The 72,089-nt window shown below is 36.5% G+C and overlaps 1 protein-coding gene and 2 long non-coding RNA genes across 3 annotated transcripts in view; all 3 read right to left on the minus strand.

Moving 5' to 3' along the window:
- Positions 1-12,558: 12,558 nt before the first annotated feature.
- Positions 12,559-47,275, minus strand: LOC121420430. The gene is made up of 3 exons (XR_005970758.1): positions 47,026-47,275; positions 27,304-27,388; positions 12,559-12,631 (listed from the first exon to the last, which is right to left on the minus strand). It is a non-coding gene; the product is annotated as an uncharacterized LOC121420430 (long non-coding RNA).
- Positions 47,276-53,995: 6,720 nt separating this feature from the next.
- LOC121419679 (hemicentin-2-like) lies at positions 53,996-66,831 on the minus strand. The gene is made up of 10 exons (XM_041614138.1): positions 66,785-66,831; positions 63,997-64,187; positions 62,769-62,891; positions 62,308-62,479; positions 61,799-61,831; positions 58,396-58,496; positions 56,806-56,972; positions 55,985-56,189; positions 54,583-54,630; positions 53,996-54,158 (listed from the first exon to the last, which is right to left on the minus strand). Exons 1-10 carry the CDS (start codon positions 66,829-66,831, stop codon positions 54,040-54,042), a joined length of 1,206 nt encoding a protein of 401 aa, XP_041470072.1. The 3' UTR covers positions 53,996-54,039.
- A 652-nt stretch (positions 66,832-67,483) lies between these two features.
- LOC121420841 overlaps positions 67,484-72,089 on the minus strand; it is a 5,324-nt gene continuing 718 nt past the window's right edge. Inside the window, exons 1-3 of the long non-coding RNA XR_005970852.1 lie at positions 71,973-72,089; positions 70,700-70,781; positions 67,484-67,606 (exon numbers count right to left, since the gene is read on the minus strand). The exon at positions 71,973-72,089 is cut by the window's right edge and continues 718 nt beyond it. This is a non-coding gene — a long non-coding RNA (uncharacterized LOC121420841). The remainder of the gene's footprint in view (positions 67,607-70,699; positions 70,782-71,972) is intronic.

The raw sequence follows: 72,089 nt of genomic DNA on the forward strand, positions 1-72,089 counted from the left end.
TTGTATTAAGTACAGAGTAAATGTTGCATGTTATTCTCAATACTAAAAATCAGTATGATCGTGACAGCTATGATTCTTCTACGCAAGACACTATTCTGTTCTTCTTCTACCCCAACACTGTTCTTGTACCCTGACACTGTTCTTCTCATGCCACAAATATAAACCTTCTTGAGACTGATAGAGAGGCATCTCATGGCCCGACAAGAGAAAGAGACGTGAGGCGGGGTGAGCGTACCTTGGCTGACGTCCCAGATGGTATGAATAAAATGGAATTCGCGGAACCAACACCTGGCCAGTTTTATGTGTATTTTCACCTCTAGTTGTTGGTCTTCAACTGACAATCAGGGAAGCGTTTCATGAAATAAAAAGTCAGTGATTTTCATTGACCATTTGTTATAAGCTACTGAAATCCTTGCATCTGATTGGCTCAGAAGAAGTTTGTCAGTGGAAAATCACTGACAAGTTGCTTGAGACACACCCCAGTTCCAGAGATTGGAAGATGGAGAGGGGCGAGTGGTACGGTGGATGCAGTCCAATGCACTGCTGAACCTACCACAAGGAAGAGGGGAAATGCCCCTTCCCCCAAAGGTAATGTACAATGGGGGTGGTGGTGGTGGTAGTAGTGGTATTGGGTGCTTGCCGAGGTAACCAAAAAAATGAAATTAATTTACAAAAGAAAATATAAGCTATCCCGAAAAAATAGGGTAAAACATAAGAGTGAAAACAATGTTCAAGAGAATCCAACATTAGTGGTGAAAATACACAGAGGGTCAGGAATTATAATCCCATGATGGCAAAAAGAGCCGAGTGAATAATCACTAACACCCTGAAATTTGGTTGACCAGGTCTACTTTTTAAACAATAACCAACAAAAGAGCTCTCATGAAAAAATCATTTTGAGTACTGTCAAGCATCTAATAACCCTCAACAAATGCTAAAAAGTGATAACACTTGGCAAAGACTTGTTGAATGAACAAAGTGATCCGAACACAGATTCTCATCACCTCTGCAAATTGGCAACGCATTATGATTGATTTTCTACTTCACAACAAGCTAAGCCGACTCCTCTCTGTATTCTCAATTGCCGAAACATTCCATATTTTCATCTTACCTTGAGATCAAAACCGTTCCAGATTGCGGCCCAAAATATTAATTCAGGATGAAATGAAAGAGGCGTGTGGATATCACAGCTTTATGGAAGACTATGGGAGTGTGTTCATACAAACTTTTAGCCCCTACAGAGAAACAATAAATTGTTTTGCTTAAATATTTTTGTAAGACTGTAGAGTGTTTATGCAATATTACTTCAACATTGATTATTGGCCAAGTCTAATATCAAATGTTGTTTTTCATTCAAGAAGGGAGGGGGTACAATGTCATCATGAATATGATTAAGGTCACAATGCGAACAAGTAATAAATAAAATATGATCAGTCACCCCCCCCTCCAAAAAACCAACAATAAGTCATCAGGGAAGCTTCTCTATAATTAACCAAAGTAGTATTTTGGACTTCAAAAAGCAAAAATGAGAAAACTAACTTATCTGAAATAGTTATGCTTATCCCCTGCAGAAATTTAAGCGTGCCGCTTGCTAGTAACTAGCATGCGACTAGCAGGGCGCTCGCTTAATAAGCGAGTGCCTGCTAGCGAACAGTCCCTGCTCGCTAAAAGATCGCTTAACTATTACTCTGCACGCATATCACACGCTTATTAAGCTAGCCGCATGCTAGTTACTAGCATGCCGCAAGCTTGCGCAAGCTAGTCGCACGCTTCCCGCAAGCTTGGAAATTTCTGTAGGGGATATACTGCCAAAATCTGAAGTTGTAAAGTTGCAGGTGAGACATGGTAGAAAAGTTTCCTTTAAATTCTATTTTGCAGACTACTTGGAAGTTTCATTAAAATCACACAGAGTGCCCATCTCATGTTTGAGTGATCTCAAAAACTCAAACCTTGATTTCTAAAATTTTTTAAAGTTCTTGCTGAACTTCTTCTGTGCACAAATATGATAAGCTTTCATTTTAAAGCAGAGAGTGTGCTTTTTCAAGATCAATGCAAATCTCAAAATTCATTTTGGGCGACTTATCGTTGGTTTGGGGTTGACTGATCACAAATGGTGATTTGTGGCTAAAATTTCATTCTGCAGCCCGTTCAGAACACATCTATTTCTGCATTTGAACTTTCAAAAATAAGATTCTCAATCGTAATTTTATGGATAGGTTGCATGAACAAAACTTTTTGAAAAAATAACACGTTTCAAATCACGATTCTCGGCTGAAAATCTATAGCTTGAACGCAGCATACACGGAGTGAAAACTTGTGACAACAAATAAGGGGATTGTCAATATTCATGCAACGAAACAAACAAGTCTTAGCTCAGTTGAGAGCAAACATGTGCTATTAAGCTTCACGGATCATCAAGATATGCCAGGGAATTTTGAAATTGATATTGTTTCCTGCCATATTTTACACCGATGTTCGAGGTCCCTTCTTGGGGTGGGGTATCCATGATCACATTTAACATAGGAGCGGGTTCCATGACATTTGCTCCGGCGACAATTACTCCGGATAGAAAATCTGCATGTTAAGCCAAACATAAAACCTAACCTCCAAAACTTAATACCCTAATCCTAATCTTGACATTACTCTGAACCAAAAACTCTATTACAATCTTAACTCTAGTCTAACCAATTGCCCTCTGAAATATTGAGACAGGATAAAATGTTGCACGAGCAAATGTTGCGTCACCAAAAAAATCAATGTTTTGAAGAACTTTTCAAGACAGTTGGATAAAAATAGTCAGAATTATTAAGATATTACTAATAGCTGCTTAGTGAAAAAAAGAAAAGTTCCTGGCTAAATGATGGGGAAGATTTATTTTCATTCTTGCCAAACAACATCAAAACTTTATTACTTCTCAACATGACAAATCCATCAACTGCCCATTTTTTCCTCTTCAAAAGTGTATAATTACCAAGAAAGTGAGAGGAGAGGAAAACATTCCTCCGCCACTGTCATACTTTCCAGGTAGGCTAGTGGTCTGCCCAAATGCTGGTTGCACAATTTATGATATATGTCATTCTCTGCTCATAAAAACAAAACTCATTTTAATAACAATAACAATGATATTTTACCCAGGGTAGCCACTTCAGTTATTTTGAGATATTTACAGTACTATGATACTATGTTTGAGTGAAACACGTTGAATAAAAAGGGTTTGCAAGAAAGAAAAAACAAGATTCATTAGAAGGAAAACATATCACCTCTATTGAAGTATGTGTCGGCACTAAAATCTCAGGTCTACTCTGAATTTTACTTTGTGCTTTCACAAAAAATTGTGTGAATTTTAAAAATGAATTGATATAATTGATGACCTACTGATGATAAACTGACTGAATCAAATTTATGTGTTACCTTTTTAGAAAACATTTTATAGTCACAACTGTTCAGTAAATCAAAGTGAAGGGTATTAAAAAGAAATGACAGATTCCTGCGACTAGCAAGAAGTATTCAATTACATTTAGGAGCATTAAGAAGTGCTTTAAACACAAGCACATTTGTATATACACACAGACCATATAGTAAAAGTGCAGACAAGGGTTAGTGCGATAAGATTTGCGTGTCACAGCATTGTTTACTGCATACAACCAGCCAGTTACAGTAGGTATGAAATTTGACAGTTTGTTTGTTAGTATGTCACATCAATGTGACAACATCATCAGTATAAAATGGTTATGTCTGGTCAAGGTATTTTGCTGAATGAAGTATGAAATGAACTTTGATGCAATGAGTAAGGAACAATTTTGCAAACTTCGCCATCCCCCCAACCCCAATGTCCAAGATCATTTGTCACTTCCATACAAGGATTTAGAAATGTCTGCATTTCTGTACATCGGTTTGGGTACATATATCAATTCCACTCTTTTTAAAGGCCTGGTCACACCGCCCGAGATTTGTTGGAACGATTGTGGAGCGGATAGAAAAAATCATCACCGCTCGCTACCGTTCACCATTTTCGATCTCGATTGTTTTGTTTGTTTTTTTCGATTTTTGTTTTCGATTATTTCCCCCAATTTTGTGAGCGAAATTCGACCCTCTTTCCCTAACGCTCCAACAACGCTCGGGCAGTGTGACCAGGCCATCAAGACTGTGTTTGGGCTTGGTAAAGCCCTCCCCCACTCATTCCGATTCATTACTAGATTATATGAACTTTAATGCTGTAAAACAATTTGGATATTAGACACATGAAATGTAAATGTTAATTATAGGATCAATTTTCTGATTTCAAACCAAAAGAAATATTTTTGATAAGGTACCCCATCAAAATAACATCTATGAATTTCTTTTTTATACAAAGGTTATACTGAAGTAGGAATGGACTAAATGTTTTAGAATATCATGTTTGCCAATAGCTTCCCGACCACTAATTATGTAAGACAAGTTCTCAAAGAAAGCAAAATTAACATATTTGAATTTTTAGGGTAGGGGAAAAAAGAATATATATTTTTTAAGCATGATTTCAATTTTAGATGTTGGGTGGGTATAATTAACATGATTGACACTTTGCTAAAGCTTTAGCTGGGCTTTCAAATAATACATGTACATTTCAAGTTTTAATGATGGGGTTCCCCAAGGTGACAAATTGTGACCAATTCTCTTTTATAAAATGTAATGAGCCATAAGATATTTACAGTCATGACAAAGTACATGGAGTCTCATTATACAATAATTTGCTGACTGAAATTTGTTACTGCAATGTAAATATCATTTTGAATTTCTGTAATCTTGTATGGAACAAAAAAATCTTTTCATCAATTTGAAAAATATATCATATTTGCGAGAAGCTGATATGACTTTATACATAAATAACCTGTCTTGTTTTCAATCTTGCATGTCTCGCCATTCGTAATCAGTCTTTTTGTCTTTTAGAGAACAACTGTTCTGGCTTTCTAGATCCACAACTCCTGGTAGACTGACAGTGATGGATTATGGGTAAGTTTTGAAGTCAAAAGTGTTTGGATTCTAGCCTTTTATTGCCTTCTTTAAAAGCAGAATTATACTGTGCTCTATTCTTTTATGTCAAAAATACATGAATGGGGTGAAAACTGTGGATCCAAGGTGCTCAAAGATATATGAAAGATAAAAATGATTGAAATTGAAATTGCATTATTTTCGCACTTCGCAGCCAATAGGCTGAATTTACAGGCTTTAAGACGATATTTCCTTTGTCTAACTCCTTTCAGAGGATTATTCTGCTTGTCTCATCTTTAATAGTTCTCATCAATCCACAAAGATATTGTGGACACATAACAGCTTGAGAATAAAAGACAGACGGAGAAGCTGTGAAGAAGAATATATAGGCTAAACCGAGGACTGAAAATAAGAAATAACATAAAGAGATAGGGGATAAGAGAAAGGAAAGGGAAAGGGGTGTAAACAAGAATGTATAGGATAGAGAGAAGAGACAAAATGTAAAGAAAAAGGATACATGAATCCATGTACACGAACAGGTAACTGACTTAAATGGAATCTTTTTGGACCATAGAAATCTTTTTGACTTTGGAGAAATTTGACACTGAAAATCTTTAACACCTATCATGTTTTTTTGAAGAATTTGGTATAATAATTCCTTTGACTTAAGGCAAATATTTGACTTAAGGAAAGTTGTCTTTAGCAGAGTTACCTATAGTAAACTCTTTGACGAGTGAATTCTTATTTTTAATCAGAATTTGTACAATGTATACCAGTAGTTTTTTTTCAAGTGTTATGCTGCTTCCCCTTCTGCACTGTAGGCCTGAGGCTATTTCGCTACATTGGAATTATTTATATGTTTCTCTATATGATCGTAACAAGCAATACGAAAGTAAAAGACGGCAAGAGATGACAAGATGGCACGGGACAGGACAGGAAGGGAAATCGGGACATACCTGGGGAGTGTTTCATCAAGTATCTTGTCAATGTTTATTTTCATCAACAAATTACTCTCGGCCAATCAGTCGCAAGGATTTCGGTAGCTTGTAACAGAGTCAATGAAACATCACTAAGTTTTTGTTGTTTGATGTTCTCTCCTAGACATACCTGAACAAGATGTAGGGCAAATCAAAGCCGGATTGAGACTAGGAAATCTAGTTGGATCAAACAGCAGGAGCTCTTGTTAAATCTACCCCTGATTATCTAACATGTGTCCCGCTAATGTTTTTGACAAGGGAACCAGGCGATCTTCATCCGCAGCGACCACACCACGTTCAGACCCACATGGTAAGTTTGGATCAAAATAATTCATAGAAAGAAACATATTAAAATCGGCTTCCTTTATGACAACAGGGCAGGGACGCTAACCCCATGATAAGAATCAAAGTATTTTGAAAGATGAAAAAAGTTTTGGAGTGAAAAGGGACTATTTTCCACTTTATGCGAAATACAGTTATCCATTTAAAGAAAATAAGTTTTTATAAAATCTCCAGTATTTTTTTCTTAAAAAAGAAACAGTTGAAATAGCGGATACAGACTGGTAACTGTGGGCGCGTTGTGATCTAGTGGTTCTGACTCTCGCCTTTCAAACATAGGGTCGTCGGTTCGAATCCTAGCCATGGCATGTTTTCATTCAGCAAGAAATTCATCCACACTGTGCTGCACTCGACCCAGGTGAGGTAAATGGGTACCGGCAGGAAATAATTCCTCCAAAAGCTGTGGGCACCAGAATCGGTAGACTAGCTAAGCCGGGGTAATATAGGAGCACCTTGAGCACCTAGCAAGGTGGATACATGCGCTATACAAATCCTATATATTTTATCATTATTATTTGTTAAAAGAATCATTTAATAAGGGAGATTTAGGCTCCAAAGGAATGGTTGGCTAGATCAAAATCCATTATAAAGGGTAGATTCATTGGAGACGTATTACTCTACAGGATTCTGGTGAACTATTACACCGGCTTTAGCCTGGCGGGATTACAGCACACAAGTATATAAAGGAACTAACTCCTGGTTGGGATTTGAATCCACGACCCTCTGCTTCAAAGCCACCCGAATATGAACTGAATTTTGTTTCCATTTAACTTCAAAATACAGTAATGAAGACCTCATGTACCAAGAGTACAGCATCAGAGGTCAAAGGTCATTGGAAATACCCAAACTGCCCAGCTGGAGAGCAAAGGATTTCAGAATAAGGGAAACAAAAAAATATGGTATAGGGTACGTTAGCAAGAGATGTTACTTGCGTTTCTCTCGAGCGAGACTGGTACAACAATTAAAATTTAGAAAAAAATATAATCTGCATGGTTGATTTTAATTGTAAAAAATAATTGGCAGGCGTACAATATTGATACTAGATTTTGGTATTGATTTGATTGCCATATCAATAACATGATAATAGACAGATGAATATTTTGGTAGTTTCACTTGAACGACTTGGATTCAGTTATACTGTAGTCAAAACAATGCATACGCATTTACTTCGTAGTCCTATTTGCTCCAGGGCCAGAAGAATAAATTATCAAACTGAAATATTTTTAATATTTCATTTCCTATCTATTTCTCTCTGATTTTTCGTTTTTCCTCCTTTCATTGTCTCCTTCTCTATCTCCCATGTTTCTCATCCTACATCTTCTCCTTCCCTTTCTCCTTGTTTCTTCTCCTCTTTTCTCCCTATCTTTTTCCTCTACTCTCATTATCTTTACTCCTCTCCTTTCTTTCTTCTTTTTTCTCTCCCTTTCTCCTCTCACTTTTCTTCCTTCCCTCCCCTTCTTTCATATGCAACCTCTACATCTAATACTGTCTCCAAATCTGAACAACGCAGGAATGGGGGCGGGACTGCACTTTTGATGCTGCCTCAACAGGGAAGCCAAGCAGGGAGATAGGGAGAGAAAGGGGGTACGTCACAGCATCATCAGCATGATCAGCGGCAGCAGCAACAGTGGAGGCGGCGGCAACTGAGGACCCGCTCAAAGGCCGTTGACCCGCTGGGGGGTATAACTAGAAAAACCAATATTGGCGCTACAGTTACAAGTGGAGAAGATAATGAAGCCGCCCGCTAGGTCGGTTCCGCAAGCCCAAACGGCAGGCACGAATGTGGAAGGGCGTGCGTGTTTACAACCATCATCCATCTACCCACATCAAGCACTCATTCTATTTCTGCTAGCCTGTGGGGAAAGTGTAATTTTCATAAAGGTCAAAGGTCACAAATTGTAAGTGCACTTTTGACACGAGTAGATTATCACAAATGAAACTATTGTTACCTGCATGGATGATTCATAGATAGTACTGTTCTTTATGATTTGAAGTATTGAACATACACACTATTCCTTTTCCGAGGAAATAATAACCTCAAGAGTTAGTCTGTACCTCAGAGAGTACAGACTTACTACATCAAAATACTATTTAGGCATTATAGGTAACCCTTGCATAGTGATTTTGTTTATATCAATATTAAATTTTTCTGTTATGGGGCCACCTAATCAAAAGGCTTGTTCCATTCTTGCTGTCCCTCTCATATTCAAACCAAAGAACAGTTCTTATTGTTTTGTTTCTATTCAATTCTTTGTATACATGTATGTGATGTTTGTACAGACCTTATGAGCAAATAAAATGAAACTGAATTGAAAACTAAGAAGATATTACATAAATGTAAACTAATTGAATACTCTCTAACTGTGAAAGAGTTGATGAATGACAAATAAGTTTCATCACAAAGAAGCAACTACGAAAAGTAATAGACAAATCCCAGACACTCTTCTCTAACATAATTTAATCTTTTAAACTACAAGGAAAATTCCTCCACAGAATGCTATCAACCATTGAATAGTTCCACGATCAAACATAGCTTCATGTGTAATATCACAATGCAACAAATTTCAAGTTTCATGTTTTACATCAATATACAAGAACAAAAGTTTTAAATGACTTTTCTTTATGATGTAAATTTATTGATGCATAACTTGCATCGGACTGAGGAGGCAAAGGTCATCTATCTACGTGTTGTTTTGAACATAGTTCAAACATGCGCACCAACTCCCCCCCCCCCCCATGGCAATGGCATGAATACTATTTTGGCCTGAAAAGGGGATGTTCTAATTTTCATAATCATCAGTGTTCTAGCTAGCCCCATTTTAGTGGTGGCCGCTATTTCACAGCATTACAAAGTTTTCGTTATGTCAGGCAGAGTTAATGGATTTAAAGCCAAAAGTGAGGGAACATTAACGTAATAACATTCTGATTAAAACAAAATTGAAAATGAAAATGAACGCAAGGGCAATTCCTCTTTGCAAGGACTTAGTGTTGAAACTTTTCATTTGAAATTAGCGGTGGACAGAAGCAGGTTTTTTCATGAGTGGTGGTCAGAAATCTTGGTTGTTGGGCCAAACCATTGCCATCCATTGTAGCTATAAAACTGATAATCACCGGCTGGATCATACTTTCTATATATATATATATATATATATATATATATAATATATATATAAATATATATATTATATATATTTATATATACATATATATATATATATATATATATATATACATATATATATATATATATAAATAATTAATATATAAATATAAAGAATGAAGGAGATAACGTACTCGATAAAAACAAAATATCATGGGCCAAAGCAGACGAGTTAAAGATAACAAAATAACACGATCTGCCTCATGGATTATCTCGTGTGTATTTTAATCACTTTGCTTTCAGCAATAAACAGGGCATCCAGTAATAAACAAACTTCCTTGCACATTTTTCATGGCAGTAATCTTTTGTTTGATTAATGACAATGAGTAAAGATGATAAGAGAAATGTCATTTGTCGGATGTCTAGTTATCATCTTGGTCATGACAGTCCTTCTAAACATGATCTAGAATAACTAGTATTCCTTATTTTACTAGTATAGTAGTATACTCTTTTAAAAGTAGCGATATTGTTAATGATCAAACGAATGAATCAACAACTAAAGGAATAAACAAATAAACAGCCAAATAACTAAAAAAATATCAATTACAATTATAGTAATAGGGGTAAAATAAAAAAAGCTCAACATTAAATTTCTTATCCACGTGCAGATATGCGGACACTAAAATGATAAGCACACTCTGTTTAAAATTACCATGATTACAAAGGCTTGATTGAATTAAGTATGGAAATGAAATAAACCTCACCGGGTTGTCGGAAGTAAACTGTATAGATAGTAACTTGTTATAATTTCGATTCATTTCTTATTATGTACCTTGTTGTGATGATTATGATAAAAACATAGGTAAGGAAATGTAACAGTTTATAACCTTCAAACCTAGAAGACTGCGCACGTACAGAAATCACTGGTATAAGTAATTCCAAAATACATTGCGCCAAAAATATTGAGTGAAAAAAACCTCGGATATCACTGAGGCCATCCAAAATTTGCACTTTCATTCCAAAATCATTCATTTACTAATTCGCTCCTTAGAGACTGAAAATTTTCACCTTTCCTTTGCAAAGTAGGGGTTGAGGACATGGCCAGCAGGGAAAAGGGTCAGTGTATGTGTATAGGTAATTTCTTACTAATTCGTTTGAACAGTGTTAATGTGTTATGAAAGCAATTGCTCTGAAAGGGAGTGATTAAGCGACACTTTCTTAAATCTGTAATGAAATATTTTGAACTTATCTCCTTTGCAAATACATAATTATTATAAGGAAATGTACTTGGTGAAACTCTGAATAACGATCCTTAAATGTATATGACGACGCAAGACAGTTGTTATTACTTAAAACTTGCAAGTTGTAAATGCATATAAGATGATTGACTCTGAATAAAAGTCCAATTTTGATCATGCTTTATTACTGTATAGTTTTGCTTCTTCCCCCACAGAAACCTGGGGGGGATGATTGTACACACCATCCCCCCCACCTAAAATTCTGGGGGGATGCATCCCCCCATCCCCCCCGCTATCTACGCCCCTGCTTATGGTTCACTTTGTTGGGTTTTTTTAAATTTTTACACTAAGTAAGAATTTGATTGCGTATACGCAAATACATTAACCTAGTCTGCTGGGCAAACCCTTCACTCGAGATAAGGGTCTGAATGTGCAGCCTACTCATGCCTTGTACATGTATACTGAAGGCTCTCTTATGTGAAATAGTCTTTGCGTGGAGGTGCACTTCTTGATCAAAGTTCTAATCAGGGTCTGTGCCTGCAGACTAATAATAATAAACCTGCATGCATACATGTAACTTTACATGATTATGAAAATTACATCAAATCATAGCAATTCCACCTATATAAAATCTAGGCTTAGTGGTTTAGGGATGACAAGATCCTTTCACTTCCATCTCCAAAACGTATAGTTTCACTCTCACCCCAAGCCCATACCGCCAGCTCTGGTCCCCAAAGAAAAAGGCTTTAATTTTTCTGGGTGCTTGCGATTGATGTCATCAACGATTATTTAATCTCTCTTGTTTTAGATTCTAATGATATGAGGCAGAGAGGCAAATCACTCCACACCTGCGATTGGTTGGCGGCTCACGCTACAAGATTGTTGAGCCTTGCCACTCCACAACCTTGCCTGACCTAATTCAACTTTCTTGTTCATATTGTCCTAATCATTCTGTTCCACTGCCCCCTTATCGTTCAGATCTCCTACTTCTCTCAACACAATGTCATTGTATTTCAATTTTCAAAACTTTTTTATTCTCTAATTCGCCCTTTTTAATTCAAGCATAATGTTAATAATAAAAACTATTTTCTCTCCTTTTCATTTTTGGCTGACTAATCAACAGCATACCCTCTGTGCCCCTGGCTCCAGCAGTAAAAAGCGAATGAATTAAACACCCCCCCCCCCCCCTTTTTTTCCTTTTTTGAGGGGGCTCCATGGATGAGCCTTCTGATTATGTTGTTACCTTTATCATTTTCAGCTGCTAGTACTAACAGTGATCTTGTAAGTACAATAAAATTGTTCTCAGAAACAATATTGGCCTTGATGAAATCTCTGTGGTGCCTCATGATATTGAACCAAGCACAGAATGGAGACCTAGCATGAAATTGACTAGGCTTATCCCCATACTTTGTCATTTATCCAAAGAATTAAATATATTTCTCATCCCTTGTTGGTGGTGTCAGATTTAGAGTTAACCCTGTTTGGAGGAGTTTTAAACATTTCAGTGACTTTGATCTTTGTTGGTGCCACCTTCTACACATGTTCATGTAGAGCAGTTACAACAAAACTACACTAGCAGAGCTCTCCAATGAAGAACAACTAACAAAATAGTGGAACAACAGACAACAAAAATTAGACATTTCAAAAAGTGACCAGAGGTGGAAGATGGGGTATATTGCATTGTGGGTTAATTTTCTGTTCTGAAATGACATATTTCTGGCTTGGTCACTAAGTTCACTCTCACCTTCACCAACAATCCTCCCTTCAATTGATGCCTCATTGGATACCATGCTTTCAGCAAAATACACAAAGTTCATCAATTTTTTTGCTCTATTGCTACATGTACCTTCTCTTACATATTTTCTAACTTTCTTTCACAGACCTCTATAAACCCTATCTAAAATTATAATGCATGACATAGCATAAAAAGATACGGATTGTATTTTTTATGTGGAAGCAAACCTTTTACTGTGCTGGGCTGTAGATTTCTACTGCATTAGATGTACAATCTGCAAAGAAACAATAAAACATAAATTTAGCTCGGATATTCAGGTTTTGGATGATCACAATAAATGTAATTATCAGTGGTCGAACCATGCAATGTTTTATTGAAGGTCTATTTAAATAAATCAAATGCATTCATAATACAGCAATATACAAACACAGAAATATATAATAATTCGTCGCACGCACCACGAACCGTCCTCTCTGCGCACTTCTATGCGAAAGTTACTTTTGCAGAAAACGCATTTAAAGAAAAGATTTTTTTTAAACCAGCAATAAGTGCACCTACTAGGAGAGCAAATTATTTACCAGTGTCTTCGTTAAAAAGTTCAGGTTCCAAAGTTTCATCCCATATCTTTATATTTTCTTGCAGTTAATTATATATGACACGGTGGGCAACGTAACAGAGAGGACGGTTCGTGGAATAGATACAGTGCGCTTAACTTTCGCATCGAAGTGCGACGATTTGATCAAAATAATGATACTCTAAAAATTATATGAAAAAAGTGGGATTTCTACAACCAAACAATAACAATAATAATGATGATACCTGAATTTATAGAGCACAGAAACTACCTATTCACTAAAACTGCATTTTTTAGGACTCCTAAAATGCTTGTTATGAATTAAATAGATTAAAATTCTGTGGCTAGAGTAAAACTATTTGAAATTTTGCTTCATTTAATTCTCTTCAATCTCAGTCATGGGATCTAATCATTCTAAACCATTTCAATATTCATGTTTATCCAAGATGTTATTTAAAAGAAACACTAAAAAAAATGGTAATTGTTTTCAGATTCTTATTTCACATTGACCATTCAATTGCTGAATTGGCCTTGAGGAGGGCTTCTCATCTGATTGAAGAAAAATGATTTTTTAGGAAAAGATTGTCCCAAGAAAGAGACCTCCCTAGTGGAAGAGGCATTTATCTTGTTTAACGTCAGAGGGTGCCAACAATGGGGGTAGATCGGCAGCGTTTAATGCTGAACGTTGGTGGCCCAGCATTTAATAGATTGTTCAGATAGAGAAGTTTAACCCTCAAAGGTTGATGAACAAATTTAGGAAGAATCAGATGACAATGGTGACGTTCTCCTATAACTTGTGCACATTGTGTGTCATTCAGATATAAACTTTAATTCCCAACTTTCACTGCTCCATTTTCCATTTTATAACCAGGATTTTTGTTGAATATAGTCCTAGGTCAATACCAAATATTTTAGGCTTTTTCTTCATGCATATGAAACAGCATTGCAATCCATTCCCCTCCTACATGTAATTAAAAAATGACAAAAAACATTAAAAAAACATAGACTTTGGGGAAAGTTCTAGAAGCTCAGAGAAATGATGTAAGCACAGGGTACCCAGCTTACATATTGGATGGAAGAGCTCATGTATTTTCCTTTTGCATGGCAAGAATAACTGCGACCTTTGGGAAATCCCCCGGGTAAATTCTCATAATTTTGACAAGTCTACTATTGAAGAAGTATTTTCTTTAAGGAATATTACAAGTAATTTGCTTTTACATTGTGAAAACACCCTTTTTATGTGATCGGCGTAGATCAGGGTTAATTTTCCATTTGGAAAATTAATGGTATTCTCAAACTTTGAGGCTGCCTGAATACGCCTCTTTGAGGTGGGATAGATGTTGGACACAGGAAATAGATAATGATGCTACAGAAGGCAAACTGAGAGGGACAAAAAATATAATTTGGATACCCTACAGAGTCAAGTCCACTAACTGTCGTTGGACATCTGTATGACAGTAACAAAGTAGTAGAGGAACTGTGGGCGGTATGTCAAAAAAATCAAGTTATTCTTTCCAAATCAGACAATGATTTACTCTTAACAGTCACTGGTTACAGTGCAGCATGCAGAACTGTTACCAGTAACTTTAAAAGTAAGCATTGTCTTATTCAGAATGAATCTTTATGGATTTTATTTTTATTCTTAATCCAAGAAATATTTTAAAAGTCAATAAATATCGAAGATTCCTTGGTATTTAGTACTGATGACCAGCCTAGCAATCCTCAATGGTAAGTTTAGAATGCAACACAGTCTAGATACAAAAGACAAGATCTCAACACTTTGATCCAACGGTTTCTCGACCACTCAACACCAAACAACAATACCACAATAGCAGCTCAAATGAGGGAGACATTTAATTACTTAGTTGTCACTGCACATGTTTGTGCATGTTGTGGTGTGACGAATGATTGAGAATAGTGATGTCATTTTTTTCCCTGATGGTCGCACATGATTCTGGTCTCTATGAGGCCGTTCTCATTACATTTTCTAAAACTAGTTTACTAGAAACCGGTTCAGGAAACCAGTTTGGAAGATCGCTTTGCTAGCGTTCCCACTTGATCACACGAAAGTGGTTTCCAAAATCACTTCACGCAAAGTGATCTTGTTGCTATGGAAATGCTCTCAGTGGGGTGGCATGTTTCGCCTGAAATTCGAAACTGCAGCATAGGCATTTTACACCTGTCATGTGGAGTAGCACGCTCAAAATGTGTGAAGATCGCTTCACCAAGAACGGTTGTGTCCTCACTTAGCTAAAACCAGTTTAACGAGGCAAAGCGATCTTGAAAACAACATCGCGAGGTGGTTTTCCAAACTGGTCTGGAAGATCGCTTCCAAGACCGCTTTGACCGTTCTCACTACGCGTTAAACTAGTTTCCACTAAACTAGTTTTAGGAACATAGTGAGAACAGCCTCTATCATATGAGAGCATTTCAGATTCAATGACGTCACAATTAATCTTCTACAATTAGCAAGAATCATTGATTTTCTATAATGAGAACAAAAGTTGAATATGGGAATAAGATGGCTCAAAATTAGAGATAAAAGAACCATTAAAATTGCCATGAATAATTGCTTATTTGCACTTTTAAAGAATTTTTTTTTCATTTCATAATCTTGGCAATAATAGCTCATGTCAGATAGCTCTTATTCTAGAACTGAATCATATTTTTCTCCTTTTTCTTATTTTTTTTTACTTTGGAGACTTTTACCAAAACATAAGAGATTAATATTACCAATGAATTGAAGTTTGAATTAACAATTATATTCATAAACATAGGCTTTTAATAGTGATAAAAAGAAGATAATTGATATCGGAATATGTTTTACCAAAATAACATAAATATTTCCAATGTGAGCCTGAGAGGGATCGTAGATGTCTAATGAAACTTGCTGTGATAGCAACCATGATCCCAAAACAAAATCTTTAATAAACTACGTCATCAGACAGAGAACAGGAGACAGTGCCGAAGGGGAGTGCCAAAGGAAAAATGCCATTTGAAACAATTGCACTTATCACTCAAATTCTAGCCCTACGGCGGCACTTGATTCCCAACTGTCAAGTTTAAGGATAATAGATGGGGAGAGGCTTGGAGCAATGGAGGGGTGAGGGTGGGGTACTGGAGTTTAAGGATAATAGATGGGGAGAGGCTTGGAGCAATGGAGGGGTGAGGGTGGGGTACTGGAGTTTAAGGATAATAGATGGGGAGAGGCTTGGAGCAATGGAGGGGTGAGGGTGGGGTACTGGAGGGGTCATGGTGGAGCATAGAGAGGTAAGATGAAGTGGGAGAAGGGCTGAGGAAGGAGTGGTAGTTGGGGCAGTGGTAGTAGGGGGACAGTTTCTTGGTGTGAATGGGCAATATATTAGGCCTACCTCTGTAGTCAAACTTGCAAGTTTAACGATGTTGAATCAGATCAGGGAGGTGGAAGATGGAGAAGTACATGTACTAGAATCAGAGGGGGGGCAATTGAGAATTGGTGGATGGGGCAACTGAGAGTTGGTAGAGGGGTAAGTGGGAGGTGGTAGAGGGGCAATGAAGATGGTGGAAGGGGGCAAGAGTTGGTGGAAGGGGAGGCAAGAGTTGGTGGTGGGGGAACCAAGAGATGATGGAGGGGTAATCAAGAGACGGAGGAAGGGTAATCAAGAGTTTGTGGAGGGGTAATAACGAGTTGGTGGAGGGGTGCCCAAAAGTTGATGGAGGGGTTATGAAGAGATGGAGGGGTAATCAAGAGGTGGTAGGGGAGGGATGAAGGGATGGTGGAGGGGCAAAAGGGAGACATGGAGGATTGTACTGGGTGCAAAATGTCGCCTCTGGTGTCATGATTGACTAACCTCTTGGCACGGATTGACAGGTATTACTCCTAAAAGAAAAATGAAGAAAACCAAAGAATGTTCTAGGAGATGGATTTGCAGGGGGTGTTTATGTCAACGATCAATGACCGTCTTGTGTATTGAAACAGGCAACAACACATTTTTTTGTTCTTATATTTCCGCAATTTTATGTTTGCACATTTGATTATATCCTGACGTGTCTTCCTAGTATGCAAAACATATAACGCAAGTAAAACATTCAAATAAAATGCTGATATAAGATTGCTTACAATGCCATCTAACATACCATACCTTTATCGTGGTGAACAAGAAAACAAATTAAAGGCTGAAGCTGAGAAAGATATGGTTAAATTGAACCATTTCCCTTTTAATAGTCAGCATATTCCATAAAATATTGTGCGTATTTTTACTTATAAATAGATTGAAATCTAACTATAATTTCTTTTTGCTTTCCAAGAGCTGCCATTTCATACTTATTTAATAAGTATTGGAAAACAAAGTGGAAACTAAACCAACTGGGCATTAGTCCAAATGAAAATTAGACTATATCAGACCAAGTGAAGTGTAGACCAAATGGGTTTAGCCCATGTGGTATTAGACTAGCTGTAAGAAGTAGACCAAATTTTTGCAGACCCAATAAACTGTAGGCCTATAGCCCCAATCCTTCACTTAAAATATAAATTCATGGCAAATTTAGAAGTAAATTGAAAAAAGTGACAAAGTATGGTATAAACTGGAGAGAAATTGACACCATTAAACCAAATCTCTGGGTCAAATTCAGGACCAATTGGAGGGGATATATTTCAACCATAAAACAAAGTTATTCTCCTATAAAACATCAGCGTTTTATCATTCCGATACAGTTTCAAAAGGGTGTAATACCAAACACTTGTGATCAAGTTTCACATTCATTCTGAAGTGCTTCCAATTTATTGGTGTAATGAGTTATTTGTAGGAATTTCTCCTTTCATAAAAATAGAAAATGTCTGTCATATGTGAAATATATTTTCACAAAAATTGGCAATCTTTTGCTTTTAATGGGCAAAAGATCATCGCAATGATCAACAACAAAGATGTTTTTTTTTCAATCACCATAATAATCATCAAATAATTGTAAGATAGATTGTTAAGATCTATGAATATTATTTTAATACGGTGTAGAACTGTAGACCTATGCGTATAGGAGCACTTGGAGAGCAGAATATTCAACATAATTATAATATGATACTGTAAAGCGCTTTGAGCATGTTTACATGGAAAAGCGCTATATAAATATTAAATGTATGTATGTATGTATGTATAATCACTTGGCTTTTGCAAAAATCTTTTCTTCAATCGTAGAAATGTGTGCAATGTATCATCTGACCAATTAACATGTATTTATTCATTTATTTATTCATTTATCTATTCATCTATTTATTTATTTATTCATTCATTCATTTATTTAGTTACAAAAATCTTAAACCAATCTGGAAGTTATTACAATGAAGTTTCGGGATCATGTACACTTGCAGCTGCAAGTGTGAATATAAAATAAAAAATTGTTATCATTCTTACACTGATATTTTTTTGTTTCAAATGATATGCAAATATTATGATTTTGATTGCAAATCCAATAAAAGACATAACTATTTTAAAGAGATATTTCCATCAATCTAATAGGCCTACCCCTTTCTTACTGCCCTCTTCATTTTTCACTGTCGAACTTCTCCGCCTCGCATTCCTCACTTCACCGGCGAAGAAAAAATGTACCCTTTCGCACTGACATTTCTTCCCGGCAAAAGTCAACAGGCGATTGCCGAACAACACAAAATGTAAACATTACTTCTTACATATTACAAAGAGGTATCAAAAAAATTAATTACAATATATTTTGGAGGTATTACGAAAAAAATAAACAATATCACCTTGTTTTTATATTTCAGCATATCTAATACATGTAAAAAGTGCTTTTTAATCAATATTGTTAGTAAAAAAAAATATGTTCGAGTGTATCTAATTCGCCATAGCATTCAGCTGGGAGAGAAAAAAAATTGACCTCTGACGTCATTAAACGAGGAAAAGTTCACCGGTTTGCTTTCATACTTGCCTTTTCAGCAGCGAACTTTGCCGGTGAAACAGTTTTGCCGGCGAAGTTCTCCACCTCTAGAGGTTGAGAAGTTCACTGGCGAACTTGACCAGTGAAGTTCTCCTGTGTACCTTTCATACTGGGAACTTTCCCCTTCGAACTTTGCCAGTGGAGTTCGCCGGGGAAAAGCGCACTATGAAAGGGGTATGAATGACCAACAATTTTGTGGTAAGGCTAGTCCAGAAAATTATTTCGAAAAACTCAATGTGCATGCAAGTTATCTTTAAAATAAAATGTGCCACAATAATACATTTTACTCTTGTATTTTGTAAGGAATTTATTATCATCAAAATGCATAATCAGCATCCTGGCAGAGGTGCTAAATAGAAATTAAAATCCCAACGGATGAATAAGGAAACAGATTTACAATCATGAAGATTGATCACTAAATAAACCAAGATACTAGAACTTTTTCTATATAGTTGAAGAAAATGTTAGTTGCATTATAAGGAAAAGCACACAGCGAACTCCACACAATAACACATGAATATATAGGCCTATGCGTGATGGGTTAATAAAGTATACCCCCTTCTTCATGGGGCCTCTACTAGGCCAGTACTCCAGGAACGTTGCCCAATGGGTCCCCAAGGGGTGCTACTACCGGTCCCTCAGGGGTGCTGCTATGGCCTCCCCTACACAGACAGGTGCAGGTAGAGGTAATGCTGGGCCTTCTTTTTGATTTGGATGGAGGCAAAACAGAGCCATTCATCAAAGTGACACTTTATAACTGCTGATTATCAATGCCCCCAAGTTCAACTATGGCTGCGTTTATGCGACCTCAACCCAGAATCATGATTGGAATCACGATTTGAATCATGATTCAAAACAGCAACATGAATCACGATCCGACAGAATCAGCGTTTATACGACCATCTTTCTAACGCTGTTTCTCCCTGAATTCGGGCCGATCCAGTGCGCATCACAGTGCGCAGTTTGACCCAGGAAGTATAGGTCAACATTTTCGCGCGTGTTTCTAACTTCACGTCGGCTGCTAGATTTTTGCTGCCACCGGAGCTAACGCGCGATCGTTTGTGCAAGTGCAACTCGGCTTCCGAAAAATAAATCTTTTACTTCCAGAATTCCGTGTATTGTACCTCGTATTGTTTTTGTTTACTTGTATTCAATCTTGTCGGTTCATCAAAAACCGCTGAAAGGGACTCGTAGATCGTCTTATATTTCTGTGAATCCCGGTAAGGGATGCTTGTGCTTCAGGCTGAGCCCAAAGCACAAGCAGAGCCCTGAGTTCGTCGTCAGTCCAATTTGTGCCTTTGGAACTTGAAGACATGATTGATGAAAACAGTGAAATCAGGGTGACCAGACGTCCCGTATTTCCCGGGATTGTCCCGTATTTCAGAATATTGAACAAAATGTAGTTAATACATTTGAAAGTGACGAATTTTCATTAAATAACCAACAGCTGACGAAGCAGGGACAACAATTAAATCGATAACTGTAAACTGTTTGCAAGTTCTGCGATGATTTCTTGCAAATACATTGCAAACGAACTGGCCTCCTGCCTGTGTGTGGCAGGCTACTAGCTAGGCATGGAGGATCGAAGCAAATTCTCAATGGTGCAAACACCTCACATGATAAACAGTTTTTCTACCAAAATAATCACAAAATCGGCGGGAAATTCTTATAATTATACTATGGATTCTCAGTTTAATGATTTGGAGATGTAATCCGAGGAAAATGTTATTGACTTTTCATATATCTAGTTTCAGCTTTCGTTTTGAGTCTTGGTGTGCACGATGCCGCGATGTTTCATCTAATTTTTAAGTTTGACAATATGTTTCACTTTGAAATTTTATTCATTTCTAAAACATTTTATGTTTAAATTTTAAAAATACATTTAATAAAGTTATGATTTTTATTAGATGATTGGATTTTTTTGTTTACTTGAAGTTTGAACTTTTCCCTTTTCTTTATTTTATATATACCCTATCCTTTCTGCTTGCCCTTTTTTGTTCCATCTATCTTAATTTCCTATCTTTCTTTCCTCGACATTTTCTTTTTTCTCTCTCTCTCTCTGTTCATTTTTCTTTCTTTCCTTCTTTATCCAGTATACTTTTTTATTTCCTTCAGAAATTCTTTCTTTCCTTATAATTACCTTGGCTTCCTTCTCTCTTCGTCTCCTGTTTCTTTTCGTTCTTTCTCTCCTTCCATTATTTTCTATTTTTTCGTTCTCTTCCCCTTCATTCTTCCCTTCCATTCTTTATTCCTTTCTTCATTTTTCCCTTCTCATTCTTTTCCCTTATTTTTATTTTCTTTCTATTGTTTCTTTCAAAGAATGAAGGAAACATGTTTATTTCCTTCTTTCTTTCCTCCTACTTTTTCTCACCTTTCCCCTTTGTCTCCTTTATTTTGCGAGACATTTATTAATCTTCCCTTCCTTTCTTTCTTTCTATATTCATTTCAAAGAATGACGGAAACCTTTTTTATCTCTTTTATTATTTCTTTCATCCTTTTATTCTAACTTTCTGTTATTTTTTTTCTGTTTTCTTTCCTTCCCAATCATCTCTTTTCTTTCTCTCCTTCATTCTTTCGTTCACCTTCCCTTCTAATTCTTTATATTTTTTTCAAAAGTCTTATTATTATACTATGGATTCTCAGAAGCCCACACTTTGTGTGGGCTTCTTTTGTTGATCTTCGTTTGTCATTTGTCCCGTATTTCATTTTGTGAAATCTGGTCACCCTGAGTGAAATATACAAATGACGCTACAGTACCCCGGGGTACAATACACAGAATGATAATTCCTAAATGCACATGACAATTGGCATATACCGGTACTAGTACACTGGCAATCTGCTACACGAAAATTAACCTGCACGAAACACAGCGCGCGCCTTTGAGTCGAACCCGGAAGAAGCACGACACAATGACGTCATAGAATCATGATTCAAATCACGATATCGTTTATACGACCCTTTTCGTTCGTGATTCTACAGAAACGTCTTTCCAAACGCCCCTTTTTCCGTGTTTCATGTTTGTGATTTGAAAGACGTTTATTTCCAATTTCGACTAAACGCAATCGTGATTCTGCAGAATCGTGATTTGAATCATGATTCTAATCATGATTCTAGGGTAAAAAAGTGTCGAATAAACGCACCCTATTTAGCCCAGGTATTTTTCCAGAAGATTTCCTGCTCTTCCGCTGGTCACCTTTTACTTATTAATTTCTATCATAACAAGCCGAAGCTAAATTTCAATTAAATAAACCCTGATCTTTATTCTGTTCCTTTCTTTACATTCAATTTGATAATGACCTGGTAATTACATCAAAGCATCTATAAAAAGATGAAAAGTGTGATATGTATACAAATACAATGTATTAATAATACTTCATGCCCACGTTGTCATCTTGATATACATGTACATGTACGTGTACTTGGTTTTTTATTTGTCTATATGTTTAATATTGTTTACATCAAGTTGAATTATATGTATTTTGATTATTGGAAATGGAAATCAATAAATTGAATAAAATGAATAAACAAATACATATGTACAATTTAAGTCCTACAGTACGCTGTAAAAACGCTGTTTAAAATTTAAAGCATGATGTTTAAGTCTGTCACTCTAGCAACTTTTATTTAAATAGTTTAAACAACTGTTTGAACTTTTTAAACAACTTGTTTAAAAAAAACTTTTTAAACAACTTGTTGTTAAAGTGACAGGCTTAAACAGCGAGCTATTTTTTTTACTGTATACATCATACCCCAGCCCTACCAAAAATTTTTCCATTTTTCCATCTTTCCTCTCCTCTCTCACTCTCATCCTCTGACCCTCACCTCATTCTCCTTCCTCCTCTCCACCCCTCCACCACAAACCCCTCCAAGACACTTAACCTCAGATGACCTCTAGCTTCACCTATCAACACAGCCAGGATGAGATTTGCATGATTTATGAGCAAGGATCCTATCAAACACTTGCCAAAAGAGGGCGACCTTGTACAAACATCAAAAAGTCAAGGGGAACAATCATGATTACTGCCACAAAATATGTCACAAGGATTTTCACAAGAGTTTCTTCCTCTCCTTTTTTTCTCTTTGGAAAATCAGAAGCACAGTGCTATTCTTATGATCATAATTCCTGTATTTAGCCTCAATATGCATATCGTTGAAATAGAATAAACAGAAACAATTTGACCAAAAAAAATCTCTTCAGGAGAAAATAGAAGGTATTTTTGGAACAAGGCACTAATGGAAAATTGCATGCATTTCTGTATTTGTTTACTGTCATAATCTTGCTCTTTCTCTTTTGGTGTTCATTCTTTCTGTATGCAGAACATCCCTTTCATCTAAATTCCTCTTTCTATTCCTTTAGATTTTTTTGTATATTTCAAAAATCAATCACTACCTGCCAGCCCTCCACCCCCCCCAAAAAAAAAAATCAAAATACAAAAATAACAAAACTTCACAAAAGCCAAGGGTAAAGTGTACACCAAGAATGAAGGGCACTTATCCCTCCCCCCTCTGTAATATTGAAATCTATAGTATCCCTACCTACAAGGCTCCCTATTGCCCTTGGAATTTCCGTTCACACACCGTTTTTTTTTCTTTAACACCAAAGAGCGATCATAAAACTTTAACAAAATTTGTATTGCACCCCATCCCCTCACCATCTATCCCCCCCTCTCTCTCCCTCTCTCTATTGATCTCCACTACTCCTTTCACTCACTCACTCCCTCCTTCAACACCCGAGAGCAATCATAAAACACAGAGCAAACTTTCCACTGTATACATCATGAACAGAGAGGAAACGCATTTATCAGCACCAGGTTGTGGGCAATGTATTGACAAGGTATGGAGAAAGTAAACACACCAATGTTTACCTCCATAACATGAAGTTCAACCCCCAGGGTCATACCCCAAATACCTGACAATAACATGGATATTGAGGGGGTCTGTTCACACACTGCTAAAATATGCTTTGAATAGAGTCGGCAGATGAAAATCTTTTTCAACTGTAGCTACATTAAAGAGAAATTCCAGTAGTTGCAGTTAACACTGATTTCATGAGAAAGTCTGTAAAACAAGGCTCAATTGCCAGTATATCATCGAGGATCTAGATCTGGTACAGTTACATTAACTGGACTTTGTGAAATCTTGAAATCTACGCTGAAAAATGTTCACACCGAAAATCCCCAACACAGATAAGCGCACGTGGGACAACGTATAATTATTGCTTAGGGCGTCGGGCCTGACGCCCTACCCGAATCCCGTGCTTATTTGCTGATTTCTCAGCAATTACATAATTTCTTCCAGAATCCTTTGGCACATGCGTTTTATTTATACAAACAGACACTTTAGTGGTCATTTCATTGGATTCTGTACGAACTCATTTTGATATCGTTACCAAAACTAGCATTTACCTTTAAAATCAGTGTGAGTAATACAGACTCAAACCTTGCGATTGTACTCCTAAATCCCTGATAATAATGTGGAAATGTCTTTATAATACTGCTAGAACTATACAACACTTCTACATAAAGGGGGACATGAATGATCTTTTTGACTGAAAAATAAAAAGTCTTTTAAAAAAACTCAATCCTAAAATTAAAAGTCAAAGGTATTTTCAGCTAATTACTGGTGCCGTTTCTAAATTTCTTCTTACCTTTTGAATTGTATAATGATAAAAGTTATTCCTTATTTTTTTTCCTTTTGAAATTTGCTCATTCTCCTCATCCTTCTTCTTTTTCTCAAACTCCTTCTTCCCTTCTCAATCTCCCAATTGTTTATTTGATTATTTGTGTTTCTTCTCCTGTTTCTATTCCCCTCTTCCTCCTCCCTCTTCCTCCTTTTTCTACCATCTTATATTTCCCCTATTTTAATTAGCACCTCCTGAAAACTGGCACCCAGGACAACTGCTCCCAATACACCTGTGGGGCGAACATACTGTATTTCTTTTAATACACTACAACCATACTGATGTTGAAATGCTAAATATTTGTATAACACAATACACACAGTTAAAGTTGCATGACATCCGGAAACTCAATGACAGAGATATCAAAGAAACTAGACTGCTTTTACTTTTCTTTATATCTTTCTTTCTGGGAACTATATTAAAAGAACAAAAAGGCAGTTTTCCCACTGTTTAACTTTGCTTTTGGACAGGTAAAATGAAAAAAAAAGGAAGTTTGCTCTGGTGGTTTAGAGAAAGATTTTCCTATATTTGATCCTCCACCTGCATAAGTGTTGATCTACATAAAACAGATCAAACAGGGAAGCAACACATCCGCACCTGACAGTGAGAAGACAAGGAGCAAGATCCTGTTCATAGTCACCTTTAAGACCGATCCATTGAACTGCTCCAGACATACAACCACACCGGTATGTTCCTGAAGTTGTCTCCGAGTGCAAAAAGGTTTTTTTTCTTCATGAAATGTCGCTTAATAACCAAAAGACATAATCTACTTTTCAGAGCTACAAAAGAGCTATGCATTCTCAAATTTTGGAGCTGTGAGAGAAATGCATATCTTTCTTCTAGACAATTGGGTGAACAAAATGGATTTCTTTCCACAACAATTACCCTTCAAAGATTCCATGTTTAATAATTTCTCATGATGGATAGGAAGCAAATACAGAAGTAAGGAATAGTAGTAGCTTTAGACACCTTTGTGGGATTCTGATCCTGCTCATTAGCTACTTCTGTTTTAAAGGGATGCTTGGGGCTGAAGATATTCATACCTGAATAAATAGGGTATATTTCGCAGAGTAAAATGCTGAAAATTTGATCAAAATCGAACAACAAATAGCAAAGTTATTGAATTTCAAAGATTTGCATTATTGCGGTGAAATGGTTCTAAGCATGTCTTCATGAATGTTGGCTGATGATGTCATGAGCCCACTTGTTCTTTTGTATTTATTATACGAAATTCAAATTGTTCCTACCAATAATTGAATGACAACTAATTAAGCGCATTAGTAATTTCTTACTGTAACTTATTTCATAATAGTGGAGACACATCATTTACACATTTCATGTAATAACATAACAAAAACAAAGTGGGGACGTGAAATCATCAGCCACCTAATTAATATTCATGAAGACATGCCTAGAACTGTTTCACTGGAATTATGCAAATCTTTAAAATTAAATAACTTTGTTATTTGTTATCCGACTTTGATGAAATTTTCAGCATTTTGCTCTGTGAATGTTACTCTATTGATTTAGCTATACACTGTAAATATTTTCATCCCGGAGCATCCCTCAAGGGACGTTGGCCGAGCATTTGAGTATTGGAGCTCTTGTTGCAATGGTCCCCTGGGAGTTGAGAAAGTGCATACATTGGATGCAAGCATTCCATGATCAGATGACCAGGGTATATCTGCAAAACACTATTGAAATGTTGTTCCTGTAAAGCACATTAATTTACATAGAAAACCAGAATATCATCCGACACACAGATGGACTTACAATGTATATCTACAGAATGCTAATGACTTGCACCTCAACAAGATAATGCATACAATAGGCACAGGGAATAAGAGATAAGAGAAGCAGACTCCCCCTTCCCCACCTCTCCCCCCCCCCCCAAAAAAAAAAAGAGTAATGAGTTATTGCAATTTCAAGAGCTCAACAAACTTCAAGGATGAGAGTAGTTCAAGTTCAACAACAGAGGGAGCCATTCAATTCTGAGAAACATCGATGATTGACTACCCTATCCACCAACAAAATCCTTGACCTTATAAATAAAACCAGTTGGGATAATAATACACCATAGCTATAAAACTCATGTTTTCATTTTCAAATTTAATATTGGTGTTTTGTTGTTTTGGGTGGGGGTATGAGTTGTTCTGAAATTCTTTCCCTTTTTCTGCTTTAATAATGTTTTGCATTTCTTTTTGGCTGCTACCCTTTCAGTAAAATATTTTATTTCTGTCACTGTTTTATATATATGTTATGTTTGTACTACATGTACATGTATTCCTATTGTTGTTTTTATGCTGAGAAAAATAATTGGATTGAAATTAATCAATTTGGACTAATCATCATTTGGAGTCACTTTAGGCCCTACATACAGTGTATTTCTTTCAACATGACAAAAGTGAAGAACCACCCTACCAATAATAAAAACCTGATTTCAAGTAGATCTGTTTCATACCCACTTGGACTATCTATCAAATTCTTGAATTATCACTGGAAAGTTTGTTGGGGTTCATTTTTCTTCCAATGTTGTATTATTACTATTTTTGCTTTCAGTTGGTCATTTTCTAATTGGTCTATAAAAGAATAGGGCCTATACACAAGTTGCTAGTAAAAGAAATGGGTGCATGTCTGATTGCAATTGTTGGTAAAATTATGAACTACCATAGATATCAATCAATGAAAATAGATTTTGGGAAGCAGTGGTTGGAACTGACAACGGAGAATTGAATACAAAGTTTACAGATGGAAACTTCCTTACCCCTTGTTTCTTGCATTGATCAGCAATGAAGATTATTGTGATGTCATGATCTACATAGAGCTGCAGCAGTCATCTTGAGAATATTCTACACAAACAAAAACAAAACATGAAATAAGAAATTAATTCAGAATAGGTTGTATTTTTTAATAATTATTACTTCAAATATTCATACATTAAGAAAACATAAACATAGACTGGAATTTAAAAAGTAGCTTTCAGTGCAAACTGAGACTTAAAAACTAACAAGCCATAGATAAGATTTGAACCCTAGAGCTTCGGCTAAAGCCAGGGTAATTATGCTGCATATACATGTACTGTAGAGCACTTAGAGACTTCTGACAAAGTCCCTAAGCACTATATAAGCAAGTATAATTATTATAATTATTCTGTTTGAAAGAAGTTAACCACAAGACCACTCGTGCCCTCTGGTAGCTTCATTACTACGTCCCTCGAAGAGGACATAAAGCCATCAGTCCTCTGCATTCATGCTTCCTTAGCAATCACGTAAAAAAAGTCACCATGAATCAAGTAGGCCAAGCCTAGTTACAAAATCATTTTTCTTTTCAGCTTTGACATCCTATCCACATTGTGTATAAATAGAGAGCAAGAATGTTTTGAGAAAGATACAAGACTGTAAGAGAGCATGTACACAACATATGATGGCCCACTATTGAAATGTTGATAGGTGGTTTCAATCACAAGAATCCCCATTGAATTATTACGAGAACTAAAAAATACCCATTAATTATACCCACTTTAATTCACACCGCCCTGAATCATACCCTTCAGAATAACTTCCTGAAGTTGTGGGCATGATAAGCAAGGCGCGAGATTCAAAATTGCTAGTTCAGCACTGAGCCACCAACGGTGCCCGCGCCCAATTACACGCTGGGATAAAAGTTCCCGTAATTTGCTTTCACACTGCCAAAATCCCTGCGAAAGTTCTCGTAATTTTGACAAGTTTTACAGACTTTCTCATGTAATCAGTGTTTACTGCAACTACAAGAATTTCTCTTTAAAAAAGAACAGCATTATTTCCCTTTTTTAAATTTCTGTCAAAATGTTCTTTTTCTCTCTGTCAAAATGTATCAAAGAAAGAGCCCCCAAACACAAAGATTAGGGCCTACATACTTACACTTCTGACATGAACTTGACAAACTCCAACCCCCCCCCACCAAAAAGAATGTCTCAATTTCTTTGTAACCTTGTCCTCTTAAATCGGCTACAAGCATTCAATAATCTCAGATCTGTATGCAGAACAAGAGAGGAGATTAGCCCAGAAAGCCAAGCTGTGTTTCATCTGTTTCTGACTACAGCTAAAGGTAGAGGCCATTGGCCTTCTCCCGACCTCCAAAGGTCAAATAGTCTTCTCGGACAGGAGTTTGGTTGGTAAATTACTGTAATCTATTATTGCATTTCAACTTTATAATGTGTAGGCCTTGATCCAGAATTTCAGAGAGGTAGGGACAAGAAGTTTCTGAAATTAGGTGGTTTCAGACCGCCTCGAAGTTCGCCAGTTCCAGGTATTCTCTGATCGGGAAATTTACCCCGATCAGAAAATACCAGGTATTTTGGTAATGTGAAAGCAAACTACGCGTAATCTCCCCGAAAGAAAATACCCGCTAAATAGTAGGTACTTGGCGAAATTACGAGAACTTTCGTGGGGATTTTTCCAAGGTCGCAGGTATTTTGGCGATGTGAAAGCAAATTACGGGAACTTTTATCCCAGCGTGTCGTTGGGCGCGGCGGCGTGGGTGGCTACTGGGCTAGAGATTTTGAATCTCCCGCCTTGCCTGCTTATCAGACCACACTGCGCATGCTCGTAACTTCGGGAACTTATCCCGAAGGATGTGTTTCGGGGCGGTGTGAATGCAGGAATAATTAACGGGTATTTTTTAGCCTTAAAAAGTTCTCGTAATTTAACGGGGATTCTTGTGATCGAGGCGGTTTGAAACCGCCTATTTTCTGTAGGCTAATAATTAATGTGTACATTTATAAAAAAATTATTTCAGGGCTAATCTAAAAGACCATGTAAGACATAATTGTACAAACTACTTCAGGGCCCTTTGCAGACGGCGCCAAACCCTACGCTGTGACGCTTTCCTCACGAGACATCGTGGACAGTGGCACAGCACAGATCTCCAATTTGTGGGGACTGCGTGGTCTACATGGTAATTGGTATGACCCTTGTCTTTCAATCTGAGGGACACAGGTTCGATTCCCAGCCATGGCATGTTTTCCTTCAGCAAGAAAATTACCCACATTTTGCTGCACTCAACCCAGGTCCTGGGTACATACCCGGAAGGAAATGCTTGAGCAATTTGTTGTGTACAAAAAACGCTCCTCTTATAAGGTATAGAAATGGGACGTTTAACGCACAGTCACTAATACGCGCCACTGTCTTCGCATCGTGCAGGCAGTCTACGTGTATAGTGGCGGGCTGCTACATTGCGGTGCAGGGGTGTTCAACTTACATATCGTGAGCGCACTCAGCTGCGTGTTTTCACTTCTTCTCCTTTCTCTCCTTTTCTTGTCATTTTTCCACGCATTACTTGTTTTCATAAATTTCCCTCTCACTTTTCTTGTTTTCTCACTCCCTTCAGTTTTGTAACTCTTCTTGATCACTTGCATGCATTCATTGGCACACCCCCCGGTCAAAAATGGTACAGTCCTATCCAGTCGTCGCTGTACGAATAATGAAAACGTGCAAAATTCTTCACGCGCTGCGTTGCCTAGCTATGCGTGTGTACTGTGTACACACAATGCCATCGGCTGAACCCGCCAAACTATAGTGACCAATTATTGCAAAAGCTTTTGCAAATGTGAAAAGTGACAGAGGTTTTTTTTATCCAATCAAAATCATTCTTAGGTATTCGCAATCTACAGCATTTTCTGCAAAATGTCTTTTTTTGATAGGGTCTATTGTGACGTATATATTTTTTTACAACAATGTGAAGTCGCACCAAACGTTTCGTTTCCCGCACTTGCCCATTGGCTCATGTACAAATGGATTTCCAAAATCATCAAGAAAGGTTCCAAAAACCTCAAAAGTGACAGAACTTAATTTGACTAAAATTAAATGAAAATCATATCATGTTCAAGGTGAGAATCTGCTCTATTCCATTCTGTTTTGATAGATCACCTTGTTGACGCGTTTGGGAGATATCTTAGCAAGTCCCTCAAAAACGGCGTATTTTCTATTATTCTCCATAGGGAAATAATTTAACACGCTACGCACTGCAAAAAAGGAGCGCAAACAAATTGATATGTTGATCATTGCTTGAGCATATGGGCAGAGCAGCTAAAGCCGGGGTAATAATAGCAGCGCTTTGAATTCTCAGTCAAAAGTGAATTAGTCCAGTGGATTAGTCTTCGGACTTTGAAACAGAGGGTCGTGGGTTCGAATCCCAGCCATGGCGTAATTTCCTTCAGCGAGAAACTGATCCACAGTGTGCTGCACTCAACCCGGGTGAGGTAAATGGATACCGATAGGAAGTAATTCCTAAAAAAGCTGTGTGCGCTATGAACGCCTAGCTTAGCCGGGTAATATAGGAGCGCCTTGAGCACCTAACAAGGTGGATATGTGCGCAATATAAATACCCTATGTATATAGCGCAGTTACTATGTGCATACACTCAACTGCGCTTTGATACTTGGTAACATATTATTACCCCGGCTGTAGCTACATGTAAGCCACTATGTAAATAGGCGTGAAGGTGTTCAAGGAATAAATCCTACCCGGTACCCATTCACCTCACCTGGGTCGAGTGCAGCACAATGTGCATAAATTTCTTGCCGAAGGAAATTACGCCATGACTGGGATTCGAACCCACAACCGTCTGTTTCAAAGTCCGGAGACTAATCCATTGGGCCATAACAATCCACATTATACCAAGTTCGACATTTCAAGCAGGGAAGAAAAACAATTGAGAACACAGGCCTGACTTACTATTTTTTTAAATATAAGTTGGAGAGCCTGGTGGCAGGAGTCTATGCAGTCACATAGTTGACTGTCCCAAGAGCAAGTGAGTCTGAATCCAAATATCTCTCACCAACTCATCCACAAACACACACAACCTCACAGTACACCATGTAGGCCTACATGTGCAGGCAAACATGAAAATATAAATTTTTTTATCATTTCATCATAGATCCTTTAGGATCCATGGTTTCATGTTATTTACGATCGATTACGATTACATGCCTATTGTAAAGCATTTTCAAATTCAATGCACTTTTTAGGTGTAAAAAAATAAGTTTTCATTACAAAAAAACAGGAGGTTTTTTTTAAGGAAAAGGTGACCATAAAATGGCATTTTTTAATATCAAAATTATGGTAATAAAAGGAAAAGTTTTTTTTTAATATTGAGAGAAAAACTAGAGAAATAAAGAATAAAGGACATTATTTATTGCCTTTTTGAGGCCGTTCTCATTACCCTTTCTAAAACTAGTTTACTGGAAACTGATTCAGGAAACCACTTTGGAAGATCGCTTTGCTAGCGTTCCCACTTGATCACACAAAAGTGGTTTTCAAAATCACTGCACGTAAAACGCTCTTGTTGCTATGGAAACGTTCTCAGTGGGGTGACACGTTTCAGGCGAAATTCGAAACCGCAGCATAGGCATTCTACACCTGTCGTGTGGAGTAGCGCGCTCAAAATGTGCGAAGATCGCTCCCAGAAGAATGGTTGTGTCCTCACTTACGCTAAAACCAGTTTAACGAGGCAAAGCCATCTTGAAAACTACATCGTGAGGTGGTTTTCCAAACTGGTTTGGAAGATCGCTTCCAAGACCGCTTTGACCGTTCTCACTACGTGTTAAACTAGTTTCCACTAAACTACATGTAGTTTCCAGTAAACTAGTTTTAGGAACGTAGTGAGAACAGCCTCAAATACATTGTAGGCCTAAAATATCTCCATTCCACAATGGACCTACTAGGTCTATGATTCTACCTTTACAGTTTCAAAATCATTGAGGGAGGTAACAGACACAGCCAACCACAACATGGTTTGATATCTGAAAACAGAATCTCTCTAGAAAAATGAGAAACCATGCTGGGCATCCCCTACCGTTTGAAGCTTGGAATGTCACGAATCGTAGCGATTCTCCGCTTGAAATGCTCTCCAAAGGGGGGTTTTGTGGCGGCTGACCCGATAGCCGATACAACCGGTAATGTGCAAGCCAGCTCAGCTTGACTTCAAGTGATGGAAATTATTCACTATAACAGATTGGATTTGAATGTAAAAATAGGGTTCGCCAGGACGGTTCGGTGTACATGTAGGCCTACAGTAGGCATGCATTGACTATTACATCTACAGAAAGAATGTTCCGTTTAAAAATTATACATAACCTGGCTTTTAGTTTGTATCAAGGTTTTTTGCATATGATATTATCATTAGCATTTATTTATTCATTAAGATTGTTGTTGTAGTAGTGGCAGTAGAAGCAGTAGTAGTAGTAGTAGTAGTAGTAGTCGTAGTAGTAGTAGTACATGTAGTAGTAGTAGCAGCAGCAGCAGCAGCAGCAGCAGCAGCAGCAGCAGCAGCAGTAGTAGTAGTAGCAGCAGCAGCAGCAGCAGCAGTAGTAGTAGTAGTAGTAGTAGTAGTAGTAGTAGTAGTAGTAGTAGTAGTAGTAGTAGTAGTAGTAGTAGTAGTAGTAGTAGTAGTAGTAGTAGTAGTAGTAGTACATAGTAGCAGCAGCAGTACTTTAGTAGCAGCAGCAATAGTAGAAGTAGTACTGTAGTAGAAGTAAAGGTAGTAGTGCTAGTAGTGGTAGTAGTAGCAGCAGTAACAGTAGTTATTAAAATAATAAAAGATCTAGTATAAGCCGAGATGAATTATGATCATGAATTTATGAATACAAGAATCTCATCCAGACATAAAAACATTTATACGCAAATTCAAATGCATGAATCCCAAATCCTACGCTCGCTCGTAACCTTACATGGGTGGATTTATCTTTTGAAAATGACGACAAAAACCCGAGCCGAAACATTCTCCCAGGAGAGGCCAACAACCTGGCAGGGGTTAATGAAAAATTGTTACAGTATCTGTTGACAGCAGGCATGGTCGCCATGGCAACGACCCCTAGACATGACCCTTAAGATTATGACATTATGATGGAGAGGAGGGAGACAAAGGTTGAGAAGGAGAAGAGGCATAAGGAGGAGGAAGAGGAGCTACCAGAGGAGAGATGAAAAGGCTGAAAGGGAAACTCAAGTCAAAGAACATTGGAATTTTATTCTCGTTAAAACTTTAATGCGAGCCTTGTCATGCATGCATTCATGCAGATGAACATTGCAGAGATGAAGGTCATGTACTGTATGTACATGTATGGAAAGAAATTAAGAATAGATTTTTATATTGCTTTCCTGAGTCCTTTCTGACAGAAGAACTAGTGGAAGAAATGGCAGACAATTTGGCACATACTGTAGGGCGATCTCTTTTTTATGCATGGAAAGTAGGCCTACTTCCAGTAGCTATTACTGTATTAGCCATTAGATATTAATAACCAAAGAATAATAAAGCATATGATTTGAGATGCAATATTTAACACTTGAATAGTTCAATCACAATTCACACTGAACAATCTGGTTAACACTATCATAAAGTTGCTGCAAGTGCACAGTATCCAAACACGACACGTTACTGATGATTATTACTACCATCCCTTTCAAGCTGCATGTATTAAATCATTAGACACTCAAATTGGCAATGCAATGAAAATAATGAAATCAATGGTAGAAAATACAAATTGACAAAGTTCTTAACATTTAGTTTTATTTAGTTGCTTTTTATCATTGACTTCGACTGATAATGCTTTAGGCATACTTGCAACATGGTAATATAATAGGGCCTGTGTAGGCTGTAGTTTGTAAAAAAAAATGTTCCAAAGCAACATTGATCAATGTAATGTAAAGGCCTGGTCACACCGCCCGAGCGTTGTTGGAGCGGTCGTGGAGCAGAGAGAAAAAATCATCACCGCCCTCTAACGTTCACCATTTTCGATTTCGATTGTTTTTATTTTGTTTTCGATTTGTTCCTCAATTTTGTGAGCGAAATTCGACCCTCTCTCCCTACCGCTCCAACAACACTCCGGCGGTGTGACCAGGCCTTTAACCAGTAGACTTTTTAATATAAGAAGTTGCATAACTCTATTAATCTATAAGAAAACCTAGATACATTTCATCCCAAAACCATCTGATGATTGAAAGTTAATGCAGAATTAGAATGTTATTTGTAAAGGGAAACTAGTGCCCAATATGCATAGATCTATGGCAATATCCACCCAGGGAACTATATACTCCTAACCCCCCCTCATCTGACTTGCACTCCACATTTCGAATCTCCATCCCTGGAGAAAGAAAGTCTTATGGATTTGGCAAGCAGAGGTAGGCCTAAGCCTTGGGTGGCAGAGAGGTCAAAGGTCACCAAGATTTGACCTGCAGGGAAAGCCAAGGTTGATATGAGACTATTATTAGAGTAGGGAGGGCAAGCCATATTAGAGGTTGTTTATAAATAAGCAATGTTCACGCTCATCACGTCACATGCGTGATGACGGCTTTAATAACTTGATCATAAATAATAAAAAGAAAAAATATGGAGGCTCCCCGGTAAATTTATGTGCTGCGTTGGAATGTGCCATTGTGTCTGGAAAATCCCTCGCCTCGTCAAATCAAATATCTTTCAATTCTCTTTCTTTTCACATCAGTGTACAACTGTAGTACTATTAGTAAAACGAGGGATGGTATAGCATGTATTAAGAATTCCTACTTTGGGGAATAAACGTTATATCACATTGATTAATAATAAGTACTGCTTACTCAATTTCTGACTACAAAGGAACAATCTACATGTATATGTCTGATTGTATCTCTGCTCATAAACACATAGGCCTTGTACAGGTACGTGTAGGCTAGGCCTACTACATGTAGGAACAGTAAATTGCCAATTCGTCAACTTTTCATACGGTCTACCTTCATTTAGTCTAATGCCATTCCGTCCATCAACTGTCTAACAACCATTTGGTTCAATACTCACTTTGTCTAATCACCAGTTCGTCTATGACCATTTAGTCTCATAACTAGTACGTCAAAAATAACCATTTTCTTTTCATTCATTTCGCCCAATTTACTAATCTAATTAGACCAAATGGTATATGGACTAAATGGCTAGTGGACCAACTGGTCATTAGACAAAAGGTGGTTTCAAACCGCCTCGATCACAAGAATCCCCGTTAAATTACGAGAACTTTTTAAGGCTAAAAAATACCCGTTAATTATTCCTGCATTCACACCGCCCCGAAACACATCCTTCGGGATAAGTTCCCGAAGTTACGAGCATGCGCAGTATGGTCTGATTAGCAGGCAAAATTCAGATTCAAAATCACTAGCCCAGCAGCCACCCACGCCGCCGCGCCCAACGACACGCTGGGCTAAAAGTTCCCGTAATTTGCTTTCACATCGCCAAAATACCTGCGACCTTGGAAAAATCCCCACGAAAGTTCTCGTAATTTCACCAAGTACCTACTATTTAGCCGGTATTTTCTTTCGGGGAAATTACGCGTAGTTTGCTTTCACATTACCAAAATACCTGGTATTTTCTGATCGGGGTAAATTTCCCGATCAGAGAATAACTGGAACTGGTGAACTTCGAGGCGGTCTGAAACCACCTAAAGTGGTGAGTGGACAAACTGACAAGTAAACCATGTGAATAGTGGACAAACTGATGGTAGACCAAATGATAAAACATGTAGACATGTTGTTGATTAGATGAACTGGCATTGGACCAATTGAAAATAAACCTAAGAAACGTACTGTACATGACAATGTAAAATTTAAAGGTGTACATGTCTGTAGAGTATCAAAAAAAATAACAGCAAGCTTGCCCCAAATAATACCAAAGCAACCCCAAGATTTGTCGGGGGGGGGGGCTGCATATGTAGCTAGCAACCCCAAAGGTAGCTAGCAACCCCTGGAAATGAGGTTGTTGAAGAGTAGAAACGTCACCAAAATAACCATCATTTTGGAGTAAAACCCTTTTTCTCGATCTAGTCTCGTTCTTTTTTTTTTTTGCTTGTCAAATTTTTGTTTCCAAACCAGCATCCTCTCTTACAGAAATCATTCCAAGGACTCTGGTTGACAAGCAGGCCCAAATAAAGATATATTTTAGAACTACTCAAAATCAATCACAATTCCACTCATATAATATCACTTTCTTTGATTCCTTATTAATTTATTCATTCACTCATTCATTCATTTTTTATGTATTTATTCATTTATTTATTTGTTTGTTTATTTATCTATTTACATGTATTTACTTATATACATTCATTCATTCATTCCTTTATTTGATTACTTAGATATTTCTTCATCCATTTATTTATTTGTATTTTAATTATGTATCTATCTATCTGACTGTCTGTTTAATTATTTATCAATTCATTTACTTATTCATTTACCTATTTATTATTTTTATTTTCTTGTTTTTTATTTATATTTTCATTCACTGAAAAATTTGTAGCTGGAATATTCATGAAGTGAGGCGTTTTGATGTTTAACTCTTTGCTCGCCAAGGACCTAATATCTCCTCTGCCACATTAATTTTAAGGTGCAACCCAAAGAGGGGTTTTGCATGGACTTATGCTAATTAAGCTCCCAATATCTTTTGATTGGTTTATTGTAAGCTTTGTGTGTACACTGTACAATGCGATGCACATAGGCCTACCACTATTGTGCATGAGTGCACATGGACAATAGACTTAATTTAATGCACTCTGTGTGAACTGTGACTTGAGTCGTCCTTGGCGGTCCACTGTATGTGACTCTAGTCGTCCGTGGCGGGCAAAGAGTTAAAGATAAATTCCAGTTTTGGCAACAATCTCAAAATGACTTTTTACAGAATCTAATATTAATGACCACCCAAGTGTCTGTTTGTATGAATATATGTGCCAAAGGATTCTGGGAGAAATCTTGTAATTGCTGAGAAATAAGCGAAATAAGCGCGGATTCGGTCACTTCCGTCGGGTCTTTATTCCAGCAATAATAATACACTGTCCCACGTGTATCTGTGTTGGTGATCTTCAGTGTGAACGTTTTTCAGCGTAGATTTCAAGATTTCACAAAGTTCAATTTATGTAACTGTACTAGATCTAGATCATCGATGATATACTGAAAATTAAGCCTTGTTTTACAGACTTTCTCATGAAATTAGTGTTTACTGCAACTACTGGAATTTCTCTTTAAAAGCCGATGTTGGGTTGCAGGGACCCTTTACATACAACAATTGTGACATCCTGGTTTTCAGCAATAAATATCTTGGTTTACCACAACTTGAATTCCTAATAATACAAAAATCAAGGTTTCTTGGTGATTACTCCTCTTGCCGTCTTAACATGGTCGGTTCATGCAATTTCCCTGAATCACATCAAAGAAAAGGTTGCAAGAACTCAAAATAAAAACCCATGTGCAATCATATTCAATGTCAACCACCCTGCTCATTAGTTCTCATACTTGCTTGTCTAAGTCTTGGGCCGTTATTCAGCGCCTATATGAGTGGCAGGTCGGTCACAATTGAAGCACAAAAAGCTGTCTTTTCACAACCGAGATTAAACGCCCCGCGCTCCTTTTATACCGCCACTCTCTGCCCCAATTTGTCAAAATGAGTGATGGAATCATAACACGGGCTATTGAAGTCATTGTGGTCGATTATTCGGTCACATGCAACCTTACACATTCAGGCGACGACAATGGCATTGACGGGACATCAATAGGGAATCTATTCAAGTTTACAGGCCGATTTAGGCTTGACAGCAGGCAATTGTACACTTCCTTGCAATACACTACAACTGCATGGGTTTCTTTGGATGTCCAATTTCATCTAACACCCACATTAAAAAATATGATGATAAAAAACCTATAGGGCTTTACAATATCTGTTAGACTCATCGAGGGAATAATATTACTTCTCAAATTTGATAGCATTCAAGAAATGTTTTCAACTTCAGTCCTTGTAAAAAAATTGCTGAACAATTGATAGTCAAGAAATTTTTGGATACATGTAGCAGTTATTAAAACATGTGGAGCAAATAGAGCTAATCCCCTGTTATACCAAGGAGGTGTTAGTAATAAAGGCAAGTACAGAATGTTTTAGCTATTTATGTAAAAGTTAATAAAATAATAATTGGCTTTTAAATAGTGCAATTCCAGTCTACAACTGCTTCACAATTTCTAATTCACAATTAAAATTACCGGGTCACTGGATTCATACATGCAGCATTTTTCACAGCCAAGTCAAATTATTGTAAGGGCAAGGTTGCCCTTTAATTTTCTCAAAGACTGGTGGGTATTCAATGTCCAGTACAAAACATCAATATTGTTGGCTAGCTGAATTATTCAGTGGTGAGAATTCATTCACTTTTTTTTCATACTCCAATGCCACATGTAATAAAACTACAGTGTATATAGAAGTAATTATAGCATTTGGGGGAAGTGGTGCCTTAAATATCAGCACAGAGACCAATATAATTATAAATGTGAACAAAAAAAGCTTTAACAGTGCATTCTTTCATGATAGTCAAGAACTCTCATTGGCTTTGGCAAATATTTTTGTGCCTTTTTTCATTTTCCCATTTTAAAAGTACCCTAGTGAAAAGTGACCTTGCCCCCCAAAAAAAAAAATAATAATAATAATGAATAAATGGATGGATGGGTGGATGAACGAATGAATGAATTAATAAATACATAAATAATAAGTAAGTGAGAAATAATGATAACAATCATAAGAATAATCATAATAGTAATGATGCAAACTTACCAAGGTACTATTTTTTTCACAAAAAAACTAAATACATTTTTCCAAATACATAAACTTTGAGGAACTGACAGCTACATGTACAGCTACATGTATAACCTCTCCTAAGCATGTGGGTTTATTGAAAAGGAAAATTATGGTTAAATTGCTGTTTTGCCTTATTTCAAAACCAACTGAATCAAGGGGGGTAATATATAGCATAAAATAAAGTCTCAAGAAATCAATGTGTGTGGCATGCACATGTGTGTGGACCTTCATGACAAGAGATGACTTTAAACTTGACAACCTGTCCTACCCCGCCTTGCACTTGACCTTTGACCCCCACCCACCCAAGTTTCAACAAGAATGCTCACATTACAGGAAGTAATTAACTCCATCAAGTCCAATGCATGATGGGATAGGAATGACCTACTTTTTATGATATGATGATATACAGTAGGCCTACTCAGTAAAGTAGGATTAAGGCCTGCTGATTAAGAAAGCAGAAAAAATGAAAATACAAAAAGCAGATCAAAAAAAATAAAAATATATAACACAAATTGTACTATAGTGTTCAAAACCTGAAAATCTTAAATTTTGGGAATCTCCTAATTCCTAAAAAGTGCATGCCACTATCAAATTTCATTATGGTACAAGATTTATAATACATGTTCCCAAAAGGGTTGTGTGAAAGATAAAAAGTCTGTTTTTATTGGATAAATTTACCAATTTTACATAAGAATTTAATTTTGATCGGGCATTTGTTCAAAATAAAAATATCTGCACATTTTTGCGTTGTTATACATAAAACCCCTTCTCATGAATGGAATGAGCAAAAATATTCATGCACATTGCAAATCTACTTCTGTATTTCCAAAAAGTGATAAAATACCTACATGGAAAAAGGTTAGACTGTTAGAGTACATTGTACATGTATGAATCACAACTCTCTACCTGTCAGTATTTATTTTTTAAAAGTTGCAAGTTTGTTATTCAGATACAGAAGTAGACACAACAATTTGCTAGATTTAAATAACCCTTTTTTATTTTAAAACTGAAGGAGTAGAGCTTTTTAGTGTAGGTCCTTTGGTGGATGTCTAAACTTAACAGCAAACATCAGAATGATGTCATGGGACTAAAGGATCTTTGTTTCAAGAGATGGGAATCAGAAACCACACAAAGAACTTGGCAAATAAGGAGAACTAAAAGTAGGAAACCACTATCAGTAATCCAAAATGACGGAGCGGACAAATACTGAAAAGGAAAAAAAACAAAGCCATGGGCTGTAATTGAATGTAATCAATGAATACATACACGTCCATGCATGTGTAGTGATGTATTCAAAGAAAAGATATCAAAACAGCAGATCATGAAAAATTGTTTAGAATGGGTTGCTATACCAATAAAGTTATCGAAAAACTTGAAGATTAATAACGGCCTACTGATCATTCGTATTTTGTATTCCAGAAAGCAGTTTGTGTGACTTTGTTTTTGTTGAATGTTCATTAATATAAGAGAGGTCAGAAGAAAAATGGTCCATGACAAAAGACAGTATGTATGTAGGCGTATTCACACCACCTCAATCTCCAGAGTCCAGATACAGAATATGACAATTTGTTTGTTAGGCCCCAAAATACCAGATAAAAATTTCCACATTCACACCAACCTGAAGCAGACCCTCTTGGGGTAAGTTCTCAAAGTTGTGAGCATACTCACTGTGGTCTGATTAGCTGGTGAAGAAACCACAGCATTCACACTACTAAACTTCACCCCAACTGCTCGCACAGTTGACAAAGTATTTGTAATTTGTTTTTCCACTGCCAAAATCCCCATACCTTTTTGAGAAAATTCCTGCAAAGAGTTCATGTAATTTCGGCAAGTATCTTCTTTCAAGCAGGTACTTGCTTTCTAGAAGATTATGAGTGATTTGCTTTCACATTGGCCAAAATCTGATGAGGATGGATCAAATTGTGCGGTCAGATATTACCTGGAACTGACCAACCTCCAGGAAGTCTGAATATGCCTAATGGAGGTGCTAACCCCTTCCAAATGGAGGCACTTGATAATAATGATGATGAAGATGTCTGATGTTGTTGACAAATACAACACTGCCTCATTTTAGGTGTAATTTATCAGATTCTAGATTCTTGTTTTTTCCAATGTTGTTCTGGGCAGGTGCTGTTTTGAAATAGCCTGTTGTCACCAGTCCCCATTGAGGAGTACAAAGATATGAATGGGTTTAATGAGAAATGGACATAAGACAGGCTGGGTGAGAATAGCCTCTGGGATATATCATTGTAAATTATTAGAAAACGAAACCTTACGGAACAATAGGACAGTGGCATACAATTGTTGGCTATTTCTGCGTATCTCTTTCACTGTTTAGTTCTCAAACTTTTCATTCCCTTTCTCCAGCCCCCCCTCCTTCATTTTCCTTTCTCTCTCTCTCTCTCTCTCTCTTCCTTCTTCACTGTCACACACATACACATTAGGTGGTTTCAGACCACCTCGAAGTTTGTTAGTTCCAGACATTCTCTGATCGGGAAATTTGCCCCGATCAGAAAATACCAGGTATTTTGGTAATGTGAAAGCTAACTACGCGTAATTTCCCCGAAAGAAAATACCCGCTAAATACATGTAGTAGGTACTTGGCGAAATTATGAGAACTTTCACGGGATTTTCTAAGGTCGTAGGTATTTTGGCAATGTGAAAGCAATTTACAGGAACCTTTTAGCCCAGTGTGTCGTTTGGCGCGGGTGCCGTGGGTGGCTGCTGGGCTAGTGATTTTGAATCTCACGCCTTGCCTGCCAATTAGACCATACTGCGCATACTCTTACTTGTAACTTCAGGAACTTATCCCGAAGGGTACATATTTCGGGGCAGTGTGAATGCATGATTAATGGGTATTTCTTAGCCTAAAAGAGTTTTCGTAATTTAACGGGGATTCTTATGATCGAGGCGGTTTGAAACCACCTACAGATCTACACACATACACATACATGTAGATCCAGTATGAGTGTCCACACTTAATCTGCCCACAAACACCCCTCTTGAAATATTTAGTCTACTAAAAAAAAAGAAACAAAGGAGCATTGGTATTTTCCCTGTTAATCTCCATTCAGCTTTTCTTTTCTAGAGGGGTTTATGATCCAAATACCACATAGTAGCTGACCATACACAATAACACCTTCACATACTCAAATATTTTTCTGACGATTTGATGTTTAGCTGGTTTGCCAAACAAAAACAGGTTTGAGATATCTATCATGGTCTGAGGACAAAGACTAGGCTACTTGTGAAATGCCACCCACAGTTCTCATTCATACCTCCTTAGCACCTCATTCTCACCAAATTACACATTGTACACAATACACATCTTAGTTTGACAGATCCCACTGTCTCCCGATTCTTTTTACTTTCTTCTTTCTCCCCTTTTTTGAAAGTTTTTTTCTTTTCTTGTTTACTTTTTGATTATTTTCTTGTTTGCTTTTAATACCTTTTCTTTCTTTTCTTCCTTCTTGTTTACTTTCTTCTGGCAAGATTCTTTCTTTATAATTCTCCAAAAATTCATTACGCAGCCTCTGTATGTATGTGCACATCACATGTACATGTACACACAGGCCTACGGTATAACCATGAAACTATCTGTGTTTTATAGCTCCATGGTATAACAATGCAAATATGGACTATTCTTTTTTTTTAATATGAAAGAAACTTTCTCTTTAAAGCAATGTTTAGCATGGCGGCCCTACTTCTACAAATTAATAGTATATCATTCAAGGGCATTTTTAACGTTGAACATTTTTAAATCTAATCTAATAAAATCTAGAAACTGCGTCTTTTAAATATACAACGATGTTTTGAATAACAGTAGCATCAGACAAAACAGTCCAGTATAAAATTAATACAAAGAGCTTTTACCTGACCACAACATTCTTTTCAAATGATTTTTATTGTGCTCTGTAGGCATAGTGCTGTTTTGGAAAAAAAATCACCCTTTTCTCTGTTTTGGTCCAATGGTCAACTAATGGGTCAAAATGGTGCCAGATGGACAGTTTGAGCATTACATGTAGGCCCTACATGTACACTGTAGGTCTACACTATTATCACAAACATTATCAAGATGTGCACATGAGGTAAACTAAATATAGGACTATACTATTGTAGGCATTTTATAAGCAGGAATTCCACAATGGTTTCATTTAGTTAAATTCAAAACTCTAATATTGCCTAAATTTAGAAATAGAAGCAAATCAAAAAATCTGAAATCTATATTAATATCATGTGTTTTGAAATCACTTGTTATGTGGTGATTATGACTTAAGTGTCATAATCACCACAGAACAAGTGATTTTAAACCAAATCAAACTAAAATAGATTTCAGAATTTTTTTTCTCAAGACAATTATTGTAAATCATTGTAAGCACAAATGATATAAAAACGAAACACAAGAACACAAGGAAAGATGGATAAGAACCAAGAAATTAGTCTCTTGCCAGGTAAAATACATCTTGAGATTTAAAAAAATATTTAAATGACATAAATCGGAGTCAAATAATAATAAAGTATACTAAAATTGCTCTATGAAAATAAGTTAGAAGGAAGTTCACCCTCACAAAAATTTATTGAAAGAGCAGAAAAAACAGTAAAACTATTGTTGAAGTTTTGAGGAAAATCCATAAAAGATTTTTAAAGTTATTAGAAGTTTAACTTTTTTCAGTTGTAGGCTACATGTACGTATCCAAGCAGCTTTCCATTCGTGAACAGTGAATTTTTAAAAAATCAACATGTAAATGTCATTTTTTTTAAATGTAAATTATAACTTCAGTATATCAACAAACAAATTATTTCACACCTGCACTGAAAAAGAAAATATTTTAGTCATCATGAACCAGTCCAGTAAAAAGTAGAAATTCATTAATTTTATAATAATCACGTAGCAGCTGCTCATTTATGAGATAACAAATCAAAAACTTACAATTCTAAAAATTGTCTTACTATTTGATGATTTTTTTCAGAAACCTTCACCAGTACTTTTTTCTCTGTTATTTTTACAACAAACTTTTTGTTTTGTCAAGGTGAACTTCCCCTTTAAATATGGCAATGACAATTGTCTACAATAATGATAATGACGGCAGGCAAGGCCTTCCATGTATATTTCAAAATCATTATTAAAAGTAAGGCAACTTTAAACACAAATATAAAAATGAGCAATATCAATTGCATAAAAAAGACCAATTGATGAGATGGACATTGATTGATGTCCATCCATTGCACATCCATGGTCAAAGCCTGTGATAGATTAATTGAAGGCCTGTGATGATACTCAAGTTAATTTTGATGATGGTGACCAACTTATCAAAATGATATTGTTGATGATGGTAATGATGATAGTGATGATGATGGTGATGATGGTGATAATGATGATGGTGATAATGATGCTGGTGATGATAGTGATGAAGATGATAATGATGATGATGATGATGAAGATGGTGATCATCAGACACTAATCTTTGTCATCGTAACTTTAATCAGCATTATTTACATATTGCTGTTCATCATATATCAACTACTAAGATGATGATGACGATGGCGAATTGGCGATAATTAATTTTAAATGATTTTGATCATTGATTATAATTACTGTGATGACAAAAAACAATGATGATGATAAAGATGGTGGTGGTGATGATGGTGGTGGTGATAATGGTGGTGGTGATGACTGAGATGATGGTGATGATGACGACGATGGTGGTGGTAATGATGATGGTGATGATGGCGGTTGTGATGGCAGAGTTTATGATGATCATGATGATGATAATTTTAAAAGTGGTGGTGGTGGTGGTGGTGGCAGTGGTGGTGATGGTAATGATGATGATGATGATGATGATGATGATTATGGTGGTGGTGGTGGTGATGATGGTGATGATGATGGTGGTGGTGTTGGCGGTGGTGAGGGTGGTAGTGGTGTTAATGATGATGGTGAAGATGATGATGATGGCGGTTGTGATGGCAGAGTTGATGATGATCATGATGATGATAATCATGAGAGTGGTGGTGGTGGTGGTGATGGTAATGACAGTGATGATGATGATGATGATGGTGATGATGATGATCAATTGATGATGAGGAAGAGGACAAGATGGATGAAATGATTCGTGTTGATGGTAGAGATGAAGATAATGATGATGACAATGATGATGATGATGATGATGAAAATGACTGTGGTGGTGGTGGTGCTTATACAATATATTGAAGATGGTGCCAAGGATGATGATGCTGACATTGACATGATAATTTTGATGCTGATGAGGAGGATGATAATGATAACGATATTGTTGTACATGTAGTTGGTAGTGACCCATGATAAAGATGAAAATTATGAAAATAATTATAATGGTTAATGACGACGATGATAATGATGGTGATGATGATGACAACTATAATGGCAATTATGAAGTTTGTAGTAAAGTAATTAGAGGGGATTGTGAGGGTTGTGGTGGTCAAAGTGGGGGGGGGATGTTAGTCGAAAAACACAAAGACAATGAGAATCAAAGACAAGTGCAATAATGCAGTTTCCATCATCAGTGGTGCTCAATATCCAAAATCATTTCTAGAGAAGGGAACTATACTGATAGTACATTTCAAGCGAATGAATATCCAAAGGCATTAATCTATCACATCAACATCACATCAAGTTAGCCTGCTCAATTTAAGGCAAAATATTAAAATGTTAAGTAAATCGTCTTCATGAGCTATGAGTACCAATGACTAGTAGAATCTACAGTATTGTCACTTGTTCACTGCTACCATCCTGCCTGTGGGGAATCTTCAGGTAGGACTATGGTAACATGCCAATGTTGTACAGAGCACACACTTTAAAAAAATCATTAAAATATCACTTTTGTGACCAAAATTACTAATTTCTATACAGTTGCAATTTATTTTACATTAGTAACTTGGGAATAATTTTTGTATTCACTAGAGCGCTCAATAACTTGAATTTTGGGCATATTTTTGTGTACGCCCTCTATTGGTGGAAAGTAATATGGCAAGAAATTTTTCATTTTTTGATCTCTATTTTTAATTAAGAAAAAAATTATTTAAAGTGTCAAATTTAAATAAGAGCCAAGTTGTATGAATAATAGGTGTAATGGAAACTGTCAGTGTAAAAAAATGAGGCATTTGCCCCAAACAAAAAGAGAAAATAAGCCAAACATTGCCACCCTTATTTTGCCACACATGGAGATATAACTGAGAACAAGGTTATATTATAACCTTGTTCATTGAATGAGTGAGTATTGTAGTTAGAATCACATCTACATACATGTAGGATAGTTAGTAAGCATACATGCATATCAATTAGTTATATACTTGTGACCAAATAAATAAAAATATGTAAAATGACAATTACTCATGGCAAATAGGAAAACCAAGCCCTATTTTTATTACAAATAATTTATGAGTCATAGGCCTATCAATGGCTATGCCTGTTTATCATGCATATATATTCATAATTCATAATATTTATTGGCAGTATTTTGTAAAATAAGTAGTATATATTACCGGTCCTGCCGTTACAACTTTAACAAGACCATGGAAACGACCTTCATTTCACGATCAACCCACTATTAGGCTCAATATCAGGCATCAACATCAACTGAATTGTCTTAAGATTTGAAGATTTATTATATCCAAGATGGTGACACCACTGCACGGCCAACCAGACCCAGTCCATCCAACTCGTTCTTCTACGGGTGGGTCCGAGACGAAATTCTTGGGTACATACACTACGCATCATTTTCTACCAACCATCATCTAGACACTCCAGACGGTCTCTCTCACACTCTTCGCAAATACTACAAACTCTTTTGCAGAAACTGAACATCAGTAGCTCATATCTCTAGAAAATCAATAATTCTTGTACACTCACCTTTTCTCTTCTTGCTAAATATCACAAAGATGTTAATTTCCCTTACAAAGACGTCTGTTTTGGTGTGTACTTCGGACAAACTGACCACGCATACGATAATACACTGAGGAAGTTTAGTTGCTGGACGTTACACATAATTTGTACACAAAACTATTGAGAAGTTTTGCCCATCGGCGTACCTCAATCGAGCCGAGCCTCTCGTAATCTCGGCATCGCACTGCACGGATGGAAGAGCTCAATTTCGTATCCCATCATGCAGTGCAAGGTCTTCGTTTTGGTCAAATTTCTTGATCTGTGAACAGGCAGAGTAATGTTTTTATGGCTTTTATGGCTTTATCATTGTGTTCTGCGATTTAGGGGTCAGGGAAACCATGGGTTGAATATTTGTCTCATAACAGCGCTTTAGTGGTGGTGTTGGTGGTGGCGGTGGTGGTGGTGCTGGTAGTGGTTGGTGTGTTGTGGTGTTGGTGGTGGCGGTGGTGGCGGTGGCGGTGGCGGTGGTGGTGGAGGTGGGGACAGTGGTGGTAGAGTATAGGCTATTGAAATTACGGTGGCAGCCAGAAATGGTGGTGGTGGTGGTGATAAAGTGGTGGTGATAAAGTGGTGGTTGTGATGGTGGTAGTGGTGGTGGTGGTGGTGGTGGAGTTGGTGAAAGTTAACCATATAGGCAAATGAAATTATGGTGGCATAGATATAGTGGTGGTGGTGTTGGTGGTAGAGGCGGTGCTGGTAGGGGTGATGAAGGTGGTGGTGCTGGTGATTAAGGTGGGGGTGATGGTCGTGGTGGTGGTGGTGGTGGTAGTGGTGGTATACTTAACTATTTTATAAAGGTTATTGAAATTATGGTGGTGGAGGTGGTGGTGGATGTGCATGGTTGTGGAAGTGATAGTTGAGGTGAAGGTGATTATTATGGTGGTGGTGGAGGACATGGGTGTGGTGATGGTGGTTTTTCGGTGGAGGTGGTGGTGATGGTGGTTTTTCGGTGGAGGTGGTGGTGGTGGTAGCAAATCATATATTACTTTGGTGATTAATTTTCTATTCATCCTCAATTGAGGTACTATCACTTTATTGTCCATAAAACATTATACAAGTTTTCACATCCCCAAAATTCATGCCCTGTCGCACAACAATATATTTTACAGAAAAAATAACAAATACAATAAAAAATATTCTCTTGAAATAATAACGTATCTTCAGCGATTTAGTTTCCGTATTGTCTGATTAGAATTCAAAGTTATATAGTATGTTATTTATGTTTTCAAACCTTTCAATAGATACTTTTCATGTTAATTTTTATCATGCATTCTTTGAGAAAGAGATTACAAAGTTTATGTATAAATTTTATCAAAGTTTGCTATTTGTTTTGCTCAGTTTTAATCACATTTACCCTGGTATAAAATGACTACAGGGGGTCTATATATCACAAGCTTTGCTTTTCAGTAGGCCCTCCACTTTATTCATTTACATATCTGATTGTTGCTATACTTTTCGATAAAAATGATTTATTACGAATTATAATTCAATAATTTGTGGAATATGTGAATATGTATAGATGAATAAATAAATGAGTGATATTCTTTTTATTTACATATTTCTTCTTTTAAAATTTTCTTCTCATGAAAAAAAGCTTTCGTGTTAAATATCAATGTTATCGTTATTATTATTATGAGTAGTAGTAGTAGTAGTCGTCGTAGTAGCCTAGTAGTAGTAGAAGTAGTAGTAGTAGTAGTAGTAGTAGTAGTAGTAGTAGAAGTAGTAGTAGTAGTAGTAGTAGTAGTAGTAATAGTATAGTAGTAGTAGTAGTAGTAGTAGTAGTAGTAGTAGTAGTAGTAGTAGTAGTAGTAGTAGTAATATAGTGGTGGTGGTAAAAAAAACCTTTTCGTGTTAAATATCAATGTTATCGTTATTATTATTATGAGTAGTAGTAGTAGTAGTCGTCGTAGTAGCCTAGTAGTAGTAGAAGTAGTAGTAGTAGTAGTAGTAGTAGTAGTAGTAGTAGTAGTAGTAGTAGTAGTAGTAGTAGTAGTAGTAGTAGTATAGTAGTAGTAGTAGTAGTAGTAGTAGTAGTAGTAGTAGTAGTAGTAGTAGTAGTAGTAGTATAGTGGTGGTGGTAGTAGTATAGTGGTGGTGGTAGTAGTTGTAGTAGTAGTAGTAGTAGTAGTAGTAGTAGTAGTGGTAGTCGTATAGTATTGTCATTAGCTCTATTTCGATGTTGATTATTGTAATAATTACCAAAGTTATCAACATCTTCATCATTATCATTAAATTGTAGTTCACCTTGACGATGATTCTATAATAGAAATAAAAGAAAAAAATAAATAATATTGGTGATGGTTTGAGGAAAATCAATTGGAGATTAAGAATGTTATTAAAATGTTATGTTTTTGACAATCAGCTGCCCCATATGTATATGTAAAATGCATAAATTCGATAGTTTAATGGCTCTTGATATTAAAAAAAAATCTTCTTTCAGGAGCGGGTGTGAATTGTCACTTTATACTTATGGTGCAATAAAACCCATTTTCTTTCTTTTTAGGGGAGAAAATTACATGTCATTTTTAAAGATCATTCAAGATATATGGAAACCTGCTCGTATATTACGTCACAAACTTAAAAAAAAATAATAACTTTGTCAATCTTTGATGGATTTTCCTCAAGCCTTAACCAATATTTTTAATGTATTTTTTCTGCAATTTTACAATAAACTTTTTGTCAGGGTGAACTTCCCCTTTAACACCATCCTATCCCTTGTTGGAATGCTCCCAAGGGAGTGGAAAAGGTGCATATATTGCAGGGGCCGCGGAACCGGGTTTTTTTCCAAAACCGTGTACAAAAACGTAAAAATGACCATATAATTGTGATTTTTAGCATGGTCCCCCCCCCCCCCCCCCACTTTGAAAACGTTCCGCGGCCCCTGTATTGTGTGCGGGCATGCAAGGATCCGATGACCAGGGTAATAATACGCTGTAAAGCGCTTTGGGCCATTATGGGAAAGGGGCTATTATTATCATTACCATTACTATTATTATAATTATTATTAATATTATTATTTATTTTATTATCATTATCATTATTGTTATTAAAATTTTTATTAAGTAGTGTTTCATTTTGTGTAGTTTTGCTCTAAGTTTTTCCCGATTGTATTTGTTTTGTCATTTGTACAGCGCTTTGTAACTTTTGAAAAAGCGCTTAATAAGAAGTAATTTATTATTATTGATTATTATTATTGTCCCTCCCTGCCCACAATATTGTACAGGCTGATGTTCTTTTGCATTAAGTTCGAAGTCAATTGTTTTTACTTAGTACGTACTTCTTCTGGTCATCTATTTTTTTTCTAGAGGGATGGGATCGGGAGGGGAGCAACAAAATTAAGCTCCGCCACCAACATTCCTTTATTTGCGCCCTCTTGTGTTCTTAGTATGAACAGACAGTTCAATGCTTCCCGAAACCCATTTTATCTAGTATTATTTTCATGAAATTGTATAATTGATTCTAGTCTAAAATAGATCTATATCAAACTATATTCATGGTAACCAAGAATAATTCATCAATATCTGAATATAACGGGAGGGAAGGCGTTCAAGGAAATTTGATAGAACTAAAACTTAATACCATCCCTCTTCATTTTCTATCCCTCTCTCTCGTTCAATCCGTTTCTCTCCTTTATCCCTCATTCCCCCACCCCTGACTCTCTCTCTCAAACTCTCTTTTACTTCCTCTATTCTATACCTACCCCCCCCCCTCCATCGGCAGGATCGCCCCCCTCCATCGGCAGGATCAGTCCCCCCCTCCCTCCATCGGCAGGATCCCCCCTTCCATGGCAGGATCGGTCCCCCACTCTTTCGCTTTAAAATTTATCTCTCTTTCATTCTCTCCTAGCCTCTACTTCCTCCTCTTTCTACCCCCCCCCCCCCCCCCGAAAATTTAAAAATTGAATGTGAAATTTCAGACAATTTAAAGTTTTCGTCTAATTTTACGAAATAGTCATGATTTTTGTACATCCATGGTCATTGTACAAAATAATAAGAAAACTTCATGACGTCACCTACTCCTATTTCTTTTGTATTTTATTATAGGAAATATATGGAATATCGCTCTTTTTACTAATTATTTTGTGAAATTACTTTTGACTTCTCCATGAACATGTGAAATTCCCATTGTACCTTAACGTGATCCAATGACGAGTTTCGTTATTTTCAGATCTGAAATAAATAAAATATTCTACAATACATATCATAAAAAATACAAAAGAAATAATGAGTGAGTGATAACCGTTTTGTGAAAAGTAAGCAGAAATTTTTAATGTCATAACTTTTTTTTCTATCCGATTTGGAAAAATTGTTCAGCATTTTGCTTGTTTGATGTTTTTCTATAATTAAGTAGACTTGTTGATAGGGTGAAAATGATCTTACAGTTCAAAGAAATAACGTATCCGACATTTTGCATACAAGGATAACCCAATAAAAATGGAATTCAAATTTCGAATCAATTTTATTCATTTACTAAACAGCATAATATGAATGTTCATCAGTATTGAATTATTTATCCTTTATAAATCAATGCGTTAACAATAACTTAATCAACCGTTCATGTCCTCGGAAATAATTATATTAAAAGTGTGCTCGGAGTGTGCTACATTATACAATTTTTATTAACACCATTACACACCGATGAGAATATCATATTCCCTTTAACATATTTTATGTATGTATCAAGTATACGGAAGTGTAACTATTGTTTTTCATCTAATCATATGTCCCTCATTCATTAAAGGACAAGTCCACCCCAATTACAAGTTGATTTGAATAGAAAGAGAGAAATCCAATAAGCATGACACTGAAAATGTCATCGTATGTAAAATAAGAAAGTTATGACATTTTAATGTTTCGCTCAATTTCACAAAACAGTATATGCAAATCCTGGTCGGTATGCAAAGGAGAAGACTATGACGCCATCCACTCACTATTTCTGTTGTATTTTATTTTATGAATATAAAATATTATAATTTTCTCCTCATTGACAAGAGATACAACGATTAATTCCTCCCTGAACGTGTGAAAATAGCATTGTTTAATACTATATGGTTCAGTTAAGTTGGTCCTTATTGTCAAATATAAAAAAATGATATATTGTATAATTCAAACAATAACAAAAGAAACATCATCGACTGACTCACCTAGTTGTGCTTATCACTATTTTATGAGAAATAAGCGAAACTTTAAAATGTCATAACTTTTTTTTATTTTACAGCCGATTTTGATGAAATTTTTAACACTATTCTAGTTTGATTTTTCTTTTCTTATTCAAGTCAGCATTTTCATGGGATAGACTTGAACTTTAAAACAGTATTTACACATAAAAACACATTTTGAAAAAAAAGTAGGATTTGATGCTAATTTACATACATACACTTTAAAATATAAGCGAGAAAGACATTTAAATGTTATAGGACAGCTATTCACAATACATCCAACTTCACAATTATAAGGAAAGTTGTTAGAAACTACTTTTTACAAATTCGGTATAAAACATCAAGAAAACTATGATTATATTTCATACAGGGAGAAAGACAAAAATGTTCAAATTATAACAATTATCTACAGTAAATTCATTACTACAATTATGAGCTGATAAGATATGTTACAATAAACAATTTCTTACAGACTTGATATATAGTAAACAGCGAAAAGAAAAACACTGTTAGAGCAGTTATCTATTAAAGCACATTTAATTTGCTATGATAGATAACTGTTCTAACATTGTTTTTCTTTACCATTTTAGCTTAATTAACGTTGTAAGAATTTAGTTCCTAGACTCATCGAGAAAGATCATAAATGTCAGAACGGTTATTTACAATACGTGCAATTTTCGTTTTACAAACTTTATATGAAACACAAAACGTGCAGGGGGTGCGCTACAATGGGCTGGACGGTCCATCGCCCTTCCTTCGACCTTTTTTTTATGAAAAAAAAGAGAGAAAAAAAAACAAGGGATGGCACTGGTGACAAGAGAAGTAACAAAATTTGAGTAAGATATAACGCAATCGTGTAACTAAAACCAAGTAAATACATGTACCCTAATATCCCCTTATCTCGAGGGGGGGGGGGGGTGTACTGCAAAATACGTGAACATCGTCCCCTAATCAATGCATCGTTTAAGCGATAGGAGTAACAAACTATGGGGCAAAAAGGATATGTAACCTTTGAAAGTAAAATGGACGCAAAGGGATATACTCCAGGCTAAAGAGCGAAGACAATTTGATTTGTTAAGAGTGTGCGTGGATACTTTCTAGGAGGATCCAGTGTAAAATAAGGTAAAAGGGAACACTTAGAATTTCATTTTCAAAATGGATGGGAAATCACAAGGTTATGACATAAGAGTTTGACAAGGGTTTGGTGAGACAATTCTATACAAATACGCAATGTGTGAGCTGATATCTGTCATATCTCCAAGTATTCAAAGTATTTTATTTTATGTGTTAAAATTTTATCTTCTAATATAAAAATATGATTGACTACTAATTTACTGTGTAAGATAATCAGTGCTGAAATATATTTCGTTACCATGGTTACGCGGGAGTCATGTAGGCCTAGCAACACGGAAGGTGGTATGATTGATTTTGACAATATAATCTTTAATGGGTATTCGAGGCCATTGGCGTACATCGGGGGGAAGGGGGGGGGGGGGGGTTACAGGAGCTACAATAGTAAATATTAAAACACTGTCTAACTTTATGTACTCACAATCTGATACTTGACTTTATTTTACATATTTCACATAATTTTGAGCATAATACAAAACAATAGAATTAAGATGGTGTACAAATCAGACAAGGCATCATTCATCTAAATTAAACAATACAAAGATTTGAAATCAACAATTTAAAATATTCTAAATATGAAGGAACCTGCAAAAAAGAAATTTGTATTAAAATCGGGTAAAACAAAATAAATACAATTAAGATACGTCAATAAATAAATAAATGAATGAATAAACTATGATAGTTCACTGTGATCATAATGACGTCATCAACAACCAAACTATGAAGCCTGTTGATATTGTAACCATGGTAACAGGTGAATCTCTCACCGCAGCCGAATTCGGAAGCCACACCCCCTTACATGGATCTGCACCTAGGGTAGAAGAATGTATATTGGTTTGATTTTGCTTTCAAAACTATTCAGATAAAGGGGGCGTTTTAATATTCCTTTTATTTTTACTTTAAGATTCCTGACACAATAACAAATAAGAAATATTTCATTTTTTACTTTGACAGATCATATCAATAAAATTTTAATGTGTAAATAATGAAACATGTTAGAAATTTGGTTTGATTTTTTACTCCAAAAATATTTTTTATACGAAATGATATTAAAATAAAAAAAAAATATTCATACTAAACATTGTCTACTAAAAATAAATCATAAACGTAATTATAAACATACGGTAACTTGCTTGTCTATTTTAATGAAATGTAATAAATGACAAAACGAAAGAGAGACAGAGAGAGACAGAGAGGGGGGGGGGGGGGGAGTCTCGAAGGGGTGTAATACTTACCAACGCATTCAATTTCAGAAATAGGTTCTGGTGGACGTTTTTGTACAACTGTGGGTAAAACATGTCAATAAAATATAAATTTTATATATGTCTTCATTTTTTTCGAGGAGGGAATATTATCGTATCATTACGAGGATATGATAATACCATGATAAGTTATTCATGTTTCTCCAACAATATTCAAGGGCCCGTCTTACAAAGAGTTACGATTGATCCAATCAGTCGTAACTCTATGGAAATCCATCAGTGTCATAATTTTTTTCTACAGGAAATTTGCAAAATGTCCTTTGCAAAAACAGGAAAATAACCCAATTCGTCAAGAAATCAATGAGTTTATTATATGGATACATACATTCATATCTAGAAAAACCTTTGAACAAACCTGCATTTCATATATTGACTTTGCTGGCTTTCCATAGTTGTGATTGATCGGATCAATCGCAAACGGTCGGCTGGTTGGTGTGATGTCTGCCTATGACAAAAGTCATAATGCTATGTTCAAAACAATGTTCTAGACTTTCGGACCAGGCACATTTTAGAAGAGAATTATCAAATCCAAAATTAGGAAATTGAAAATTGGCAAGGATTCGACATGCGTTTTCTTAATTCCTTTTACCTGAAAAACAAAACCGTCAAATTTACTTCGGAAGTTTTACGTTTGCTACGTCGATCTTGTTTCGGTGAATGGGACCGATTTTTGGTGATATCGTATATAGCTATTGGCTACTATTTTCGTGTTTAGCTTATATCAGGTCCTATTTACTGTCTTCGTAAGATTTCCCTTTTTTGGCATCATAGAGGGTCACAGATCGAGCCATACAGAGGCCGTAAGGATATCGTGCGATGTCCCTGCGCTACAATAACACTTTCAATGATCACACGATGCCCTTACATTGTACGATGTCCTGCGCTGATCGTAGGTAACTACGACGTTTTTAAGGGCTACGATTGTACGATATTGAACAAACTTGATGAAAACTCCCAGCTAAACAAGTGAATCTGTACGAACATCTTACCATCACCGTATCAAATTATGGTGATCACGACTAGCAGGATACGATCTTCATACGACCAGCCTACGATAATCGCTGACCCAATGCAAACAGGTCATGAAGCAGGGCATTAAACATTAGATCGATATTCCTGTGAATAAACCCAATGGCGGATTCGGGGGAGGGGGGGGGCACAGCCGGCCCGTGCCCCACCCCCTTTGAGAAGTGAAATCAAAATTTGTAATGTAAAAATCCCGTCAAAACAGAAATGTGCCCTCCCCCTTTGAAAGTAAAGACCTTTTTTTTTGCTTGTTAAAATTTTCCTCGGAAAATCATGGATCCGCCCCTGAATGTACCTCATAAAAAAAACGCGTTTTTTTTGTTTTTGCAATCGAAAAAAAAATCATTACCGTCTGACGTCGTGAATGTGAACGGTGTACAATCTCCCAGACCGTGGTCGTTTCCAGGACAAAGCAGACCAACGTAGGAGCTATTCTCAATCAGGTTCTCCAGGACAAACGACCCGTGTCTGCCCGGTGCTGCTGATAAAGCCTCGTCTGGCCATCTCACAGATACTTCATTGATTTCATCAAGTTCTCTCGAGTTTGAGATTTTCTTGATAAGAAAGAAAAATCAAATAAAGATGGAAGGATGAATTTGTTTCGATAAGAATGATAAACGCAACTAATAGGACAATAGACCTTTATTCCATTTAGTCATCGAGGTCTGTTGTCGTGCTAACTTTAAAATAGCAATCTATTCAAACAAGATTTAAGAATCAAAACTGCGTTTAAGATTATTAACTGTCAGATGGATAATCTACAAGGCCGCCGCTAAAAGGTCGTTTATTTTCAGATTGGATATATTTCATTACACTTTTTTTTTACATGATATGGAAATAATGAAGCCATTTCCACTGTACTCGCGACTATCACTTGGTTGTGATAAAGAACACCTTTTACGTGCTTCATGTGTATGGTGTCCACTTTGTAATACCCCACCCCCCCCCCCCCACAAAAACACACAACAAAAACAACAAACAAACATAAATTGGGGCCGTTTCATAAAGCTGTTTGTAAGTTAAGAACAACTCTAAAAACGACTGGTGAACCTTTCTTACGCGCTTAAACCATTGTATATACCATTTACCACAAGAAAGGATCACCAGTCGTTCTTGAAGTCGCTCTTAACTTACGAACAGCTTTATGAAACACCCACCTGGGCAACTCACCTCTGCATCTTGTCGTTGATATTGAATGACGTACCGTGAAATAGGAATATCAGTCAGCTGGGAGTTATCGCTTTCTGTTTCGGAGTATGGAGACCATACCAAGGTGTGAAAACGACCATAGCGACCTTGTGTTTCATCATCCAGTATCACTGGTGCTGGTGGGCGACCTGACAGGTGGCAAGAAATTATGGTAATGACACGCAAGATGATGATGATGATTATTACCACCATCATCAGTTTCACTAATGAAATTTCCATGATATCCGATCATCTTCATGAATGATGATGGAGATAATGATGGTGGTGATGATGAAGAAGATGATGGCGATGGTGATCATCATACACTAATCTTTGTCATCTTAATTTTCATTATTTTCATAATGCTTGTCATCATTTTATCAACTACTTAAATGATGATGATGATGAAGATGGTGATGACGACGATGGCGATAATGATTTTAAAATGATTGTGATCATCGATTTTAATTATTGTGATGATGATGATGATTATGATGACGACGAAGATGACAGCGATGACTGCGATGACGATAATCTCATCATATCATCATCATCATAATCATCATATAACATCATATCATTGATGAAGACATCGATCACGACGACGGATGATGTGAACGGATGCACATCAGCAGTTACCATCGCTACATCTGCTACTACTATTTCCACCACCCGAAAATCAACAGCAACTCAACTATTACTGTTGATATTATACGACTGAATTTATTTTTAGTTACATTTTCGCAAATCTACCAGTTCACTGTTAATCAACAATCATTTACAAATAAGGTTAGGCCGATCCAAATTGTCTCCATATTGATCATGTTGATAGACAGAGATATCTTTTTATCCGAATGGTAACTGTACCATTTTAACATGGGTTGAAAGATGAGTTTTATAGTCAAAATCATTAATAATTATGTAGAGGTTAAGTCCATCTCAGAAAAATGTTGATTTTATTCAATAGAGAATAATCAGATAAGCATAATGCTAAAAATTTTCATCAAAATCAGATTTAAAATAAGAAAGTTACGACATTTTAAATTTTCGCTTATTTTTCACAAAATAGTTATGTGCACAATTTAGTCACATGCAAATGAGAGACTCAGTCACTATTTCTCTGGTTTGTTTATAGTTTGAATTTTATAACTGTATTTCAATTTTTGCAGATTTGACAATAAGGACCGACTTGACTGAACCATAAAATGTTAAACAATGCTAATTCAACATTACAAAATAAATCTCTGATTCACAGTACAATGAGGAGATTTTTTTTCCATATTCCATATAATAAAATACGAAGGAAATAGTGATTGAGTGATATCATCAGTTCCCTCATTTGCATACCGACCAGGATGTGCAAACAACTATTTTGTGAAATTAAGCGATTTTTTTTTTTAAATGTAATAACTTTCTTATTTTACATCCGATATTGATGAAATTTTCAGTGTTATGCTTGTTGGATTTGTTTTCTCTTTTTATTCAACTTTTTTAGAAGTGGACTTGTCCTTGAATCAATAATCTTATTTCTACACGAAAACATAATGAAAGTACAGAAGGTAAACTCCTCACCGTTTATGTTTACTGTTGCTGTAGATGTGCCAACTTGGTTTGTTGCTACGCATGTGTAATTTCCATAGTCCTTACTTGGGTCTAGACTAAATATCACAAACCTATACATCAAAATATAAATTCAAGTTCTGATAAAGTAAAACAAAGTTCTGGGGGCGTTTCATGAAAGGACTTGTCGGACGTTTTATCCGACAAGTCCCATTTTATCCGACAGTTACCATAGGAACAGTGCCTCTCAGCCAATCAAAATCATGGAAATGAAAATATGAAAAAATGAATAATGAAAAAATCACGGATGAACATATTGATGAAACGCTCCCCAGATCAATGACAATAATAGTATTTCATTTTAAGATCGCTTCGTAGCATAATCTGAATCATACAAGTTAACTGATTTATTATAAAACTAATGATTGACATACGAGGTCAAAAGACAAAAAACACACCCCAATTTCTTCAACATCAGTATAATATTGGGGATGACCAATAATAATTTAGGAGGCTTGTGTATTAGGCTTTATAATCGATTTGATGGAAGAAAAGAATTTGCAATTTGCGAATTATGATTTATGATTGGATGAAAATATGAATAAAATAGATGCCGAACTTTAAGGAATAGACGGATTAAATGATGGATGGAGGTTAGTGAACATTTAAGATTTTAACCCTAGTTATAGGTTAGTAGAATCATGTTTATTAAAGACACAGTCTATGAATTCTGATGCGACAACATGGCCATGATACAAGCCAGCAAAGCTAGCGACAAGATGAATAGTTGCATCAAAATTAGATTGGCAAATGATGGATGGAATTTAGTGAACATTTAAATTTTTTGTAGAATCATGTTTTTTAAAAACACAGTCTTTGAATTCTGATGAAACTGACGACAACTTGGCCATTATACAAGCCAGCAAAGCTAGCGACAAGATGAAGAGTTGCATGCATCAAAAAATGAGATTGGTAAATTTTAAAAAGAAGTAATCATCACACAGGAAAAGCCTCCAGACATTGAACGTTATAGTTGTTGGGTATAGTGAAACAAAGCACACATCAGGAGACACACTGCAAAAACAACGGTGTTGATTTAACACCAGCCCGGAATATATATATGTCCACACCAGAGAAGTGTTAAACTACACCAGTTTGGTTTTGGTCTAACACCAGATAGGTGTTTATACAACACAAATTAGTATGAAAACAGCATCGGTTTGATTCCAAACTGGCGTTGTTTCAATAGGTACTTCTCTGGTGTGGACATATATAGATTCCGGGCTGGTGTTAATTCAACACCTGAGTTATTGCAGTGCTCGTCTTTGTCTTTGCCTATAAGTACAATATCTGGTCAAATGATTTATTGTTAGAATTGTTTTTGGATTATCATAAATATATGGCCCCTGTATTTTTCATTCCTAGATACGCCCCTTTCTTACTCGTGATAATTAAACAGATCTTCTTCCGATAGCACTGTCCTGTAACTGAAATTTCGAAAGCGAGTATAGACGTAGCCGCCCAGCCGACATTACTCATTTCTTACGGCACTTAAAACGTATTTCCTTAGGGGCTGAATATGTTATCGCTATATAGTTTGATATGGGTCACTTGATATTGGGGTCCTTAACCCACCGATGTAGGTTGTTTTACTCTGTCCAATTACTGGAAGGCATATAGTCCATCTATTATGGGATACCGATATAACATTTTATAAGAATGAAATAAATAGAAAAAAATAACAGATGTATGCTTATATGAACAAATAATTTTGAATGATAATTGTAATACTAACAATAATGCTAATAATAATAATAATAATAATATGATAACAATAATATATTATTTATACTACTATTACTACTACGTCTACCGTACTTCTACTACTACTACTACTACTACTAATAATAATAATAATACTGGTGCTACGACTACTATTGATAATAACAATAATAATAATAATAATGATAATGATAATAACAATCAAAGCAGTTAATCTAAATAGATTAAAGTTTATTGCTTTGGATGTATACTCATGACTTACACTTGATTGCAACTTAATCGTCATGCCAAATCATACATCATAATAAAATTGAAGAAATAACATTTTAAACGTAGAATATTTCAATTATAATGTTACACTCTTTCAACAAATCAGTCAAATTGACTAGACAAGTAGTAAGCTGGGTGCAACTGACATGCTAGTCACATTTCTGACATACATTCTGTTTAGATGTAACTCTGTTCGAGTAAAATACGACTAGAAAAATAGTCAAATATGACTAGAATAGCAGTTGCACCCAGCTGACCCTATTAACTAGTCATTTTTGACTGTTTTTTTTAAAGAGTGCTATACAGTCGCACCAACGAAACCGACAGCATGCGTTGAGAATTTCATAAATAAACTTGTCCGTCGTTTTATCCAATAAACTTTGTGTTATATGCAGTTACCATAGTGAGAATTTTACCCAACCAATCAAAATCAAGGAAAGGTCCGACAACTTGTCAGACGATAAAAAGTTGATGAAACGCAACCTAGATTGATCAAAACGACTACATATCTTATTTGGGGGCATCGTGGTCTGGTGGTTACTACTCTCGTCTTTCAACCAGAGGGACGCAGGTTCGAAACCCAGCCATGGCGTGTTTTTCTTCAGCAAGAAATTTACACACGTGGTGCTGCACTCGACCCAGGTGAGGTGAATGGGTACCCGGTAGGATTTATTCCTTGAATGCTTTATGGCGGCTCAGCTACAGCCCCGGGGGGGGGGGGCACTCGACCAAAAAAGTGGTAGGGGTGTGCCGCGGGCGAGACAAAAAACGGGGGCCTTGGAGCGGGCTTATTGTAAAAAGGAGGGTCCTCGGAACGGGCTTCGGAACTACAATTTTGTGAAAACGGGGGTCCTTGGAACGGATCGCCAGCGTGTGAGTACGTGCGTATGCACCCCTATGGAACGGGTATGAGTGCATGATGCAGCTAGCGCGGCCTCCGCCGGGTGCGCTCGCCCAGAGACGATGGTCGGACAGCGCTCGGCGGCCGCTTTTCACCAAAATTGCAGCTGATCAATGCGACCGGAACGGCGTAACGAAAAATATGCGAAGCTTTGGAGCGGATTTCTTTCTTCTTTTTTCTCGATAAGAACAAAATGCTATGCCTTGGAGCGGAAATTTGGGTGTAAAAATGGGGGTCCCCTCCGCGGCACATACCAATATGCATTATATACTGAGTGCCCCCCCCCGGGGGCTAAAGCAGGAGTAATGATACCAAATATCAAGCGCAGTAGAGTATATGTAATTACAGTAGCTGCGCTATATAAATGGACCATAATGTTATTATTGGTTCGATTGCGAAATTATGTGTTGGACATATCGAGCAAGAAATGATTTAGAAAATGAAATGTTTAAGCCTACTTACCGAGTAAAAGTGGGGAAACATGACAGGGAGATCCTAATAAAAGTAAGCAAATAAAAAGAAATTCAGATGTCAAAATATCAGATATTAGTAAAGCAGACAGTGTCAACTATGGGGAAAATAATGTAATTTAACGACTCGATACTCTGATAATTAAGGGTCTATTCGATTAAAATTGAAATTCAAATTCGCTTTATCCATATCCTTTGAAAGGGGAACGTAATTTACATACATATATACTTTTAACAATAAAACAAATCAATCAATGAAAGATCAATGTAACGACAGCATGAAAGGTATAGTAGATAGAGGGGATCGGCAAATGCAATTCGTGTTTTAGTCGAATCATTCGTTATGCAAATCCGTATCTTTCAGATTTTGTTTTACGATTTAACTTTAAACAAATTTTACAACCTGGTTATTAGTCTTATTCCATTCATAATAAATTGTCTCTATAATCTTCCTCCGATAGTAAAAGCTGCGATGCATCTTTAAATTACATATCATCTTACGCGTTAGGAATCGACCCCTCATCATCTTCGTCGCCATCTTTGATTCTGACGTCATCCTTTAACCAATAGAAATCCAGAGGCTCGGGCAAAGCTGTGACATTACAAACAATTGAAAGTGCCTCGCCAGGAGCAGCCCGGATGTCGGTTTGGTAGGTTAGTACTTCCGGGGCATCTGGGCATTTGGGAAAACATTATTACAGCTTTCTATATTCAAAATATTGAAAAATCTCTGACAATATTTCGAATACGTTATTAAGCATTATTTATTAAAGCACATCTTAGCACCTGAGTGCTCTAAAGAAAGCAAATTTGATTTCCTTTAAGTATTTCATTTCCGCTAAACAGGATGCACGTATTTAGCAAAACATACACCTATTCAATTTGTAACAGCTATTTTACAACATCAACACAGTAAAACAGAATCAATCAATCTTTATAAAGAAAGTCATGTCATAGCTTACATTGTACTTCAAGTTCCACATCTGTTGTATCATTCCCATATGTGTTAGTAGACTGACATCTATATATTCCACTCTGCGTTCTTGATACGTTAGTTAACGTTAAATTTCCATTCGATTTCTTCTCTGCAAAAAAAAATTTGGGGAAAAAATACATTGGATTGTTTTATTCATATATAAATTTTCTTCTTCATACAGGCTAGCCTATATTATTCTTAGTATCACACTTTTTAAGAGGGTCTGTCTGAAGACCCTCAGAAATAAAACATCTCACTCACATGCTAATACAAAACAAATAAAAACACGAAGAATTCAAATATGAAACAGAAATTGACTAGCCAAGACAAACGCATGAGCCCTCCCACGGCAAGGGTGTAGGCTGTGGGTGCACTGGTTGCATGTGCATCATCGTACTGAGGCAGAGGAGTTCCGTCACTGGCAAGCAAAACAAAATTTGCCGTATGCCACTTCTGCTTTGAACAGCTGATTTTCAAAACTTTAGTCCCACCTCCCCAAGATGTGCACCCCATATAACTATAGTTCCATCTCCCAAGGATGTGCACCCCATACCACTCAAACCAGCCTACGCCCTTGAAGGCGACAAACCGTAATGCACACACGTACACACGCCTAAAACCACACCCACACCCTCACATTACAAATACAGAGGAAATGTAAATAGCAGATAAAACCAAGAAAACAATGGAAAATAATTGCTTGAACTGACTCTTACTTTGGGAAAGAAAAAAACATAAACGGCTTGCCAAAACTTATTTCACATCTTCCTTAGATCAAGTAAATCAGAACAAATCCAATTTCGTCGAATTATTCATATTTGTCCGCGAAGTATAGTCTTCAATGCAGTCACAGTGAGCTATGAAATGACATATGTCACTTGCAAAAAGTGATGAAGTAAACCTAAATAATCACTTGATTGAATAAAGGAGAATATCACGGGCGGGGGGGGGGAGGAAAAAATGAATTAAAAAATTTACATACACATAACAAAGAAGAATGAGTTTTTGAAACCTACTTTAAAACTTCAGCTTTCCGAAACATATAATTATGGTCTTGAGGGAAAATAATATGCATGGATTATTATCAATAATTCAATTTCCTTGAAGGCAGGTTAAATGGGTTCGTAGAAGTAACATTAACTTAATAACAAAATTAAAGGGAGATTTGATAAAGATAAAAAAGCATGAAATCATGATCGCTTCAAAATGTTTACCTGAAAGTGTTGTGTTATATGTGACCTCTCCATCATCGTTTGTTTTAGCCCAGGAATTAAATGGCGGTGGTTCACCTCTGGAATAGCAAATGAGCGTGACGTCATCGGTCTCATTGACAGATATCTTCCCGGCTCCGCGGGAGTCCAAAATGGCGCCCTTCTTGGTCCAATATATTGGATAGTGGCGGGAACTTAGAATGAAGAAGAAACAAACGCAATGGAGTCATTTTTGTCGTTAGTTATGATGTATATTGTTATTTATATTTTTGCAATGATTATTATCATTATCATAGTCATCATCATCCTCCTCATCATCATTATTAATATCATTATCGTTTACTGGTAGTAGTATCAGTAGTATAAGTAGTAAAAGTAGAAGTAGTAGTAGTAGTGCAGTAGTAGTAGTAGTAGTAGCAGTAGTAATAGTAGCAGTAGTAGTAGTAGTAGTAGTAGTAATAGTAGTAGTAGTAGTAGTAATAAAAGTAGTAGTAGTAGTAACAGTAGTAGTAGTAGTAGTAGTAGTAGTAGTAGTAGTATAGTAGTAGTAGTAGTAGTAGTAGAGTAGTAGTAGTAGTAGTAGTAGTAGTAGTAATAGTAGTAGTAGTAGTAGTAGTAATAAAAAAGTAGTAGTAGTAGTAACAGTAGTAGTAGTAGTAGTACTAGTAGTAGTAGTAGTAGTAGTAGTAGTAACAGTAGAAATAGTAGTAGTAGTAGTAGTAGTAGTAGTAGTAACAGTAGAAATAGCAGTAGTACTAGTAGTAGTAGTAGTAGTAGTAGTAGTAGTAGTAATAAAAGTAGTAGTAGTAGTAACAGTAGTAGTAGTAGTAGTACACAGCATAAACTATGGTGTTAACCGGTTTACAAAGAGGACCACACCACTTATTTTACACCGGTGTTAAATTGGTGGTGTTATTTTTACACCTATAGGTGTTATTTCCATATCTTTTGTTGTTACATTTACACTCTTTGGTGTTACGTTTAATCTCTAGTGCGTAATTTTAACACATCAGGGTGTGGTCCTCTATTAACACCAATTGGTGTCAGTTTTAACACCACAGTTTTTACAGTGTAGTAGTGTAGAAGTAGTAGTAGTAGTAGTGGTTGTAGTAGTGGTAGTAGTAGTAATAGTAATAGTAGTAGTAGTAGTAGTAGTAGTAGTAGTAGTAGTAGTAGTAGTAATAATAGTAATAGTAACACTATTCCATTTTGGGGGAAATAGTTTTAGTGCAATAGTTGGCTCCTGTAAACAATTGTCTAACCCGGCTGAATTCTAACCTGGTAGTATCATCAACAGTGCTATCATCATCATCACCATCACTATCATCACCATCACTATCATAATCATCATCATCACCATCATCATCATCGTCATCTTCATCATCACCATCATTATCATCATCATCACCATCATCGTCATCTTCATCATCACCATCATCATTATGATCACCATCATCATGATCACCATCACCATCGTCATCACTGGCGGATCAAGGGGGGGGGGGAGGCACCCCCCCCCTTTCAGTGGCATAACTATTTTTTTTTCTTTTTCTTTGTTTGCTTGTCAAGTTTTTTTCGTGGACGAAATGACCTTAAATTTTGGGTGAAAACCCTTTTATGGCTTGTAAAATTTTCCTCGGAAAAATTTGTCCCCCTTTGGAAAATCTTAAATCCGCCCCTGTTCATCATCCTCATCAGCTTTAGGCCTATAAAGATTATTATTATCGATTTCTTTTCGTTATTGTGGCTGTATTACCACCACCACCATCATCATTATCATCGTCATCACCATCATCATCATCATCACCATCACCAAATTCACTAGAAGCACCGAATGGTCCTAATATGATATGATGATGATCATAGTAGTGGTTATTTTATTCAATACGGAGTAGTTTTCTTTGCACGTGACATTCATACACCGAGCATACGATACATCGACATAATGTTACATGAGTAGGCGCGGCTGCATGCACTGATCGTTTTCGTGTAGACACGTAGCATCTCACTACCAGCTAATCGTGTATTAATGGAGGGTCGAGCGAGGAGGGGGGATAATTGAATTTCATTATTCATAGTTTGCAGACTTAATTTCCACCATCAATTATGATCGATGAACCCGCAAGCCCATTAAAGTGTTGGAATCATGCACAATGTTTTGTATTCAAAAAGGAAAGAATCTATACTTTTTCAACGCAATCATGAGCGACCCAAAGTCTTATTTGATTAGCCCATTTCTCCCATACTGGCAAATTACATTTTCTTTCGTTGTTTTTTTTTACCGTTCGTGCAATATGCAAGAAGATAAAGTAAACTCAAGTGAGAAGATGGGAATTTTTTCTATAGAATTTGAGCGATGAAGCACCCAAAACGAAAGTTTAAATAGAAAAAGGCCCAGAAGACATTTTCCCCCACCCTCCCCCTCTCTCTCTCTCTTTCTGTCTCTCTATCTATCTAATTTCCTTAACCCCCTGCCTCTGCAATTTTTTTGTAGAGATAATTCACGGTAGGTCATTGTTAAAATTGAGTTTGGCGGCTAAGCCATTGGCGGCGGAAGCCAAAAAAATCTAGGGGGTCCACCTGAATTTTTGTGATGGACACATGTAAAAAATTTGACAAGCAAAAAAATGGACAAATGTAAAATATTTGACAAGCAAAAAAAAGGTAATCAACTAAAAATTGGGGGGGGGGGGGGGGACCGTCCCCCACCTCAAATATAAGGGGGACCTGTACCCCCCCCCCCGCTTCCGCCGCCTATGGGCTTAGATATATCCAGATGAATCCAACTCACCTATATACCACACCGCAGCACACACACACAATGTGGAGCTGCCCCATGAAATGGAAAGAGTCCCTCGCACAGATTCATACTCACAGTTAACGATGACAGTAAAACTTCGATCGAATCTGCAACTCGGTGCCGAGACCCGACACTTGTAGATCCGTGGATTGTCTCGGTGTGCAGACAAAATTGTGAGGTTCGAGCTGCCTGTGGGACCCGGGTTGACCTGTCGGTAAACAAGCGAATAATTCCCCGCTGCATCTTCAGCTCCCTGCTTAATTTCTTCGTTTGCATATAGTGTGATGGACTTGGCTGGAGAGGCGATGGTTAAATATTGGTAGTTGGGGGAGGGGGGGGGGGGCGAATGGGGAAAAGGATGAGGGGCAGAGACAGAGAGTTCTAATTATCATCAAAATAATAATATTGATAATTAGACCCGATTGTGTACCTTCAAGAAGATAATAAAACGATGCACACAACTACACTTGCCTTGGCAGACAATTTTATTGAAAGGTATAACAGGGATCAAAATAAATTCTTGCTCATTCGCCTCGCTCTCTCACAGCACTTTAAGAATATGTGTTATATGCCATGGCTGGTCCCTATTTTTTTTAAAGGATATTTTTGTTGCTCATTATGCCACTGCTGTTATAAAGTACATGTATTAATAAACAGATAGTACCGGCTCGATAAACATACCTTGCCTGATAGCATGCTTAGCATACCAGTAAAAATTAACGTCCGTATCGATGTTTGTAGGTGTATAGGTACAGGGTAATGTGATCGAAACCCCTTCCTGGACGTAGAGAACTTGGTATTCATGCTCTGGACCTGTGGTACAAAAAATAACATTGATGACGTGATGGTGATGATGGGGGCAATGATGATGACTGAATTCATAACTGATAGCTTTAAATAAATTTCTTTATCGAATCATTTTCAACAGAAATACAATGATGAACTAGATTTTAATTCGTCATTAGGACGAATTAGGTGGTCTGTCATGATTTTTCATTCAGTGTCGGCTGATGTTGTATGAAATGATTTTTTAGATATGATTCATAATCTTGATCATAGACATTCTAGGAATAAATTTTTACCATTGGTAAATGTGATTATTAATGTGGTGATAACAACCGTCATGATGACAATGATAATGCAATACGGTAAATACGACATGAAGTTTGGAGCACGTAAAATGCCTTAAAACTCCTCAAAAATTTGATACGATTTACCGAAATTGGCTTTCCAAAATTGCGCTATGAAAGGAGCCTTCTATTTCAGAGCAGCAAATTTTTAATCTACAGTTTCATGTTTTGTATGGAAAAACTTTTTAAAAATTGTTTATTCTGTCAACATTTTTTCTTTTAAGCTTTCAAACAAGAATTTTCACAATGTTCAAAACGTCTGGTAAATTTGAATTATTTTTAATGAGAAATTTTGCAATGCTACAATTTCACAGCATTCACTTCAAAACTCACTAGTGATGTATCTGATGAAAGAATTAAGTAGATTTTTTTTTTTGGGGGGGAATGTTTGCAAAATTTCTGAAATTCCTAAACATTTCACATTATATTTTCCGTCAAGAATTTTCAATATCGATTTATTAATTGTGTATGACTTTAGCATTAACTTGAAAATTCTTTCTTGATGACTTTACAAAAAAAGTTAGGTGAAAGATTCAAATACAGGCAATTTTCCCGCAAAATTTCAAGAAAATATTTATTTAAGTAAATCGCATTTTTTTTATTTCACAGAAGGTATCTGAAAATCTGTTATATTTTATATTTAGTGAAAATAACCAAATAAAAAAAATCTGGAAATTTCCACAAAATGTCCGGAATGAAATTTTTCAACACAATAGCGTTTCAATATTGTAGCATTTACTACGAAAATACATAAATGATGTTTTACAATGTTAAAATTACCGCTTAAAAAGTTCCGGAAAAACTACGAAAAATGTCCTACACGAAAAACCGCAAAACCAGTGAGCTTCAAATTTACAGGAAGACCGTAAAATTGGTTAATAACACATTTTCTCAAAAAAATCTCCAAAATTAGGCCCACAAAAATTTTGCAAAAACTTAAACAGGTCACAAAACATTGATGCTGCGGTCAAAAGTGAAAATTATTCACACGTTATTTGTAGAGAATTGTTTCGACTACATCATATCAAAATTTGAGAGAAAACTGACCACTAATAAAAAAGATACAGTCAAATATGCATAAATACGTTGACGTATATTGCAAAAATGTGTAATTTTTATTTCTAACATAATTTTGTGGTATTTACACATTCTCCAAATGAGATATTTACTATATGCAAGAGCGAGGAAAAATTGGGGGTCAACGGACTCCTTTAAGAGCTACAGTGAATTTTATATAGGCATATTTTTGCCCACTTTTGACTTATTTTGCGAGTTTTTACGCGCGTGTATTGCACATTTGAATTGACGCGCATTTGCGTATTATTGGTCGTAAGAGGCTGAATGAGGTATCAAATTAATCAGAAGATCATGGACGATGGACAGACACAAAATAAATGACGACTCGAAGAGGCATAGCGATGGTAGGAGCAAAAACGCGCACGCATACCTGTGCGCGCGCAAATTCGTGACATGCTCAAAATGGCCTGAAACGTACCCAAACTTGACCACGGTTGATTTGGAAAATTTTAAAATTTTGACGCGCGCGTACGTGCGCGTCGTGACCTTTGCATGACCTCTGTTGACATGTCCTGATGACCTGTCATCTGAACTTGATATGGTGCAAATATGAATGATTTATGATGATTAGTTGCGATGATATGATCAATAATTTAATTTTACAAAATGGCGCCTAGATGACGTCATCACGCTTTGATGACCTTGAAAAGTTTCGTTTCGCGATTCCACAATAATATCCATACATGACATGAAAATCAAGAAATTTGACAGGCCCGATTTTGAGATAACCTGGGAACAAAATTTGGCAATAAAAATAAAGTAAAATCTGACGAATATAATAGGTGATCTGTCATATTCATGACAGACCACCTAATTATGGTGAGGATACAGATGGTGGTGATGATGATGGCGATGATGATGATGACAATGATGATGATGATGGCAATAATGATGATGATGGTGATGGAAATGATTATGATGATGATGGTGGTGATGATAATGATTGTGATGATGGCAGTGGAAATGATGGTGATAATCATAATGACGATGATAATGACGCTGATGATGGTGATGAAAATGATGATGATGATGGTGATGATGATGGTAATGGAAATCATGATGATGATGATGATAATGATTATGGTGATAGTGATGATGGTGATGAAAATGATGGTGATTATGATGATAATAATGATGACGGGGATAGTCCTATTATCAGGTAGTCTTTACCAATACGAAGGAGACGGGATTCGACTCGCCTTTTTATCAAAACTTTCTTTTTGAAAAAAGTATTTATATCAATTTTTGTATTAATAATGACAATAGCATAGGGTATTATGGCGCACGTATCCACATTGATATGCTCAAGACATTGCTATATTACCCCTGCGAACATGGCTAAGTTCGACTACCGATTCCTGTGCTCATATTTTTTTAAAGGAATTACACTTTGCCGTTAGGGTTATCCATTTACCTCATCTGGGTCTATGGAGTCAGTGAAGCACACTGTGAATAGATACCTTGCTGAAGATAATTACGCAATGACTGGGATTCGAACCCACGACCCTCTGATTCAATGACCAAAGACTAATCCGCTGGGCCAAATTCAACGATTTGTTCAAAATTGGCATGATAGGTGGCAGGATTTCCAGTTCAAACAAACAGTGTATATGTTCTTTTATTTGCACCCCCCCCCCCCTCATAGTTGTGTAAAATTTAAATTAGCAACGCCTTATTAAGTGTAAACCTATATACTTACAATGAAAATTCGCTGATCCAATGTTCAGAAGTAGGCATAAATATGCGACCAATATGTATAGCATCATGTTCTTGGTGGGAGCCTGAATGCAGAGAATCGAAATTTTTCATCATTCTTCCGCCCACAACAATCAAAGATAATCGAGTGGGATGACTTAATGACATGAATATGATTTTCCCTGGGATGAACAACTTTAAAAATGATATACGACTCAGTACCTGAATGAACAGCTTGTCATCGGGTTTAGCCTCTCTTGAAAATAATTTGAAAAAAAAAACACTTGTAAACACAGCCAGGGGGGTGTTTCACAAAGATTTAAGTATGACTTAGAGTCGCACTTAAATGTCTAGTTGCGCGCAGTATAAAAGGCATGAGCATTGGTCAAATCACGCCAAGAGGACGCGCACCACTGCGTATTGATCAATAAGATTGCGCGTTGCATATCATGTACGCGTCGACATTTAAGTGCGACCTAAGTCATACTTAAATCTTTGTGAAAAACACCCCCAGGTAGGTGATTCATAAAGCTGTTCGTAAAATAATCATGTTAAGTGCGACTATAAGAACGACTGGTGATCCTTTCTTGTGGTAAATGATTTAACCATTATGTTGGTGATTATTTAGCGCGTAAGAAATGATCACCATCAGTCGTTCTCAAGTCGCTCTTAGCTTTATGAAACGGGCCCCAGGATAGCCCAAGGAGGACCGCACAAGAGAAAGCATAGATTTAAATGCTAATTCTACAAATGTATAAGATACAAACGGATCACATAATATGGGCTATTGTAGAATAAGACAAATAAGTTGGTGAATTTCCAGGAAATAAAGATAGTGGTACCCTGTTCTGTAAAATTATAATTCTGCAAAATAAAAAAAAATGCATGATCTAAGTATTCGTCAAAATCATGATTTCTTCTCCTTCTTCTTTCTCTTCTTCTTCTTTCTCTTCTTCTTCTCCTCCTCTTCACCATTCTTTTCTATCATCTTTTCAATTAATACCTGCTATACGAAAATAGGACCATCCAGCAAATGTATTTTTAAATATTACAAATTCGTTCACGAGATTTTGCCTTGCCAAAGAGAGGTCTCTATTATCTGTTTTAATTATGGTTACCAAAGTTGAAGTTACCGAATACCGAGCATTAATATCTTATGGTTAGCCAGATTATGAAATCAGTCCTCTTTAAGTATTAATAATATCAGCTGATAAAACTCCAAATGAGTCCTTGATTTGTCTTCGCTCAAAATGTTCATTAGTTCAAAATGCACATACCATCCAAATACTATACTGTTTAAATGCAGGTTATACAGCTGTATTAGTGTTAACTTCGAATACAAAGAATCCGCTGCGATCGAGGAATCCCCAAACCAGAGAAGTGCAGAATCAGGT

Source organism: Lytechinus variegatus, chromosome 8 (genome assembly GCF_018143015.1).
Source record: "Lytechinus variegatus isolate NC3 chromosome 8, Lvar_3.0, whole genome shotgun sequence".
Lineage (NCBI taxonomy): Eukaryota > Metazoa > Echinodermata > Echinoidea > Temnopleuroida > Toxopneustidae > Lytechinus > Lytechinus variegatus.

What these genes read in the sequence shown, in the direction of transcription:
- LOC121419679 (XM_041614138.1), bottom strand. Translation starts at nt 66,831, where the DNA reads ATGGGGCAGCTCCACATTGTGTGTGTGTGCTGCGGTGTGGTATATAG. An exon ending in AGCAACAGTAAACATAAACG is followed by an intron (nt 56,973 to 58,395) that starts GTGAGGAGTTTA and finishes GCCACCTGTCAG; the next exon opens with GTCGCCCACCAGCACCAGTG. An exon ending in TTCTGAAATTGAATGCGTTG is followed by an intron (nt 54,159 to 54,582) that starts GTAAGTATTACA and finishes CTTCTACCCTAG; the next exon opens with GTGCAGATCCATGTAAGGGG.